The sequence below is a fragment of the Polyodon spathula genome, chromosome 5 (genome assembly GCF_017654505.1).
Source record: "Polyodon spathula isolate WHYD16114869_AA chromosome 5, ASM1765450v1, whole genome shotgun sequence".
Classification (NCBI taxonomy): domain Eukaryota; kingdom Metazoa; phylum Chordata; class Actinopteri; order Acipenseriformes; family Polyodontidae; genus Polyodon; species Polyodon spathula.
In genome coordinates this window covers 8,665,249-8,724,163 of record NC_054538.1, presented here as the reverse complement: position 1 = coordinate 8,724,163, position 58,915 = coordinate 8,665,249, and the positions used below count along the sequence as shown (strand labels likewise).

The 58,915-nt window shown below is 37.4% G+C and overlaps 1 protein-coding gene across 3 annotated transcripts; it reads right to left on the bottom strand.

Annotated features, from left to right (window-relative positions):
* Positions 1-4,373: 4,373 nt before the first annotated feature.
* Positions 4,374-56,939, bottom strand: LOC121315511 (hippocalcin-like protein 1). 3 transcript variants are annotated; one of them, XM_041249660.1, is made up of 5 exons: positions 56,833-56,939; positions 56,542-56,680; positions 13,585-13,983; positions 6,446-6,551; positions 4,374-5,541 (listed from the first exon to the last, which is right to left on the bottom strand). In XM_041249660.1, the coding sequence occupies exons 3-5, from the start codon at positions 13,960-13,962 to the stop codon at positions 5,444-5,446; spliced, it is 582 nt and encodes a 193-aa protein (XP_041105594.1). In that variant the 5' UTR covers positions 13,963-13,983; positions 56,542-56,680; positions 56,833-56,939; the 3' UTR covers positions 4,374-5,443. The 3 variants fall into 3 exon arrangements, with proteins under 3 accessions (XP_041105594.1, XP_041105595.1, XP_041105593.1); XM_041249661.1 differs by lacking the exons at positions 56,542-56,680; positions 56,833-56,939 and adding an exon at positions 45,659-45,681; XM_041249659.1 differs by lacking the exons at positions 56,542-56,680; positions 56,833-56,939 and adding an exon at positions 15,525-15,548.
* Positions 56,940-58,915: the final 1,976 nt, after the last annotated feature.

Here is a 58,915-nt window from a genome sequence, read left to right as displayed (position 1 = left end):
TGTTTGGCGAATGGTCACAAAAGAAGAAAAATAATGAACACTACACTTCTAATGAAGAATAAGTGGTTTGAGGCCTGATTCCGAACTGTTTTGAACCTCCAGCAGAAGAAAACTTATGCTTTCCCTGATTTAGTGAAATTAAATAGGCCTAACCTCCTTGTGAACTGCACAGAACTGTTATTATTATTATTATTATTATTATTATTATTATTATTATTATTATTATTATTATTATTATTTCTTGGCAGGTGCCCTTACCCAGTAACGTGCATATGCACATTACCTTCAAGATAAAATTGAAAAGCGAAAGCTTACCTAAAAAAGCTGGATGAGTGGATTCATTCTTTTGATTTCTGCATCAGAAATCTTGATCACGCAATGTGTTTGTACTGGTTTAGAGTACTCTGACGTTACTAATTTTATTAAGTCAACAATATGAAAGCCGTGCTTGTGTTTATTTTCTTTGGGAATTTTGGGCCACGGAGTTTATTTGATAATGATATAGTGTATAATAATATTTAGAAGAAGAAGAAGAAGAAGAAGAAGAAGAAGAAGAAGAAGAAGAAGAAGAAGAAGAAGAAGAAGAAGAAGAAGTGCACATGGTAATAACATCTGTGGTAATCATGTTTATAGCTGTATGGAGTGTGTGGACTGTCTTATAGGTGCATCTATTTAAAGATGTATTTTTGATATAAAAGTAAATTGTTTAATTAAGGCTGGTAAAAAAAAAGTAAAAATAAAATAAAGTATTGCGCTTTCTAAATGGTTCCGCTGTTGTCAGGGGAAAATTAATTAATGTTCACTTACTTGATGATTGTCTTTGTGAACAGCTGTCTTTGAAAAGTTCTGTGTGTGTTTGTGAACCTGTGCACCAGTGTCTTGCAAAAGAGAAAAAATAAAATCTGTACCTGCCAGAAACCAACAAACAAAAGCTTTAGTCTCCGTGTTGGGTGTTGTACGAAGTGATCATTGCATTGTGCACTGACAAACTCGTTGATTTTACTTTCAGGGAATACAATACTTTTTTCATGCAATTTGCCTGTCTGAATGTACCGTCTAACCATCATGAAATAGGCCTGTATGTATGATCGTTTTGTTTATGGTTCGTGTTTCCCCTAGCGACAGCACAAGTGTCAAGATTCTAAATCAGGGCTTTTTGGCGGAAGCACTCTAAACAAGAGTTACGATTGTAAATTTCTTAATTACAGTGCAAAAGTGTAATATATATATATATATATATATATATATATATATATATATATATATATATATATATATATATATATATATGAACACTATTGTAGCATGCACAGGGGGAGGCAGCAGCAGGGCTGGTAGGTGACGTAATCACATACAAAGACATTGCGCCCGCCCTGTGTGATGCGCCTGTCTGCGGGAACTGAGATCGTTACACTATTATATCGTAGTTTAATAAAATATAATCAGATTGTAATGTGAAATAGGTGACATATGGACTTTAACCACATTACAGAATGAAAACACTATACCTCATCAGCATCTCATTAGTCCCAACAATTCAGATTTTCACCTTCATTGTAACAGTTACAAGATTTGACCACCGGGTGGCAAATGCACTATGCACAATTGTCCTCAGAAGCAATGTCTTTTATTCTGTTGTGAAATAACAGAATAAAGTCCGATTGTGGAGGACACGTATGCACTGTGGTTTAGAAGGCAGCCAGCCATTCGGATACAGCTGGTGGTATTTATTTATTTATTTTTTTTAACAAAATGTACAATATCAAAAACACTCAAGGACTGCCAAGAAACAGCTTGAGTCAGGAAACTGTGTAGTACAGACATTGTAGCAACCCACATAGCAAAAGCATCACAAAATGTAACAAAGCATTGGTAAGCATGGTAAAGAATAGCAAATTATGGTAAAGCCTATTAATAAACATGGCAAAACCAGGGTAAACTAAGGTTAAGTAAGTATCATAACTTTGGGAAAAGCATGGTAAAACTGCAAAAATACAGCAGTAAGCTTTTACACAGGACTTAAATTGCACACAATCTAGTTCTTGTGATACCATCCTAAATGAATCTGTATTGCATCATTTCTGATCAAAAATCCCAGGGTGCTATAAAGACTGATCAAGCTTTACACTGCTAGCTAAGTAAATACTTAAAGAGCAAGTGCAGAGCAGTTACTGAGAGATCAAACTGCTGTGCAACACTCACCATGCCCTGATCATCACGGCAAAGCACTGACACTTCAATGGCAATGCATTGGTTCTGCATTGGTTCTGTACATTTTCATATTTTCACAAACCAACGGTATGAACCAATACATACTGGTTATCAAGTACCAAGGTACCATATCAGTGCTACCTTTTAAGAACTAGTGTAAGAACTGCTAAGAACTTACCGTTTTTGAATCAAGGACCTGGACTCTTGATAAACATAATCTCTTGGAAGGAGGCTACCTCTCTTTTTTACAAAATGCTTAAAAATAGGTTGACACTCTTAAAATATAGAATTATGTTGTAAACTAAAAAAACATTTTTTAAATTAAACGTGTGCTCTAAACAAAAGAAGTGTGTATTCTTAATAAATAGAGTTGCTCTGAAGGAAGCTGTTACCCTATTATAGAATATAGAATTATGTTGTAAACTAAAAAACTTTTTTTTTTTTTTTTTTTTAAATTGAACATGTGTTCTGAACAAAAGCAGTGTGTATTCTTAATAAACACAGTTGCCCCAAAGGAAGCTGTTATCTTATTATAGTGTTGTGGTTTTTGTTCCTGTGATCTTGTTCAGCCAATCACAGCACTTAATTTATCCAAGCCATATTATAAATGGGAATATCATACTTTTGGAAATATCAAAAAGTAATAAGTAATTATTAGGAAAGCAGCATCCACTCTTGAAGACATTGGAAGCTATTTGACTGCACAGTGTTTAAGACCTGCCAGGACTGAACTGTGTGTGTCTGCTGAAACCAAAAAGGGAATCCACAGTCTATCACACCCCAGTGCTAGGGGTTCAAAATAGCTCTCAGGATGATGTTATACATGTAGTGAAATCAGGACTGATGGATAATGACAGTACTTATTGTTAAGAGGGTCCTTAAAAAGACCTGCCTGAGACTACTGTTCTTGATCTCTAAAGCTGTTTTGTACACAGATTACCAGTACATGACTATCATAATAAGAAGAGAAGCCACTCACTGTATATGTAGATATAAGCTTTTAAGATGACAAGACACAGTCATATTAATCTGTCCCATGCTACTTTATACATTACAATGCAGGCTGCTTTTCAAAAGGGGCGAAAACAAGTTAACTGGGGGGAGGGATGGCATCAAAACCACCATGAAGGGCTAGGATCTATACAGGATCTAATCTGAAGTAGCTCAGTATCCTTTCACTCTAGTTAGTAAAATGAGTATACCAGAAAATAAACAATGACTAAATCATGGTCATGTGGAATCTGTAACTTGGCGGTGACACTCTTTTCCTCTTTTGTAATGATAAAGTTTCTATTCTCCTAGCATCATGCCGGGAATATGGCGTTCCAATGAAGACACAAACGTCACACAGAGCATTTCATACTGTGTGGCAAACAATGTAAACCTTGGGTATCCAGGTCAAGTCATTCTGTGGCCTATAGATTTCATCTAAATGTCACTGGATGTTCACAGGAAGTAGAGCAAATGACAGCAATAATTAGTATCGCAGCTTCTATTTACAATGGAAAGACTTATGACCTGTCCCTTTCAATCAGTCAATCTTCTCCCTTCTTTATGGAGTTGAAAAGTGGAATGACGATATTACTGTTTTTTATTATTTTTATTTTTTTTGGTTTGATTGACAGAACGCTTCACACTTGTTCTGCTAGAAAAGCCACCTCGAGAAGGTTAGCCGAGACGTTGACACTTCTACACAAATAATCCACACAGGTGGGTGAATCATTCCCCTGATTCCATCTGTGCCCTGTGTTACAGAATCCAATTTCCTGTCAAGACAACGGAATGTCTTTGAAGAAAGCGAATATCTTGTATGAATTTCTCAAAAGCAGTTTAGTGTGCCTGTAAGTCTTTGTCAGTTCTTTGAGTCATAGGATATTGGATAAATCCTCACTGCACATGAGGGTGGTGTGGGTAGTTTTATGTGCCGATAACCAAGGAATTAGCCAATTTGCTATGAACACATCAAGCTGGTTTGTGAAAAGGCATCCAGCGCAAGGCCCAACATGTTTTCCTTTCTGTACTGGAAAAATTATTCTGTTCATCACAGGTATGATAGTCAGGCAGCCGCATGACAAATACAATGCTAGTCCCTGGTGGGAATGTGCTAATATTTTCTAGCATTTACAACTGGGCTATATTTACTTGACTGCAACAGAAAACACTCACAAGAAAAAGGTAGACTTTATTTTTAATTACATTTCTTGGCAGTAGGCAGATGAAAATAATATCAAGTAACACTGGAATGCACATGGTTCATTATAAACATATGGAAGGTTATATATGTAGACTTTGCAAAATGATACAACAAATTCTGTCTTATCATCCAGTAATTGGTTGTAACATGCGCCAATGAAAAGTTCACTTTTTACTAAACCATATATATATATATAAATCCTGAGCCTTCTTGGTCAGGATCATTAAGAATTCAAATAACAATATTAATATTAATTATATATTAAATAATAACTAGCATTTTTGATTTTACTAAAATTGTACATTCAATACTTAAATCAATAAAAAGACAGTCACAAAACTATGGTTGCCATGCAAAGTTACTAGTGATTAAGCATCACAAAATAAATTGCATTTACCAATCAATCTGCACTTGGAATCAGTACTGGAAACTTTTTTTTCACAACCTTCACAACTACAATTGCATTCAATGCATATTGCTCCCATACGTTTACTTCACAATACAAGCAAAGACATTCAGAAACATACATTTACATACATACAAGCAAGCCTGCTAAAGAAAGTATATCAAATCAATTCAATGCATCTTTTCACATCTTCCCTACATTCAGTTGGAATTTCCTAAACAGGCCCACCCTTGTCCAGTAGGTGGTGCTTGTCTTTTAAAACAGCAACTCAAAATGGACAGTCTCATATTCATCAGCCACTTAGTTTCCAACCAGGTAGAAGAGCTTATTGGTAACAATAACAGTTAACTTAAAATAAGCTGCCATACAGAACAAAGTTATTTATAACTAGGTTTAATTTAAAATAAATAAATCAATCACCCTAAAATAAAACTGTTGCATAAGTCAAGCGCAATGCTGCTTCCCCTTTTATACACTCAAAAAAAAGGAAAAAAGAAACGGGCAGAATGTGGTAATGAATGTGTGTCCACCAATGACCTAGGAATGAGTGAAAAGGCATTCACTTGCAAGCAAAGCTCACATGCACAAGCCAGTGGTTCAGTGGAAAGTGTCCGGACAGGTGAGATGTCCAATCAGAACTGACTTGCACTGCTGGGGTCGCACTGTAACAAACGCACAATGGAAGGGTCGCTCTTAGCACCTTTAATAAACTCTTCAAGAGAAAGTTTACCTGAGAGAGAAAGGAAATTAAAAAATAAATAAATAAATAAAAACTTTAGTTCGTGTGTGGTTATGTCCTCACTTTCTCTGTCGGCTCATTTCCATCTTAGGAGATCACAGAGTTTTCTGTTTTTGAGTTTCCATCAGAAGTACTGTTAAAACTCATAATTCACATTTAATTCTGTGACCACAGAATGGATAATATATACAGTATAAGGGCAGCAACATATTTCACATTGTGTTGCATTTGGCTGCTTGTTTGCATTGTAACTCAATGTGGATATTACCGTTACCCTACAGTTTAATTAATTCCATTTACTTTAAATCACTCGTCTATGCCAGTAAATGTACATGCATGGGAACCTCAAAGAATCCATAAAGGATACTGATTGTGCAGAAAATCATCGAAACCATGCTAATAGTAGAACGCGAGTTGGAATAGGAAGGGTTATAAGGTTATGCGGTCTTCTATTCTGTGTTACATCATCCGCGATCTTCCATTCCCCTAGTGATCTTTGGGTGGCCGCCATCAGCCATGCTTGATTTTGCGCTATGAGTCTGTTCTTAGCTGTGTAACTACAGCATTCCTTCATTAAACTGCACCAAAGGCAGTGTGGTAAAAACAGTCATACAGTGCTTCGCTGTGGGGTGGCATCTATGACAAAAACACTTAGCTGTAAAGGGGTTAAAAGAGCAAGATGTTTCAATACCAATGACATTAGCCAGCAACAATTTGGACAGGAGTCAAATAGATTTTAAACCAGCTTCAAAATTGACAGTAGAAATCAATGACCATGAAATGCTGCCTTCACTAAAATGTATTCAATGTGATAGGGCTGAAATGAACCAACAATTCAATTCTATCTGGTTTAGTTGTGAAATATCTGCCTCTGGAGTCCCAGAGCTTCACCCACCGTCATTGTTTGCATCCATTTGTCGAAAGATCTTGTCTGTGCGCTTCTCTGGAGTGGACTCGTCCTCTGGCATCTTCATCACAGAGGATACCATTTTGTAAATTGCCTGACAAGAGAAGAGCAGTCTATTACAAACTAGGAAAACATAACAGAATGATAAGGATCATTTGTGAAGTCATTAACATAAAATCAACAGAAAACTGAAATAACATTCAACGTTTCAACAGCAAATACTGCTTATTAGGACTAGAAATCCTAGAAATGTATTCACAGTGCAATGTTAGGCAATGTAATCTTCGAAGATTGAGGTCATCAAAATGGAAAGTTATTAGAAGAGGCACATTTCAAATTAGGTGTTGCATTCCTCAAACAGCAAACGCAGATCGCCTACACTTGGAATGATGATAGAAAAATCCATTGAACTCCTAGCAAGGAGAAATGTCATTGGCCTTCATTTCTGATACTAGAGTCTGGTCTGGTAATGGCCCATCTTCACAACTGGCAGGGCTGAGTGCATGAAGCCTTTCCCTATTGTAGTTACTAAATCTGTAAAACAACATGAAATGTAACCTCTCCATTATTAGGAAGGAAGGGTTCTACCAAGACGACATTGCCAGGGGCTGGTTTAAAAGAGATTTTACAAAGAGGCAGATCTCCAGCAAAGGTGATCCCAACCTAATTCATCAGAACACATATGTGGCAAGCACTCTGCATTGATCCTTTTGTTTGGACGGTGGAATACAAAACAGTGTTTATGGTTACTCTGTTAATAAAGTTTTTATTATACTAAAAATGGATTAAGGAAATCTTATAAATCTACAGTAATAGCATTTCTATTTATCACACACTGAGTTGGAATCGACAGAAAACAAAAGCATTGCATGAGTGGTTACTGAAAAAAGTTCTCTCTGACGAGGACCATTCGAGCATAATGGTACTTTTATTAAAATCGTTGTCGTATTACAGTTTGGACACTGGGGATATGCTTACATTGCAGATTGTTGCATAAGAACTGCCATTAATCCTATGAAATCACATTGTGGCAAGGCAGAAGAAAAGGGTTTATTTAAAAGAATGGGTTGTTGGTGATTTGCATTATGATTTAAAATGTATGTATGTTTATTTAAAATGAGTGAAGGCATTGTGAATACTGTATTGTTTTGGTTTTAGAATGGAGGTTGTTGCTGTGGTATGATTTGAGTGTATTTTGTTTTTATTTTCTTTATTATTCTTGATTTAAATATGGTCTGGCAGAGGCGGTTCTGACAGCTCGGCTCTGCCAGACAGCTTGTGAGACTGTGTGCTCGGCAGCGAATTAATTAACAGAGCTGCCGACAATCACGCATAAACTCGTGCAGAATGTGAACATCTCCAGATTGATTGATTGATTGCTTTATTTATTTATCGCTAACCTGGAGATGATCACGCATATAAAAACCGGCAGCTTTTGCTGGTAGGGGTGGGTGTTTGGAAGGAAGAATGAGAGCGAGAGAAAGCAAGTTGAAAAATACATTCTAAAAATGAAACAGAAAGTAAAAGCAATTGCTACTCATGCTGGACAGACCAGTATGGTATTTGTTTGGTGTTTTTTGTTAGCGACTTTGTTTTGTTTGAACTTTTATTTTTGCTCTGTGAGCGTTGTTTTTGCTTAACCTTTTTATTTTGAATAAAAACACGCTCCAGCGCATTCACTCATACTAGCTGCATCTGTGTCAGCTTCCTGGGCTGGGTACGTCACCACACGAGACGTCCTGTTACACACACCAACACAAAATTGGCTCTAAATCGATGACTGATCAGATGACAGAAAAAAAGTTGTCCAACATTTTACAATTACATAAAAGCAATAGGCTGCTTTGTTTTCTAAGTAACTATTTATATGTGTCATGACATCTGTACGCTTCATGCAATTAAGGACTGAAGTGTCAGCATGAAGTGTTAAAAGTGATGTGACTGTAAAAGTTATTGCTTTTGATAGTGTTAATTAAGCCTGTTAAACTCCCCACATTGTTATACAGTAATCTGTTGCATATCCGACTGCGGTGGGACCAGCGTAAGAATATGTACAAAGTTGGATAAATGAACCCTGTTTTAAATACCATTATACACAGCTGTGACAATTACCATATTCACACAATTATTGTTTTGAGATTAATGCGTGTGACAGGGTAGCCGTCTGCCAAGTGGGTGCGTGCATTCTTTAATTGACTGACAGGCAGGAGATCCCGACAGAAGTCAAAGCTGATACGCCCCCCCCCCAGGTGAACCAGATTTATTTACATATCAACACACTGAACAACGCACGTGACACTACCAGCAATGGTTGCACACGTAGCACATACAACACAGTGTACAATAACTTTTCTGTTCAATAATAAACTAACGTTGCTGAAAAGATTGATCATGGTGGACAAACGGTTAGGGTGGATATGTGACAGCCGTACACGCGACGGATTATTGTACTTGATAAACGGTTAGGGCAGGTACGTGATGTATTACTGTACTTGATAAAGCTTTTGTTGCCAGTATCATCACCTACAGATGATAATGAGATACTGGACATATTTCCCCTTATCTTAGCACAGTTTTGCGGTCCAACAAAGATAACTGTAGTTTATGGGTGATTACCATCTATGGCCGAGTGCAAAGCTGCTTCTTCCATGTTTAAATACATATGTGTTACACTCATAGTTAGGATTCAGTCAATCACTGGGGGAAAAAAAAAAGCCATTTTGCGATTTGAGCATTTATAAAATTAGACGGTACTTTCAGCAAATTATTTTGATCAAACTGCGAAATGGAAAATTGATCAAATTTCAAAATATAAAATACCAAACCAGAAAAGAACTAAACACAAGAGAGACGGCTTCTTTGGTGTTCGGTCTTCTGGAGGATCTCTGGAGCAGCTTTACAGTCAATTTGAATTTCAATTGTCCGATAGTTCATTCCTAATTTGGACAAAGTACCCAAAGAAAACTAATTTTCTTTGTACAGCAGCAGCAGTTGATTCTGTGCCTATGCAAGGCTTCATTTTTGTCAAACAAAGAAGTGCTTCTGTGTGCGTAAGGGCATTCAGTGCAATACTAAACATCACAGCAGCAAGCCTTGCAAAAACAAATACACTGATTTGTATGTTTCCAAATCTAAATTGTGATTTTTTTTTAAATGAGCTCTCATTATGATTTCTTTATATGTATGCAATCTGATTGAACTACTTTAAATTTGACCTGACTTATTGTCTAAACAATCAAATCAGTGTTTTAAAATGAGACTCGGTAGCCCAGCGGAGCTTTCAATATGGTTTCTTTTGAAACTGTCATCATAAAACTGTCAAATAAATAAATAAATAAATAAATAATCACATTAACGAAACTGTCCAGCTCCGATATGTGCTTATGTGTAATATTCGCCATGCACACAGTGCTGTGCGGTGATTATGTCATGTGACTATATGCAATCTAAGGGGGGGGGGGGGGTTAAAATACTACACACTGTAAACAAGAAAATGAATGTCAGGCTAAAAATGTGTCTGCAGCAGATCATGCAAAGCAGTATCCAGCAGGAGTTTACACAGCGATGGAGGTAGGCTCTTCTGTACATCCTGCAATGTTACTGTAGATCGCTACCAAAACTCGTCTTTTGATAGCAAGTATTCACCAAAAGAGAAAGTTGGAAATCCAGAACAGTACTGCGACTGCTCTACTTGCAAAGAAACAAAAAACAGTGACTTCATACATTCCAAAAGTTCACTTATTAAATTTTGACCTGACAGAGGCTTTTGTTTGTGTAAATATCCCTTTTGAGTTACAGAAATTCTTCAGACAGAGTGGAGCGATTCCTTAAATCAGTGAGACCTGAATACTTACCTAAAGTTGCCGAATATCACAAGCAGGAGATTATGGAGTTGGTAAAACAGTCTGTTTGCTTGTCAGTGATCACACTGATGAGTCGACTGATGCCCAAGATCAGTATGGGTTACACATTGTATTTGTTTTGCAAGACCTAAATGGTGAACATGCATTTGACATAGAACTGAAAGATACACTTTACCTACAGGCTGTTAATTACAACACTGTTTCACAAGCTATTGTAAAGTGCTTGAATAACTTATATGTTCATTTTGATGTCAGTGCATTTATTTGCATATTTGCTGTTTAAAAAAATAAATAAATAAATAAATAAAATTATACATGTAATTTATAACACATTTCCGTGCACATTCCGCGAAATACAATACTTTACCCATGACACTGTCGTGAAATTTATGGAATTTCTGTGATTTTCACAGGGCCTTAGCTATAAGATCGTTGCCTTATATTAACTAATGCCCATATATAGCAAATGGTTTTTAAACTTAATTGAATTACGTGGTATATAATTTATATTTTTTAAACTTAGCTCACTAATGGTATATATAAATTATCAAAAAATATACTATATATATAGCATATATTTATATATTATATATATATATATATATATATATATATATATATATATATATATATATTTTATCTATTATATATATATAATTAATTTAGAACAATTTAGAGATTTTATTTTTCACTTTGACATTATGGACTTTTTTTGTGTGGTTCCCCCCTTATGAAAACTCTCGTGACATGTACGAGGAGGAGGTATTGTGGGGGGGTACTCCTCCCTACAGAACCCCCCCCCCCCCCCCCCCCCCCCCACCCAGGTTGCCCAAATTTCACCAAAACAAACCAAACCAAAAAACAAGAAAAAATAGTAATGAAAAGAGACGGGGGACAGGAGGGTGGGACATAGGTGTGTGGAGTGCATCTTCCAATGAAGAAACCATACAGGTAATCTTCCATCTTCTTACCTTGTTTGATGAACTCCACATGTGAACTATACCAAAGTATGTAGTCTGAAGGGTGGTAGGTTAGATGCTAGTAGAAGAAACCACAGATAAACCTGAACGAGCAGAGCTAGGTTGAGAGCAAGATACATTGCAGTTATAGTGTTTGATAAAAGTATCGAAAGATGCCCAAGTGGCAGCCCTGCAGATGTCCTGAAATCGAAACAGATTTCAATTTTGCCCAAGTAGTAGCCACTCCCCTTACTGAGTCTGCTTTGAGGGGTTTTGGATCAATTTTGCTGTCAAGACTGTAACAGAACTCAATGCATGATGTTATCCAGCGCGAAATTGTTTATTCAGAGACAGGTTTCCCATTGTCTGGTGAGTTGGAGATAAAACGTTGTCCTGATGGTATGCTACCTGTGGATGTAAAAGATTAGGGCTCTTCTGATATCTATTAGATGAAGTCTAGCTGCTTCTGTTGATTTGTGGGGTTTAGGGGAGAAATATGGAAATGTTATGGTTTGATTTACATGGAATTCAGTTCCTACTTTTGGTAAGAATTGAGGATTAGTTCTGCAAACAATCCTGTCCGTAAAAGATTGAAAATATGGTGCATCAATAACCAGTGCTTGGAGCTCACTTACTCTCCTTGCAGATGTCACTGCCATCTGGAATGCCATTTTCCATGTCAGATACTTCATGTCACAAGTTGCCATGGGCTCAAATGGTGGTCCTAAGAGCTTATTAAGTATCTGACTGAGGCTCCATTGTGGAATAACACATTTCCTTGGGGGGGGGGGGGGGGGGGGGGGGGGGGGGGGGGTTAGATGTTTCACCTGGTGATTATCCCATCCAGGTAAAATTCTGGAGATTGCAGCCACATGTATCTTAATAGAGGCCAGGGAAAGACCCTTATGGAATAAGAGGTAAGATAGAAATTCAGAGAAGGGAATGTCTGAATGGTGCAAAGATTTTTTGCAAAGAGAAAGGTGGATGGTTTTCTTGAAGTGAGTAAGATGTTTACCACTTGTTCAGATAACCCCCTATCCCTCAATTGTTGCCGTTCAATCTCCAAGCAGCAAGTTGAAAAAGTGCTGGATTGTGGTGTAGTAGCCTCCCCCTTTTCTGAGATAACAGGTTGGTTTAGTTGAAAGTATATGGGTCCTGACTCGGTTAGTTGTAGAATCTCAGAGAACCAATACCTCTTGGGCTAGTAGAGGGCTATTAATATGAGATTAGCGCTGTCTCTTCTTACTTTCCTGAGTACCTCTGGGATTATAGGTAAGGGTGGGTATACGTGCATCAGGTCGTTTGATCATGAAATGGACAGACTGTCTGTTGCTATTGCTGCATCCTGGTGAACACAGGAGCAAAAGATTGGCAGCTGGGTATTTTCTGCTGTTGCAAATAGGTCTGTTTTTGGGTGACCTAGTTTGTTGAATACCCCCTCCTCTAGGATATCTGGCCGTGGCGTGCCATTACTCTGCTTTGCCAAATAGCCTCAACAGGCCTTCAGATGCCTCATGGAAGAGAAACCCTTCAAAGGCTTTTTTATCCCTTGCAATCTTAGATGCTAAGGAAGTCATCCTGATCTGCACAGGTCTGGGGTGAGAGATGATGAAATCCTTCTCAGTTCAGCATCTGCATCTGTGTATATGGGAGAGGGGCTGTCTGTGTATTCAAAAACATCCTCATCAGGGGCGGAGTCAATGACATCATCATCTCCTAGGGTGGGGTCCTGGAAAGTATTGCTTCTGTGTACTTCCGGGTACAACGGTACCTACTTTTTAAGAAGTAGAGGATGTAGAACGACTAGGATGTCCATCAGATCAGTGAACCAACAATGGGGAAGGAACTTCTTTGTGAGTTGGAGTGACTGACATGTCTACACACATTAAACATAAATTTGTGTTAGAAGACAGAGAAAGTGGGGAACCACACTTAAAACAGATGGAAGGCATAGAAGCATAAAATGGAGAGGAAGAGAAAAAAATCCTAACCCTATACTTTTTTTTTTTTCCTAATGAGTTGAAGTGACTTACTGAGGTTACACAGGTGAGTGTGGATTGGAAGTTGCACAATCTTTACAAACTGTCACACTGCACGTTATTTGCATATTTTAATTAGTACTGCATTAGCATTCTTTGAAAGTAACTGAATCCGAAATGTTATCACTTTGAAAACAAAATATCTTTTATGAAGGAACGATACTAAACAAACAATTACATTTAAACACTTCTGCAATATTTTAATATTAAATCATATTTAAAAGCCCCGAGTGGAATTAAAACTGGCATTAAAAATGGGTACTTGCCTGTACTATTTCAAGCATTTCTCCCCGACTAATGTACCCGTTCCCGTCAAGGTCATACATGCTGAACGCCCACTTCAGCTTCTGCTCCAGTTTCCCCCGAGACGTGACGCTGAGTGCAATGATGAACTCCCTGAAGTCTATAGTCCCGTCTCCATTGGTGTCAAAGGTGCGGAACACATGCTCTGCAAACTTGGATGCATCTCCGTAAGGGAAGAAGTTTGCGTAGATTTTCTTGAACTCTTCAACAGTCAGGTGTCCAGTGGGGCAGTCTTTGAGGAAGCCTTTGTACCACTCCTGGAGCTCGTGGTCTGTGAACTCGGTGTTCTCCCGCAGGTCGTGCAGCACCTCAGGGCGCAGTTTACTGTTCTGCTTCCCCATCCTCGCACGCTCTGTCTAGCCCTGGAACAAACCACACGAAGTCATTAGGAGTGCTGCAATAGATAGCATCAAATTGAAAAGGTTGTAGCAGGGCACTGGGCAAGAATGAGCAAAAACAGGACGGCAAGATGGGGAAAAACTGTATAAAAAGCAATGGGAATAAACATTTGAGGCATTTTAAAAAACACAACATAATCTCCATCTTCGATGCTGATATCACCCCCCGACCTGCACCCACACAACAATATGGAATATCACTATTCTAATGTATTTATGCATATGTTCCAATGCTTCCACTACAGAGAAAATAAAATAAAAAAAAAAAAAAAAAAAAAAAAAAAACACTGAACTGTGCATGCAAATGATTTTCTACGCTATGCATTCTGTTAATGTTATGCTCATGTTTCCTGTTTTTTAATAATGTTTTTAAAGTAGCATATTTGCAAACAGATGTAGTCTTTCAGTAAATCTTTGAAAGTATAAAGTAGAGCTCCCCTGGAGAATCATTTCTGAATAAATACAGTACATCATTTAGTGACTAGACTTAGAACCCAATATCTTTGGTATACTTGACTTGCATTCTAACAAAAAGCATTTCCAAAGGCTGAAAATTCTGAAAAGTTCCCACTTTACTACTACTACTAAATGTACCACCACTGGCAACATTTTACAGATATGAATAGTAGTAGCTGTATTTCTCTGTGTATACCATCTTCTGGAAAAGTCCATGGCTAAGGGAGGAGCCAGTCCCTGACATGTATAGCAATACCCTGCACCTTTCAGCTAGCAGACTGGAGGAGCCAGTCCCTGACATGTATAGAAATACTTGCACCTTTCAGCTAGCAGACTGGAGGAGCCAGTCCCTGACATGTATAGCAATACCCTGCACCTTTCAGCTAGCAGACTGGAGAAGCCAGTCCTTGACATGTACAGTAATACCCTGCACCTTTCAGCTAACAGACTGGAGGAGCCAGTCCCTGACATGTATAGAAATACCCTGCACCTTTCAGCTAACAGACTGGAGGAGCCAGTCCCTGACATGTGTAGAAATACCCTGCACCTTTCAGCTAGCAGACTGGAGGAGCCAGTCCCTGACATGTGTAGAAATACCCTGCACCTTTCAGCTAGCAGACTGGAGGAGCCAGTCCCTGACATGTATAGAAATACCCTGCACCTTTCAGCTAGCAGACTGGAGGAGCCAGTCCCTGACATGTGTAGAAATACCCTGCACCTTTCAGCAGGCAGCCTGCACTGTCCGTATTAAAAGTCTTATTAAAAAACCTTGCAACGTTTCTCCACCAAAGACAAAAGCTTTGCATTTTACTAACTTCACAAATCAACACAAATTTTAAAACAGGGGAAAAAAACTGGCTGGGAAATGCATCCTTTTGTAAGGCAAATATTAGATAGCATTATTAAAAAAGACCTCAGAATCATTGCTTTCTTATAAACGATACAGGAATGTCCTGTATAGTGTCAGCATAAAACGATACTTCTCTTGTGAGTAAAAAAAAAAAAAAAAAAAAAAGGTATACAAGGGGTTAAAATGTGTAACTATATACCTCAATGAATCTGCACCCTAGGGCTTCAGTAAAACTGAGCAGGTTTGTCAGGGACTCAGTGAGCATGGTGCTGGGCCAGTCCTTGTCAGTGGATAGGGCAAGTTTTCCTACGAAGGGGAATAAGAACACCTGCTAAAAGAGGATCAGGCAGCTGCTACTATTACAGAAAATCTTCCAAAGAATAGCATCTGTGGTCTCAAGCACATCTAACTAAACAATGTATTTAAGCATGGGGGAGTGTCTGAATCATCAGATATTAAATTGTGAAATCTGTTGTATTTCACAGCACTGTAATAGTGACTCCACTCACTGTGTCAATAAGCAGATGGGAGGCACACGGTGGATACAGTCAAAGGACGTGAGGGAAAGCAGGAAATGTGCTAGGAATCACTTTGACACATCCTTTCAGGGACTAAAGGTTTCCACACATCGGACACGATGCGATTTGTCCAGCAATAAAAATGGTACATTCGCTGTGACACTACCTTTCACAGCAGTGGTGACAGGCATGTGCGATGTGCTGGACGTCTCTCCTCTGATTGTATCGTCACCTGGAAAATGTTTTTTTGTCGTGGTGCGGCGTGTCATACGACACATTCTCTTGTCACATTGTGTCCGGTGCATAGAGGCCTTAACTCTGCCCTTATCTCTGTTGCAAAGGAAGCCCTAACACTTCTTGTCCAGTTCTATAATAAAGGGGAAGTGTAGGCCTACTTACAGCTTGTGTTGCTGTCATTAGGACAGTCTTGAAATATTATGCAACTCAATTTTGTTTCATTTAAGGAATTTAATAAACATAACCATAAATATTCCTGGCAAGTATCTGAAATACACATTACAGGTGTCAGATGTAGTGCTATTTATGAAGATATAATATTTAACATTAATATCTCAATATCCTAGGCCATGCCCCGACTATGCTGGTACTATACAAACATATTATATTAGTTAATATTCATTTCTTAATATACATGGCTGCCTCAGATTTAGTTCTGCAACCCCATTCACATTTGAAGTTCAAGGCGCCTTTGCGCGTTCACATGTGTGATTGAAAAGCAGGCCTAAAATGTGATTGCAAAATGACTATCAGGTTGTACATAAAATGACTGACATTCACAAAGACAAACTCACGACGAGCCACCTAATAGGGTTACTGCTCCCTCCTAAGGAAAGACACGGCATTAAATACATTAGACACGTTTCTTCTCATTTATACGTATTTCTTTAACTAGCATGAATACTGTCTTGTTTACAAACATGATTGTTAGACTATTCTATTGTTTACTCATTATTATTACCATTATTATTCTCTAGTTCTTAACCATTACCATTTAATTGTGGGAAGCACCCTAATCTAAATACACCATAATATATCAAATACACTTTGCTCAACAACATGCACGATATATCATAAATCACTGCAATAACAATAATAATCACAATAACAGTTCAATATTATAATGAGGGTCTCACCCTCACATGGTGCAACAATGATCTTAACATCTGAGGATGAGAACAGTATTTTATGTGTGTGTGTGTGTGTGTGTGTGTAAAAGCAAGCAGTTAAATAAATGATCTGCATTTTAATGTAAAGACACACATTTCTGTAGCTATGTATATCACTGCATGCAATATAATCATTGGAAGCTGAATATGCCAAGTCGCCAGCACCATTATTGATCATTATTGAGATCCCCAATCCTGTAGTCTTTATAGTTACTAAGTATCAGGAAGAAAAGGTAATTGTGACAAGTTAAGCATAATTATGAATGCACTGCAGCCCGTATATTATGTGAAAGAAACAACCTGAACGTTAACCTGCTAGATTGTTTATTTACTATTTTTATAATGAAAGTTGCATGATGTAGAAATAATTACCATTCAATATTGATCCACTGCTGTCTTGGCTAGCAGAGCATTCAGCTTTCTATTTATCTTGTGCACGCGTGAGTATGGGAGTGCCTACTGAGCTAGGCAACCACAAGGCTGTAAAGATCTTAACAGCAGGTCAACTCATCCCCAATTTAACCCTTTATTTTCCTCTGTTACAATATCTAATCCTTTAAAGTAGATCAACCAGAATGCTCTGGGGGAAGATTGACAAACTTAATTAACCTAACTGTCTTATCGATAGGCAGACCTAGTTTTCAAGATTTAAAAAGCAATTTTAGAAAGCACATTCAATTACAAGTACGAATTTCTCCCACACAAAGAAAGCTGTTCAAAAGCATGGTTACAAGGGTTCGTCTTCTCTCAAGAATGTGAACCTAGCATTGCTGTTTCACCTCACCTGTTTTCTGCGCTATTATTATTTTAAATGCACTTTTTTTGTTTGTTTTTTAACAAAAGGCCATTTGACTGTTCGTTTTAACACCAACTGTATTTGCTTGTCTCTGACTGTGTCTCTCAGAATTAAAAGCTAAAGCTTCAGTTTTACAAACCAGTCTCTGTAAAGCAGAGACCCGTCTAATTCAGAATTCCACACAACAATGGGAACTCGTAATCAATGCTCCAAGATCTATAATTAACACAGGAGTAAATAACAGCTTACCAGTTAAATATAAAAATATTGAACTGCCGACAGTGAAACTGCAAGAGCTGCATGTGGAGCTCTTCATTATGCTTGTTTTGTACGCTTTGTTAATGGAGAAAGCCTTTCCTTCCTGAATAATTGAATAAGGTGTTTTCCTTTATTTATAGCCTGGATAAGCATAGCATTATTGACATGAGTCACAACTGGTTTTCTGCAAAAAAACATTATTACCAACCTGGTCCCATTTTTGCACTAGCATGCCCATCAATACAAAAACATGCTTTAAAACCTATTATGCTATACAGTAAAAGTGACCCCCAATTATCATACCCAGGTCAGTGTGCTGCATGCAGCTGCTCCAGGGCACAACACTAGTGTTTTTTGCACTTAACACAGCATTTTTATTCAGGAACAAGACAGCAAGAGTATGGTCACCCATTTCTACATAAATACAAGCAAGCCGAACAATGTATTTTTAATCTTCAAATATTTGTAATAATCTGCAAAAAATACAAACATAAATCACTATTTATAATATTCACTATACAAAAAAAAAAAAAAAAAAAAAAAAACGTACAGATGAACCCGTTTTATATCATGATAGGGTGCAGGCATAATTCGTGATATAAAGCAGGTCATGATATAAACCGGGTTTCACGTTTTCCTGTGACAGCACATTTACGAGTGCTAGAAAAAAAAAATAAAGAAAACTAACATTGAATTAAAGAGCAGTGTTTTAATACTGTACATTTAGTCGCTCTTTACATTTAAACAAATGCAGGACAAATGTGTCATTAATTGGAAAAAATAGTTTGTGTCATTATCTAAAAAAAGGCATGGATTGTCGACTGATAAGAGCTATCAATTAGGTGGGGGTTTTTGTGCATAAGACTGACTGTGTTAAGGAAGAAACATCTGGCAATGTTGGTGTTTTGTAGCTGAACTGTGTCCTGTTAAGACCGCCCACGCAGCATCTGAGAGGCTGTACAAATTGTCAGTTTATCAGCCGAGATGATTATTAGTTGTTAGTTGCGTTGAAAATTAATTATATCCTACAGTTAATTAGTAAAGCATTTGACAGGTTGCACAAAACATGACAATAAGCAGGGTTGCGATATGATATTACAGTTTTGTACAATTACTAAAACACTTTTTTCAAAAAATTACCAAAACGTTCAAAATTCTAAACTCGAAACACATTTTCACATGTTTACATACAAAATGCTAAATTCTTAATCACCCACTCAATTCTTTAAGCGCTATTACCTCTCATGACATATTTCAAAAGATAATATCTATCCTTGCAAAATACTTAATTATATTTTCATTTACTAACGATTAGTGCTCATTATTGCAAAAGGCCTTGTCCATGTGAGAATGCAGAGAAACGTAATTGATCATTACTACATAACTACTTAAAAGGCTGTGAGGAAACAGCAGTGGTTTGTGACAACCTGGAGCAGGCATGTACTGAACAGAGGCTTGTCAATGAGAGCAGCTGGACTGGTCGTCCAACCCAGTTTGAAGAGGTCAACTGTAGTCTCAATAATCCGAACACTGCATACTAAGAACTGGTAAGTCAAATGTATACAGTATTGGATTACACTGCATGCACATATGTGCAGTATTACAGTAACTGCTGAAAGAGGAGTATGTTTACAGTAGTGCTGCTGTGAAATATTTTACGTATACATTATTGTACTCTATGTTTTCTAAAGGTAGTGGCGGGCGTCACCATATCCTCACTGCTGAGCAGGAGATGGCCATGATAGAAATGGTCCAAGCTAAGAATGACAGTCGCCTCAGGGAAATCCAAAGGAACATTGTTGCTGACAACAACATGTTTCGGGGGATTGATTCATTAAGCACAGTCACAATCAGACGTATTTTGAAAAGGCACCAAATCACAATGAAGCAGATCTATTTGGTGTCTTTTCAAAGAAATGAGGGAAATGATGTTCAAGTAAGTGTACAGCTATTTTAGAAGTACTACAGTAAAGTTATGAACAGTAAGTTGCATTATACTACTGTAGGTATAGGAGGTGTGTTCTGCAGTACAGTAGGAGAGTGGTGACCATAGTTCTGTGAATTGTGAAAGTGAAGTGTAATCACAACTGAACATCTTTTTTTTCACAGAGGATGGAGTTTAATGCCCGTGTCGACCGACATGAATTCCTTTATATAGACAAAGCTGGCTTCAATCAGAACCTCATCGGCCAGCGTGCAACAGTCAATGACGTGCTAGGGCAGCTTGGTGGGAATATCACTATGTGTGCCACCATTTCCGAGAATGGTGTTGTGGCACAAAGCCCATTACTAGGGGCATACAATTCAGTACATCTGCTGAATTTCCTGGGTGTGCTGCACAATCGCCTTGTACAACCAAATGCAGTAATCACAATGCGAGAGTGGTTTGCAGCACATCCACGTTTCATAATGACATTCCTGCCACCCTGTTCTCCATTCCTTAACCCTATCGATGAGTTCTTTTTGGCTTGAAGGTGGAAGGAGTAAGATCACCACCCATATGAGCAAGCCACCCTTCTCCAGGCAATGGATGAAGCTTGTGATGACATTACAGCAGAGCAATGCCAGGGATAGATACATCATTCAAGAAAGTTTTTTCCACGCTGCCTTGCTAATGAAGAAATTAGATGCAATGTCGATGAATATCTGTGGCCACAAGCACAAGAGAAGCTTGATGCTCAAGGATGACTGATCTATTCATTTGCATAGTATTGTATTAGACCTTACTTTGTTTATTTACTAGAATTTATATTCTTTTGTTCACTATAATTTAGAGCCCTTTAGCCATTTGTAATTTGAAAAATATTTATGTATCCTCAGTTTACTTTACTTTTATTTAGTGTTAGGTAACATTATTTGATTAATTTATGTTATTTTGCTTGGATGATTCAACTCAAAATTTCTAATTATTTAGTGTTTTGGTGCACTATATGCTTTTGCAAGATGTACTTATCAAATCTGACCCCAAAACTTAGGTTTTGTATGTGTTGGAGGCTTTTGCTGCTGGAGTGACTAGTTTGGGTTTTGTGTTAAGAGTTTTGAACTTTTTCACAATCTTGTGTTTTATCAATCGAAATAAACTGTAAGAGGTAATTTCTTAAAGAACCTATGGTGCATGGCAAGTGGTTTTTTTAAAAATCAGGTTAATAAACAGGGTATGATATTAAGCGAAGGGATATAAAATGGGTTCATCTGTATTTTGAACTTCTGTCATTCTATATTAAAATTAGAATACAATATAATATTTAATAATAGAGACATGAAAAGGTCATATAAGTGTTTACTTACACACAACTAGGCCAGTTCTTATATAAATAAGGCAGGCTTTCATTTAACATCCTTATGATCTTATTATGTACACCACAGTATTAGTTATTATTAACTGAGCACAGTATTAGTAAATTCTGAAAAGAAATGTTGGTTTTAATAACCCAACCCCTCTAGTTTGTTAGGCTACCTGCCACCACTGCCAGGCTACTAACACCACACAGCCTTTTACATCAGCTCTCAATCTACCACAATCCTACACAATTCACTGGCATGAAACAAACAAAAAAAACACAACACAAAGCCTGTTTTAACAAGGGAATCTGTAAGCATTCAGTGCAGCTTTTGACAATTAATTAATGCCATAAAACCGTTATACAACTTTAGCGATGAAACAAGATGCACAGGACTTTCTGCAAGAGGGCAGATTAATGTACTGATTACCACTACACATTAACACAGCTGTTACTTTTTCTCCATTTTTAAATAGGATGATTACATTAAACTTGGCAATCACATCTCAGGCCGCTTTGGATGGTTGCCTAAATTAAAGATTTGGAAACCGCATTTTTGTCATGCAGGTATTTATTTTAGAATAGACATCATAAATACTGAATTATTATAGAACGCACATAATAAAAAGAAAACCCTGCTTACTCAAAAACTAATAAAAAAAAAATCTCAATAAAAAAGACCTGTGAATGTGGGTGGGTTGTTCACATCCATCCTGGCGAGTTATACGAACACATCATTCATGGCATGGCGTATGCTATTTATATAACAACTAAATACTAATAATATAACTACTATTTATAAAACTAAATTAAACAGCTACATTTTAAAATGTTAATCTCAAATAACCATTTAATGTAGCCTCAGAAATGTTAAATGCCTTGGCACTGTTCTGAATGTTGCTGTATAAATGTCTTAAGCTTTCCAGATGAATCATGAGGAGGAAAATGAAAAAAAAAGTTGTGCCTGGCTGGTGCTTGGAAGGCTGGCCTATGGCCTGACTCGCAATGGAAATAATAAAGACAAAGAATGCAAGCTCCATTTCCTTCAGCCCCTTTCTCTGATTTTTTCCAATGCAATGTTTTACTTGCCTTATAGGACCGCAATATCAATACTGTAGCTCTCACATGACAGTCTTAAAAACAGTTCAGGGCAGGACTTCAGAACTTCAATAAGGACCAAGTCAAACAAGCTAATTTTAGAGTGTACTTATCAGTACAGAACAAGCTCTCCTTAAGCGCCCTTGTGTTTACCCTTCCAAGGACAGAATTAAATCTATGTAATCTGTACCCAGCTATGTACAAGTAGACCTGCTATTAGCAGGCAGGATAATGCAAATGCAAATATACAAATGCCATGTTTACTATTTAATCACAAAAGAGCTGCACAAGAACACTGCTTAGTGTAGACTTCTGTGGCAGGCTTTTGTTTAGCAAGGGCATTAAACTATGGCACTGCCAATACTCTTAAAAAGAAACTCCAAGCAATCACTTAAAGTTTATGTGAAAGACTTTTAAGCATGCTCTAAATGTATTAATTAAAAACCTTAAATCAGCAATGATCTTTAAAAGATACATATTGCATGTAATAATGCATATTTTTATTTTGTAATGATATTAATTGTCAGAATTTAAATTCTTCCTTTCCATTGTGGTGTTCCATCTCCTGTATCAAAATTCTGTACACCAGACTAATTCTAAGGTTTAATCATCCTTTAGTGGACAAGCTTAATTAATATACAGGGAGCAAGCAATTCCAGAATATCTGTGCACATCAATTCAGATCTTCTGGCAACTACCTATTTGGATGCCAATATTAACAACATTATAAATAATGTAATGACACCTTCAACCAGGCACCGGACATAAAAACCATTCGAAGAGCTCTGCCCCTTCACTTCAAGACTTGTATCAGCACACACATACACCCAGAGAAAAGAGCTGTACTACACTAGTGTGTCCTTTATCAGATACATGGACATGCTCACTGGGTTCCCACAGGTCTAAAACACACTGCTCTGAAGAAGATCATGGGAGCCCATATAAAGGAGTTTACAGTATAATAAACGAAAGTGTCAGCGCAATTTCAGATAAGAATGAAATCGGTTCTGGAGGTTTTTCCGTCCCAAAGAACTGGAATGACATGAAGCTTTCATACCTGTCATGGATTTCAATCCATCAGACTAGAATGCCTAACAATGTAATGTAGATGATTTTATTAATATACTAAAAATTCCACAAGATAAAAAAATGTTGGATTAAAAATGCTACCTAAACTACTGTATAAAAAGCTGGAAATTAGACTAACTTTGCAAAGTTAGTTGAAGAATAAAGGTCACAAGTTCAGTTATGTCTAATTCTGCTCAAAGTAAAAGAAGGGATTGCTCAAATCAATACAACGGAAGTGAGTGCTAACTGAAGTAACTTAAAAAAAGGATGGTGAGTAAGTAGATTCAAGAAAATGCACAGAGTCCTTTTCTTCAGTCAGTTGCCAGGTTTATTGAAATATGCAGGGAGTCTGGTCCCAGGTACAGGACAAACAGAATACTCATCATTACAATGTTTGCATGACATTAAATACCCTTCTGTATAGATGGTCCACCTCCCCTTTCTCTTACACTTAACCAATGGTCAAGGTACAACACATTATTCTGTTAATTTAGTGTGTGTGTGTAGTCTAATGTGACAACCTCTGAACTCCGTGCATTCTTCACACTCCTGGAGACAAAAGGTCCATACATCTGCCTTTTGTTATCTCCTTGCGACCCCCTTTGATGCCAGTGGGATTATCTCTTTTGATCTCTCTGAAGTCTTTATAGCCTGTTCCCTTCTAGTCCACAGCATTGTTATCTCGTTAGCTTGCAGTCATTGTTGGGCAGTTTGTAGACACATCGTCTCTATCAATGGTTAGCAGTACATGCAATTTGAACCAAACAGTCTGCTATCTGCAATATTAGTCTCTTTTCAGAAAAGAACACCAGTATAGCACTGCTAGTCCACATGCGTAGCAAACTGCTAATCAATTCTCAATCCATGTTTTCCAACACTAACCAATGCTTTAAAATCAATTTTCCAATGAGCTTTAGTAGCATTACTGACCATGTCTATTGCATTATCTTTGAAATTCAAGAATATTACAAATGGAAGCATAATGCACCAAAGAACAGAATAAGGGGGACACAGTGATAGTATTGCCAGTTGTAGGACTCAACAGTCAAAGACAGTACATACAACAATAAGCAATAATAATGACTAGATGCCACTCCAGGGTTAACTCACACCCATTCTATGTAGTAAGCAGCAAAACGTTTTCAATGAGACTTCCGATTGAAACGATGGTCAAAACATTGTGTTAACTACATATTGTGCTACACAGAGTTTTTATTGTGTGGATGATCTATATGTGATGTACTGCCACAAACTTCTCACATTCTCAACACATAACTGTAAAACGTATTCCCCATTTATATGCAGAGAACAGAAAGCCAAACAATGTAATCACATACTGCGAAATGTCAGAGAAATACAATGTGGATATTGAAATACCAGGCTGCCAAACCTAGTACATAATACTCCTTATCCAGGAGAAATGGATTTCAAAATACTTCTGTACAGTGAAATGAAAGCCCATATTCTTGTGTTATGCTTAGACATGTGGAAATGAAAAACTGAATCAGGAATATGAATGTTCATTATGGTGTATTAATAACAAAAGTGAAAAAGACTGTAAATAAAAAAAACCACAATCTTTTTAATATTTTATAGATAGATAGATAGATAGATAGATAGATAGATAGATGAAAGAAAGTTTTTGAAAAATGTACACAAAAAGTTTCAAAGATTAAAAAATCTTTTATTTTCAGGACGTTTTGGGCAAAAGCCCTTCAGCTGTTTAAAAAGAAAAGTAAACACAGAGTAAACTTCTTCTTGTTCAAGAATTGTATTTATACAAACATTCTGTGGATGGTGTCATGATTATTAGAACAGAATGTTCATTCCCAGGAGTTCGTTTCTTCCATAGCAGTGATTAATCACACAGACTGCAATGTCTTCAGCAATGTGATCATCACTGTTGAAGTGATGGGCTACTGGAAATGTAGTGGTGTTAAAGCGAATGCTTCTTAATCTACAAACCAGTATGCTAAACAGCTTTTAGTTTCCCCAATATACAATTTGTTGCATTTCTTGCACACACATACACACACACACAGTGCTGAGAAAAAGTTTGTGAACCCCTTAGGATTTTCACATATTTCCAACCTAAAATGGTATTAGATCTTAATCTAATTCCTAATAATAAATATAACCTGATTAAACAAATGACACAAAAACATGATACTTTTTCAACATTTATTTATCCACAAATGATTCAACATTCAATAATTTCAGAAATTTTTGGAATTTTGGCCCATTCCTCCTTACAGAACTGCTTCAACCCTCGGTGACATTTGAGGGCTTCCTTGCATAGACAGCTTGCTTTAGGTCCTGCCACAACATTTCAATGGGGTTTAGGTCCGGACTTTGACTAGGCCATTCTAAAATGCAAAATTTCTTCTTCTGCAGCCATTCTTTTGTAGATCTGCTTGTATGTTTAGGATCATTGTCTTGCTGCATGACCCACTTTTGGTTCAGCTTCAGCTCATGGACGGATGGCCTGACATTCTCCTCTAGAATCTTCTGACACAATGCAGAATTCATGGTTTTGTCAATGATGGCAAGCCGTCCAGGTCCTGAAGCAGCAAAGCAGCCCCAAACCATCATACTCCCACCACCACGCCTGACAGTTGGGATGAGGTTCTTCTGTTCAAATGCAGTGTTTGGTTTTCACCAAACACAATATTTCTCAAAAATTTCTACCTTTGAATTGTCTGTCCAGAGAACATTGTTGATCATCTATGTGCTCTTTGGCAAACTTCAGAAGGGGAGCAATGTTCTTTTTAGAGAGCAATGGTTTCCTCCTGACTATCCTTCCATGAACACCATTCTTGTTCAGTCTTTTTCTGATAGTTCAGTCATGAACGCTCACATTAGCCAAAGTGAGAGTGGCCTGCAGATCCTTGGATGTTACTCTGGGGTTCTTTGTGACTTCCTTGATGATTTTCCGGTTTGTTCTTGGAGACATTTTGGTAGGTCGACTGCTCCTGGGTAGAGTGACTGTGTTCTTGAACTTTCTCCATTTATAGACTGATCTGTCTGATGGTGGATTGGTGGAGCCCCACATCTTTAGAACTTATTTTGTAACCCTTTCTAGACTGATGAGCATCAATAACTGTTTTTCTGAGGACCTCAGAGATTTCTTTTGGTCGTGGCATGACATGTTTCCACACACCTGTATGGTGAAGACCAAACTCGCAAAGTTTCTGATCTGTATATAGGGTGGGGCTTCCCCAACTCACCCCTGAAGATCTACCTAATTATTTAAACACCTGATTCTAATTATCCCCTTAATTGAGCTGATAAAACCAGGGGTTCATTTACTTTTTCACATACCCTGAATCTTAATTACTCATTGTTTGTCTAATTCATACATAATTTTTTCAAAAGACATGGTGAAATGTGAATTTCATCCCCGGTTGAGGGGTCACAAATGGAGATTAGACAGAGGGGCATTCAGAACAGAAAATAGGAGGCATTTTTTTTACACAGAGAATCGTGAGGGTCTGGAATCAACTCCCCAGTAATGTTGTGGAAGCTGACACCCTGGGATCCTTCAAGAAGCTGCTTGATGAGATTCTGGGATCAATAAGCTACTAACAACCAAACGAGCAAGATGGGCCAAATGGCCTCCTCTCTGTTGTAACTTTTCTTATGTTCTTATGTTCTTAATATAAACCCTATTGAATATTTAAGAAATGACTGGTTTTGATTCAAGAAGGCTATCATGATAAAACTATGGAATTTCTATAATTATCATTGGGGTTCACAAACTTTTTCTCAGCACTGTATATATATATATATATATATATATATATATATATATATATATATATATATATATATATATATATATATATATATATAGGGACATTTCTTCAGTAATACTATTTTTGTTGAAAGGGCATTCAGAAAGTGTTTATTAAACCAGACTTATAATTTTATTTTCAAAAATTATTTGGGGCGAGACGTTCTTGTTAGTGACTCTCCAGCTGATGCATAGTTCACACACGCTTGTCGCGTATCTTGTAAAGCGCTTTGTGATGGTGGTCCACTATGAAAGGTGCTATATAAAAATAAAGATTTTAAAAGATTATTATGTTGGGAAAGATTGGATGCTCAAAGAGTTCCAGTACCAAACCCTGTGGTTATTGCAGCAGCTTTGGATCCATGCTTCAAGAAGTTTTTGCAGCCCCAAGAGGTAATTCATGTTCAGACCACGCTGCAGACACTGGTAGTCCAGTCAGTTGTCAAGAATACAAGTGACCTGAAAAACCTACAATATGCCAGCTGTACGAGCACTGTCCTTTCTCCACATGAAAAAACTAAAGTTCTACAGCTGATTGCTCACCTCCTGACAAGAAAGCAAATAGCATGCTAGATACTCTGCTTGCTGGGGATTCCAGCAATGGTGATGAAGATGCAGGAGGAAAAAATGATGCTGCTGATCAGATCTACCAAGACATAAGAAACTGAATCATCCAGTACTTTGGAGAAAAGCCTGTTCTAAAGAATTCAGAGCCTCTGCATTGGTGGAAGTACAATGAAGCACGCTTTCCTACACATGTGGACATGCTAACATTTTTACACAGCAATTTAGAGTTGCTCTAAACAAACAACAATAGACATGTTTGGTTGTTAAAGAAGATTGAAATAAAATGAATGGCAACAACACAAGCACAATGAAACCATTTTATTTTACTTCACTGAACTTTGCAATAAATAACTTCTATTCTGTCACACTCTGAGCATACTAGCAGTGTCTACACCATTTGAATGCTTTTTTTTTCAGTCTTTTTAAACTTGAGTCCAAGCCACATGAACATGCTGATTTTCATAAACAGCAATTTTGAGTTGTTCCAAACAAGGCACTGGGAAAATTATTGTCAAATATATATATATATATATATATATATATATATATATATATATATATATATATATATATATATATATATATTGGAACAACTCAAAATTGCTGTTTATGAAAATCAGCATGTTCATGTGGCTTGGACTCAAGTTTAAAAAGACTGAAAAAAAAAGCATTCAAATGTATACATTTTTAAAAGACCACAAAAAAAAGCTATTTAAATATTTATAAAAATAATGTACCACAAAATCGTTAGCCCATCCAATTTGTCTGGAAAAATATATACATGTACCACATGGTGGGTTAGCCAAAGCCAATATTGTAGATATATAAATATATATATATATATATATATATAGAGAGAGAGAGAGAGAGAGAGAGAGAGATTCAGTGGTTTGCAGAAGTATTCACCCCATTGACAGTATTCATGTCAATAATGTCACATTTTGTTGAATTACAAATAATGTGTGCACAGTTTTTCAAACAAACTTTTTTATTCAAAGCTGTAGTGATTAAACTAAACACTGCTATATGAGGAGGAGGTTAAATGTCAGCAAAACTTGCAAAGGAAATTTACAAAATGAAATTTACTGGTTGCATAAGTACTCAGCCCCTTAAGTCAGTACTTGATAGAAGCATCTTTTGCAGCAAGTACTTCTATGAGTCTTTTTGGATAGGTCTCTATTAGCTTTGCACAGTAGGATTGTGACATTTTTGCCCATTCTTCATCGGAAAATTGCTCCAGTTCTGACAAGTTTGTTGGGGATCGTTGATGGAATGCAATCTTCAAGTCTCGCAATAAATCTTTGATTGGATCAGTTTGACTGGACCACTCAAGAGGGACCAGCTTATTGTTGATGTGTGAACACTGACTCCCATCTCAGACACAGAACTGTGCAGATCTCTCAAAGTCATTGTTGGCTTCAGAGTGGCATCCTGAACCAGTTTTCTGCTTGCCCGGCTACTCAGTTTGGAAGGACAACCTGATCTGGGTAGTGTCTGGGTGGTTCCACTTCTTAATGATGGACTTCCCTGTGCTGAGAGGGATAATCGGTGCCTTTGAAATGTTCCTGTATCCTTCTCCTGCTCTGTGCCTCTCTACCACTTTATCCCTGACTTGTTTCGAAAGCTCCTTGGTCTTCATGGTTGCTTTGTTGGATCACTATGTGAGCTGCAGCGTGAAAGTCTTTATAAACCTGCGGGAAATTATCTACAAGTTAAACCACTCTGAGTACACACAGGCTGAAACTATTTCACTAATTTTGTGACCTTTCAAACAAATCATCTGCACCTGAGCTGATTTAGGGCTGCAATAGCAAAGGGGTTGAATACTTATGCAACTGAGATTAGTCTGGGGTTTTTTTGTACATCTTACTTCTTTATATTCTACATGCATTGTTTAACTTCATCTAAGTGGAGCAGTTTGTGTTGATCCTACATTTAAAGCATTGTGTACTACGCTCAGGTGCCAACAAAATGTGCATGGGGGTAAATACTTCTGCAAACCACTGTTTGTGTGTGTGTGTGTGTGTGTGTGTGTGTGTGTGTGTGTGTGTATTAAAACGGCAACAAAAAATACAAAAGATAGAAAATTAAACAGATTTTACTTGTGCATTTTTCAATAAATAATTGCTACTCTTTTAAAAAAAAAAAAATTAAAAACCCAACCTCCTGAGTATTTTATTACATCGTGTAAAGTTTTTATAAAACGGAGAGTATAAAATGATTAAAATCTTCAATAAACGCAGTAGCTCAATTCTTCGAATAATCGAAAAAATATTCGACTACTTTAATATTCGAAAGTTGCAGCTTTAACAAAGAGCAAGCTGTGCATACTGATAGTTTTGAAGGACCCCTTACTAAGAGAACCAGTCATTTCTTAAAAGCTCTGCTGGCTTTTACATTTGTCCCTTCCTTGCCTTCTTGACAAAGTTAGTTATTCTTGTTAGGTTTTTTTTATTTATTTATTTTTTTCTAAAAAGAAGGTGGAAATTGTTAACAAAAAAATTAAATATGTCTGCTGGTGCCAGAATTTAATGTTGCTGGCACCACATGAAGTACCCTGGTGTTAGATTCTAATACCATAGCACTAAATTTGCATCCCTGATCAGTAGATCTGTAAAGTCACAAGTGTATACCACACCCCTGTCCCATGGTAACCATTATGTACTGGATTTCCCTTCTGGTGCACAGACTACAGCTGCTCCCCTATCTAAATATCAGAATGTACACATCCAGAAGATTTATTAACTGGTTATATAAATGCCCTCCTAGATGCAAGCATGTTTGACACCTGTGGGTATATAGCAGCAATTAGCTTACCTTATATCTGAAATAACTTTTTTTATGGACTATAATGTGTAACTAAAATGTGATTTTTGTTCATAAACCTGATACTGTAGATAATGCAAGCTGTATAAAATGCAATATATAAAAGTAATAAACTAATTAAATATGTCCTGTACAAGTTTAAAGCAAGGCAGCTGTGGAGTTGAAACATTGAATAAATAAATAACACACAGCAGGGTGCTTACTATCAAAAATAACCTTTGAAATTACTAACAATGTGAATTCCTGTCCCCAAAGACAAACGGTAGCCAGTCATATACGTAACTGCACTGTTTGAACTGTAACCACAATAGCTTAAAACAGGATGCACAGGATCAGCTCAATTACATGCAGGAGACAATCTTATAAGACTGCGGACTACAAAACCAGTGAAGATTTATAAGACACTCAAGCAGAGTGAGTAAAACAAAAGTGTATAGGGATAAGACTAGTCAGGTTTTGTTTTCTTTTATTCTCATTTAGTGTTAAACAAAACTGAGGTTTCCAACAGTACTACAATTGAATAAAAAAATGATTGAAATAACACTCTATAGAGGGGTGTACTGAAGGATACATTAATGTCACTATACGATACAAATTGCAATATACAGGTCACAATATGGTACGCACCGCAGCACTTGTGATGGGCTACTTGTATGATGCAGAAGAAGATCAAACAATCATTTAACGATGGACTGTTTTGTTAAAAGAATTACAATGAAATGACTGAGGGAGAGTACATATTCATACCAGCTACAAAACACACTTAGGGTATTCTTCATTCAAGAACCACTTTGTGAACTACAATGAGCTACTGTATATTGTGCTTTCGGTTTTGTATCACGATACAAACGACACATACTCTTACCACATGGTATATCATGAAGCAAAAGCATCAACGATTCATTGGTAAACAACAGATCTTTTCACCATTAATTCTTCAAGTAACCCACAACATCTCAAAGGGTGGTGTTTCTTTAATGCCAGAACATTACAGGGACACTTACATATTTAGACTTCATAGGTGATTTTAGCTCAGAATTGGGAGGGAAGTCCAGCTTACATGTTTATTGCAGCCTGTTCCTGGAGTTGAAGACATTTCTATCAGCACTGCCAGGCTGAATGGCTGGAGCCAGACCACTTTACTGAAGACAGAATTAAAAACGTGATGTTTCCGGAAAGCAATTAGAGTGTGGAGTGGCCCAATAAATAAATAAAAAAATGTCACTTGCAATAATAAGCTTTTTTGTGTGTATTTCTTTACTAGTTAATTTTGAGTATTTTCACACTGCCTTGAAATTCAATATTCTCCATGTCTTTCTTTTTAAGTTAAAAAAAAAGATTGCAAGTGTCCGCATCACACCGAGTCGGCCTTGTCTTGTCTGCTCATATTTCTGTCATGCTGTAAGATTTACTGACCCAGTTTTTCTTACAATGAATTGTCTGTGCCTGCAGCAAAAGAAAGTAGTTCCTTTCTGAATTGTATGCATGTATGAACAACATCATGTTTGAATGTCCCCTTTGTGTTAAGGATATTGACACATGTACTATGCACAGTAACATATATGCTCCCTTGCCTCAAGGGAAATATTACCTCAAGTGGGAGGGACTGTGAGCTTATTAAAATGCAAAACTCTCATTTGTTTCTTAAACAAATCCTGAATATCCATATCTAAAATACCCACATTTGTATATATCAGTGCTTGTTTTATGTCCTTTAAAATTTATATTATAAATAAATAAATAAATGTATGTCAGCACAGGTACCCGCAGGTTTTAAATTACCCGACTCAACCCAGGTTTCTTTTTATTATCCGGGGTCGGTTATCAATTTGAGAATTTAAAGAAAATGTAGAAAATATGACAATGCAGTTGTAAGCGCTGGTCTTTTCTTAACTGTCAGGATATCAAGGTTTTAAATAACAGCGGCAAGTACACCTCAATAATAACAACTGCAGCGACTATTCTTCACAGGAACTAAATCGGAAAGAAAACAACATAACATCCTGTTGGGTTTGTGTCGGCGAGAACATAAACCCATATAACCGTGTGGCTTCAATACCAAGCCTGTAGTCAGCCATGAGGCACCCGAGACATGGGCCTCAGATAAGTTGACAAGTTGTTTAGTTGTTTTGCTGCAAAATAAAATGCATTTCATCCCACGTGTGCATACATTAACCCTTTCCAGTCCGGCATTATCAAAAAGACGTCAAGAACAGGTTTCTAGTCGTTTTTTCTCCGAAAAAAAGGGAAAACCTTTCAATGGCTGAGTGAAACCGATAGGAGCCGAGAGAAGCCGGAAAAAAAGGAGGAGATCTGAGTAATACACAGAGCCCCTGCACCACAGAGATAACACGGACACAAAGAAAGAACAGAGCTGTTTCCACATCCAGTGCTCAAAGAATATCACAGACATTTGCAAAGCTTTTTGAGATGTTATCGTAACAAAATAATGACTTGGATCGCATTATTGAGGAGTTTGGTGATAAAATGAGTGATCAGGAGAGGATTTATCAGTATGCACTTCTATAAAGAGGTATGTGAAAAACACAGCGAACAAGGGGTGGGGCTTGGCTGGAGATGCAGTACTGAGTTTCCCGTTGATCGAGTGCCTTTTAAACCTGTTTTACTGTGAAAAAAAACACATTTAAACAGTGTGTGTGAAAATAAATTGGACTGGACGAGCCTGACAGGCGCTGAATAAATGGAGCGCTAAGGGTTCACTCTCAAGTCCCGCTGATATCTATAGTCTCTGTTATGCTCTTTATAATTAGAGTCACCAGAGGTGTGTTGTTGCCACCTAGTGGTGCTTTTTTATGTATGTCAACATGGCTGCTGTGCATAAACTAACTACATGTTAAACCCAAGAGCTTGTGTGATATTATTAGTAATAACAAGTACTCATACTTAGTATAACATTACATGGTGTCAGACCCTGGCAAAGAAGACCCACCAAACACAACACAAGACAGGTTCTCTGGAAAAAAAAGGGGTGGGGGGGGGGGCAAGTGAACAAGCGCTAGCTACACAGCAATGGTATAGTCGAGGGTATACGCAAGTAAACAGCGTTTACCCACTTTAAATTTTAGCAATACAGCATTTACCCACTATAAGGGTTATAGAGTTTACTCGTTCCTATTCTCCTGTGATATGCAAATCCTGGGTTAATAACAAGATATTTTAACGGTGAGCATTTCATTGTTATGATGTGCACGCGACCGACAGCTGACAGCTCTCAGGTGAGAACTGCAGCACGAGCAGGGGGGCGTGGCCACCGGACTGAGTGTTCTGTTTGTGTGTGTGAGCATTCTCTGATTTGGTTGTTTATGTTCTGTTAATGTTGTGTTTAGGGCTGTCAATCGCATAACTTCTGCGATAAACGCATTGATTTTTTTAAAATAAATTTTAACACACGTTCACTGAATGTAAAAAAAATGACAGTATGCAAGAAGGTCAAGACAGAGGACGATTAATTTAATCACCCGGTCTTGACCCTCTCAACATACCGTAATTAATACTGTGCAGCAATATTTTAATATAATCGGGCAATCGTCGATTAGAGTGCCAGAAATGCATGTTAATGGCTTTCTTTTTTGCCCCAGTTGTCCTCCAAACCCAATAAAAAAACTGGAAACAATGGTCAACCAGAAGAGAACCAAGTTAACACGTTGATCTACATAATGGGGTGTGACGCAGATGATGTGCTGTGCTCTCTTCACCTCATAGACGAACAGACGAGTGAGTATAACACTGTAAAAAATAAAATAAAATCGCATTTCATAATTTGGAGAAATGTAATTTTTGAAAGAGCGAAATTTTACCAGCGACAACAAGAAGGAGGTGAAGTTGTAGGTAGCTTTATTACAGCGCTGTATTGGTTGTCAGAGCATTGCGATTACAGAGAATTGCACAGTGAAATGATCCGAGAAAGAATTGTTTTGGGCCTCAGAGACGCTACATTGTCAGAACAGCTCCAAAGGCACCTGGAGTAACACTAGAAAAAAAGCAGCGAATTTAGCTTGCCAAAGTGAATCTGTTCGAAAGCAGCAAGATACATAGAAGTTATAAAGCTCCAATCCACTACTTCAGAAGCTGTAATGGAGCATTTTAAGTCAATTTTTGCACGCCAAGGGATTCCAGAGAAAGTAATGTCAGACCATGGACCACGATTTGTTTCTGATTACTTCAAGAACTTTGCAGGCATATACGGATTTTCATATCACCTCAAGTCGAACAGTATCCTCAAAGTAACGGAGAGGCAGAACGTGCGGTGAAGACAGTTAAAAGGTCTCCTGAAGAAATCCACCGACCCATACCTAGCTTTGATGGCATATCGGACAACACCCTTATCAAATGACCACAGTCCTGCGGAACTACTGATGGGTTGGACACTGCGCACACCTGTACCTGTCCTCTCATCCCATTTGGATCCTAAATGGCCAGACCTATCCAAGCTCAAAAAGAAAGAGGAGCACAGCAAAATGTCAGCTGAAGCATTTCAGAGCACGCAGAGTGAGAGATCTGGAGAAATTACAGAACAGAGACTCTGTCTGGGTGAGTGACACAATGGAAAAAGGGACAGTGAGCAGGCAACCCTCGCTCCTAGTTTATCAACACACCCAGAGGAGTAGTCTGGAGCAATCAACGTCACTTGAACCCAACTCCCACTGCTCCAGCTGGATCTTTGAATGTACAAGACCACAGAGGACACTTCAGTAACTGCGACCAACAAAGACTCATCTGACGCTCCAACCCTGAAGTTGGATACATTGTTGCATTTAACAGCTGGGGCAGTCCAAGCTAAACAAAGATACGCTGCCTTTTGTTTTAATACTCTGTGTTGTGTATTTATGCGACCCAATTGCTGTGCTTATGTAACATGAACTGTTGTGTGATACATCTGTTACTGATTCTGTCCCAGTCAGTGAGATGCGATGAGGTTAAAATTTCTCTAACCACGAACGCAGGTGAGATCAGCTCTTTTGCATGACTCTTAAGGTACTCTCAGTGTGGGGGCTGCCAGTTCGCTCCCAGCTTCTGCCCTGTTGCACTTACTCAGACACTGAGACACTTATTTATTGATTCGGTTTATTGAACATCTAAAACACAAGGTACAACCAGTAGTTTCAGGATTGCATACACGGTCCCAGGAAGGAGCACTTATTTCTACTGCTATCTGTATGCTGATAGCCTTCCTGCTCTAGCATTTTACAGCTATTATTCCTTATCACACTGCTGCAGCAGGGTGATCCTGGTTTCATACCCTGATGGCTTTATTTTTTTTTGGTGGGGCAACACTTTCCCTGTACTACTCTCACTGAAAAATAAATACATAAATGAATTAATACATAAACCCATGAGATTTACAGTCTATTTTATTTTAAAATAATAAAATATTGTACAGACAGACAATCTCATATATAACCATTTGTAAATCTTCATGTTTTAATAGGTTTCACAAACTGATGGATTGTGCATGTCCAATAAATAACTAATATTGCTTCTGTTCAAATCTTTTTTTTTTTTTTTTTAATATTATTTGCTAATTTAAAAAAAAAAAAAAACGTAAATAATATCTTAAGTTTAAAAAAATTAGTCTGTGTGTTGCCAGGCTCTCTTGGCAGCCATTTCTGGGTTTCTTTGTTACCAACAGAAAATCAGCTTGTTCCACAGCTAGCCAATCAGAAGTGATAGGGGTGGGATGTAAATACTTCTTAAAAAGTTTGCGTGTAGATGCTGGACTTCCACAGTTCAGTTTTCAGAAACTTGCGTGGCTCTCTACAAATATACCCGGAGTGTCTTTCTAGCAACAGAATGAACACAGGAAAAATAAATATAGAAAAACTCATTTGTCCAACAGGCAAAGTATAACGGCAAATCTTATTATCCCTCACACAAATCTTATAGTCCCGGGCTTCGGGCGATATGAACTGCACAACCCTGCAGATTATGGAAACGTTACTGGTATTGCATGAGAGCAACCTGCCACTTAATATCCACAGTTTCACAATAAAACAGTTCACTGATTTCATGTTGCTTACACACTTTTTGATGTGTACGAGAGCATTAATTAACCAACAATTTCCAGGCATAGATTGTCCTGCTTCTGTCACACAACAGAAGGTGAACACTAGACTTCTTGGCAGAAGCCACCACTTGGCTCATTAATCTACCACTCTATGGAACACTTCCAGTAAACGAGAAGTGTTATCAGTATATCTGAATCACTGAACAGCATCTGATTGAATTAACACCTTCTTTCTGTCTTTCCGTCTCCTCACCCAAGAACCATCCAACGCTCAATCCCCCTCAAGACTTGAGGGCACACTCATATTTTCTTGGTGAAAGGCAGCTGGTCTTGACTGCAAAGCATGTTCTGCATCAGAAGATCATCACTCCAGTCCTGGCTGGGATCCAAGCACTAGCTCATTAATCGAAATCCCATCAGGGTGTATGGGAGGGGAATCAGGCAGGACTTGCCATGGTGACAGAGATTGCTCTTCAGGGAAAAGAGAGAAAACAGATAAACAGACTGCAGATTCTACTCTACCAATCACAACAGTCTCTGGGATCTGAAATCTGAAAGCGCTGTTCAATGTGGAGCGTGCCGTTTCTCAGGTCAGGGTCCTCCTTCCCCCACAGCAGTCAGGAAAGCAAGCAAGCAAGCAAGAATCTCCTGGCCCTGGCCAGAATAGGAAACCACAGACTTGGCAAAATACATTTCCAAAGCATAAGCAACTATTATGACGTCAGGTTGATAAATAAAAAAAAAAAAAAAAGTGTTACTGAATTAATGAAACCTGATAAAGAGAGAGACTTAAAGCCTAAACCAGATACAAAGTGAAGCAAAAAGTAGTTGAAAAAAACAAACAAAAAAACCACCTTATTATCATCATTATCTTTCTACAAAATGCCAGTTAAATACACACATCAGATACTGCTTTGGAACACCTTAAAATATAAGCAAAGGTGGGGGGTGGGCAACTCCCAAAAACATGGAGTCATTCTCTATGTGAGCATTCTTGTAGTTCTAATCTCCATAGCTTAATGATTAAATCGACCCTTTGTTACAGAATTAATATATTATTGTATCAGCCTTTCTTAACTATACTGTTGATAACAAATTCAACACATCTCGCCCTGCCTGCCTGGCTGCCTGCTTTCTAAACAAACAATCAACATTAAAACTGCTACAGCCGCGATTGCAGAAATCATGACTTGAAACGGAATGCATTACCCTGTATTTACACAGCTTCGGCTCCTAGCAGACTTCCACCCAGAGCCATAGAACGGCACCACCGTCTCTGTCATGAAATACGAATCACACATTTGCAGAATGATCTGTGCAGAAGTAAAGTGCAGGTAAAGCGAATACTTTAATGCTATTTGAACTAGTTGTAATTTGCTGTACTTGCAGTACTACAGACATGATCTAGGATTTTAAAGCTGCTTAACACTTTGGAAGCTAGGATTTCATTTAACCTAGTAGCTACAAACACCTTTTTCTTAAAGCAACAAAAACTCTAAACAGGATCTAGGAGTAAAAGTTTAGAGTTTTTGCTGAATTATATTAATGGGGCCCTTGCTAGAATTTAAGTAACACAATTTATTGCAGTTTGAAAAACAGTGATGTTTATTATTACACTTTACATAGCACCACTAATGTAAAGCTGTCAATGATACTGGAACACTTTTTGATAAGTAACAGTTAAAAACTAAAACAGAAATGTGATCTTTGTGCAACACAATTGCCAGGGTTGAAAATGTTTTCCTGTCAGTTGCAACGCTGTCATGCTTGAAATTGGCAAGCGCAATATTAATAGCAATATCATATCATTTTAATAAACAATATGGAAGATAATGAATTCCGTGTTTGAATTTTAAAAAGGCACTGCATAAATCTGGTGATACAGAGCAGTGTGTTTATTTTCTAACTCAGCCCACGTAACATCCAAATAAGTAATTTCTGGTGGGAATAAACATATACAATGCAATCACATCTTTACAAAATAATTTTCATTTCGGAATATTCTTCTAAAAACTGTAAACAGGAGCACGTTATCAACTAACATTTTGTAACAGTGTGGTTGCTTGCAATTGCAGTACTAGCTACATGCTAGAGGTTGCATTCCCACCAGTTTAATTTAATCTTCATTGTATAATAAGTAACACATACACAGGGTCACTTATTTTTCAGGTTTTTAAAAGCACAGAGAAGTTTTTGGAATGGAACAGTGTTATTGAACTCCTGACCGTACCATAACAACAAAAGTGAGAGGGGGGAAATAAAAATCATATTTCCTAAATTAAAACAAATATATTATTAGTTTCCCCAGTGTTGAAGACACAAATACAAAAACATTATCACTGATTACCAATTTTAATCCACATTTTAATCCAGACAGAAACACAGATGTGACCAGTGTGTGCTGAACTATATATTCCACGTCTCCCTATTCAGTGCAATGGAACAGTCACAAGCCACTCTGCCTAGCAACAACATCAGACCATTATTTTTGGAGTTCTATTTCTGTAAAACTAGGACCCCCCAAAAAATATTAATACCCTGTTGCACATTTACAGCCCTGGGACTATGTGTATGCTGAGAGTGGTTGATTAATTTGCTATTCCTTTTGTGATACAAGTGTATAAAAAAAATGTAATAAAAATGAAAAACACTGTCTAAAAGTATTCAACCAAATGGCACCCTGTTCACAGGGTTTACTGAGCCTGCAAACCCAACCACGGCATATTGGGGGGGTTTTACCCCCTTTGGCCTGGTCGTAAAATCGACATTAAACAGGACCTTCACTCAACCTCAACTATGACTGCGTGGTATATGAATCCCAACCCTTTTCAAAAGAACGCCCTTCATCTCCACTCCTCAGAACAAGAGAAAATGGCTGAATGTGAAAACTGCTGAACAGCGATTCTGTGACTTAACCAAAAATGAATTGCAAAACATTTTTTGTTATTTAGTTATATTATGTTATTTATTTATTTGTTTGCTTATGCTGTATCAGCTATATTTAAAAATATATATAAAGTCATATTTACTTTCCAACCTTGTTTCACTTGTTTTCTTGACTGATTCATATATTAAATTAGTACTGCAGACTCAGCTCAGAGTGGAGAATTAAATGCCCTTCGAGAAGACTATGTTTACCTCTGGGGTAACCTGCAGCTTTGGGCATTACACCTCTGTTGGTAACAAAATTTCTCCCTCAGGGCAATTATTTTCCACTATAGCCCTCCTCTCCAGTCCATATTTTACTATATAATAATTTATATAGTATTTATTTTTATATAGCGCCTTTCATAGTGGACACCCATAATGGTGTTTTAGAGTTTGGCACTATTAAGCTTGGCTAGAATTGGACTGGTGAGCTGGAGGTAAAGCATTCCGACCTCATAAGTGCTCACAATGCTTATCAAAAATATCTGTACAGCAAATCAATTACATTGAATATTCCTCACATTACTGTGCCTCAGCTCCCCAACCTGCCTATACACCCCTGATGAGGACTGGCCTGATGAGCGATTCTGGAATAACAATGCAAGACTGCAGTCCTGTCCTTGGCTCACCGCACACCAACGACCCCTGTAGACTGGCCGGGTGCCTGCGGGCCTGCTTGTAAGCTGCCCAGAGCTGTGTGGTCCTGCATGATGAACCTGCAGAGTGGAAAGAAGCGGACGGCTGACGGCACATGTTTCAGAAGACGCGCGTGTCGCTTGGCCTTGTTTCCACGTCGGAGATATGGTTTTCTGGCCGCAAGTCTTCCATGAAGACCACTTCTGACCAGACTTCTCCGGACAGTAGATGGGTGTACCAGGGTCCCACTGTTTTCTGCCAATTCTGAGCTGATGGCATTGCTGTTCCTTACCCAGTTTTATTCCTCCTACACAGCTGTTTCTGTTTCAGTTAATGATTGTGCTTCAACCTACATATTGAATTGATGATCACTATCACTTGTTTGGTATAATTGTTTAATCATACACCTGACTATATGCCTACAAAATCCCTGACTTTGTGCAAGTGTACCTAGAAGAATTGATGCTGTTTTGAAGGCATAGTGTGGTCACACCAAATATGGATTTGATGTAGATTTTTCTTGTGTTCACTCACTTTGCATTTAGTTAATTGATAAATATAATCTATAACATGTCTATTTTTGAAAGCATTCTTACTTTACAGCATTTTTTCACACCTGCCTAAAACTTTTGCACAGTACTGTATATCCCAGGATACAGCAGACGTTTAGTCAGATAATCAAATAACATTCAAAATGTGGTTCTCTGTCACTTTACATTATCACCGGATAATGTTGGCCTATCAAAGCCTGATTATTGTGGCAATTGCTGGGCGTGGTAACTTCTAGCTTGATCAAAAACTAAATTGAAATACTTACCCAGAATTATAATATTTAGTGCATGAGGAATGAGAAGAGAACGTAAATCAGTTTATGAATATTCAAAAGAAAACAAATGTTTCGATTTTTTCTGAGATTTTTTATCCCGACTTTTACCAATGTTTCAATTTAAAACTATTTTGTACCAATTTTATCCCTATTTCAATAGATGTAAAATAAACTCTGAAAAATTCCCAGATTTTTTTTTTTTTTTTTTTTTTTTAAAGCTAAAAACTGAAAATGCAGAACACTATACATGGTTTACATTTGTGGTATGATTATTATCCAACTGAAAAGGTTAATGTGGGTGGGATCTAGAATGTTACTTTATAACATGGGTTCTCAGCCTTTTTTGAATCACACCCCACCAAATAACAGAGAGAATTATAAATCACGTATCAGAAATCAACCAATCACAGTGAAGTATTTGTCAAAATTCCAGTACATGTGTACAGAACACCACACCTAATTCCAACGTTAACAAAAAAAAAAAAAAAAAAAAAACACACACACACAAATATCTGGGAACTTTTTGTAAAACAAATCATCCATTAACTGCACTCTTTCTTAATTTTGATTAACATGGCGCTAGTTTCTCTGAAGAAAATATTACTGAAATGGCTGCAAACTTTTAAAAACACTGAGGGCGAGGTTCATCTGCAACACCAACAAAGGTAAATCTAACTTAAGTAACTTTTTTCATTTTCCGTTTGTTTTTTTTTGATGATGATGCCCCTGCAAATTGCTCTGCCTTTTTGCACAAGCGACACACATTCATTATGCACTTAGCAAGGGTGCAATGTGGTGGGATGAGAACTCTCACTGATTCTTAAACACAACATATTGCCCATCTGCTAATTTAAAAAAAGTGTCCTGAAAACCAGTAAATCCAAAATTATTATTCTGAAATTGCTCATCTCTGTCTCCGCTTCAAATGTGGATCATTTACCAACCCATCAGATTTACAGCTCCCCACAGTACAGCCACTCCCCACTGAGGTCACACCCACAGAAAGGCGGTCAAAGTTTTCCTCTTGGTCTGAAATAAAAGACCGCTCCCCTCGAGACGTCTTTTATGTAGAGATCTGCTTGAATTAGCGCGTGCCGGGATAAAGAAAAACACTGCCTTCCAGTATGTGCTTCATATACTGCAGCCCTCTTTGTTATTCTTGTTATAGTTCTTATGTGCAGTTTATCAATGATGTTACACCATGCTAACATGGGATTTTTGCAAACCTTAGGTTATCAAAGGATGCAGGTGTTGTAATGAGGCTTCCCTTCAACACATCAGTTAGTGAAATCTGAAAACTGCTGTTGCAATATTAGTACTCCCGAACAAAGCAAATCCATTTTACAGTGTAAAATAGAAATGATAATCAAATAATAGGAATTGAACTTTGATGTTTTGCTGAACTAAACAGAGACTCAAGAACAAGGAATACTGTAGTAGGAAATTAACTAAGAATATTGCCTGTCAAGTATTTCATTTTGTTGCATCACATTCAATTCTCCCTTTACAGACAGTGTTTATTTTGTGCGTCACAGCTTTTGAGTTTGGTCAGTACTGCATGTGACTATTTGTCTAAGGTATCGTGTTGTCAGGTCTAAATATCAGGGAAATCTGAAAGAAAACACATAATGTTTTAGTACTTGCTTACAGTCCTCTGTTTAACCTTGGCAGCCATGTAGACATTATTAAACCCAATCCTATAATGACAGAAATCGTTACACATTTTAACTTTTGACTTAGGATCCCTGTCTAGGGAATCCGTGTACCCACAGCAAGTTATTATTACAGTGACAAAAATACCAGCCTTTTCATTGTAGGTCCCTTTAGATTCAATTAATTGATCTGTTTTTTCCCTGCTCCCTCAGAGAACAGATCATTGTATGAACGTAGCAAACGAAACTTACAGTTTTGTGATATCAGCATTTAAATTATAAATTCATGAATCAGCCATCAGATTGTTGTAGTTATTATGAACTGGCCCCCGGTCTACCTTGCTGCCCTCTGTAACTGAAAGTCTCTCGTTCTGTTGCTGAACTTCTGATGTGTAAAACAGCAGAGTAACTCGACATGAACCGCCTACCTTTAATATTGAGAAGGACAGAAGCCCTTCATTATAGACTGCAAGATTACTCTTGATGGTCTTACTCAAAAAGACCTATTGGCAAAGGTGATAATACACAGTAGATGTTAAACCACAACCCTGCAGTTGTTAAAAAGCATTCACTGGTATAACCTTTTTAACACCCCCACTCAATAGGGCAGTACCTTTTATTAAACTATTTATAGCACATCAGGCTGGCAGATTCATGAAACATCTTTGTATGCCCTTTCAGTTAAATTTAAAAGATAGCACATATCGAACTCTGTCTTCACAACTGAACTATATTTACTACAGTCTTATCCTACTGTTTTCAATAGCAGTACACGGATAATCTCTTGACACTATACTGTCCTGTACCATTAGGTGCTTGAATAGCATAAGGAATCATAATAAATGTACCAGCAGCAACCTCTGGAAGAAGTGCAGCAAAGGAGAGAGTGATTACTGTAATAAAACGTTCAGATTTAAACTCTGGTCTTCCCATGTAAAATATGTATTTGTTCTCCAATGAGCTACAGCTTGTTGACTACCTGCATTGAGTGTTCAGGTTACTATTTGTATTCCTGCACACCTTTTAGGTTTCACATCCCTCAGTGAAAGTCATTATTCCCAATCATCCATGACTCCAAAAATAATTAATCACAGTTTAAAACTTGATGATTCTTCAGACAGAGCACATCTTTGTACTCCAGCAGTGTGTGCCATTCCTTTAAGATGTACAGCACACTGCTAGTCCTTGGTTGCTGAGCTATAGTCTGGAAGAGAGGCACTACAACTAGTCAGTGCAAGACAATGAGCCAAATTCCAAATAAATGGTATTCTGGAGGTACACTGTACATGGTGCATGCACATTAAATCAAACATATGTACTTAACAAACCAAATGTAGCTTGATTGGTTATTTGTGGGTGCCAAAAGGTGCAGTGATAGCTTATAAAAGCTTAACTAAGTATAGAATAACCTCTAATAAATGGTAAACTCAGAGAACCGGAGTGGAGTATTACTGGAGTGAATTCTGATTGTGAAGGAACTTCAGACAACAACACATAACCTTGAAGCAATCTAACTGGCATTAATATTCACAGCTTTGTTCTTTTTCTTTGATTGTACCTGTGAACCATATGTCATTACTTGAACTCTACTTAGGTATTCATCTACTAGGGGTGTGTAAAAACGTTCTTGGAATTGTCTTTGAAGCCCGATTCACACGGGAATAAAAATCACCACATAAACAGGTGGTTTCGGAATTTTTACCGACATCCGTGAAATTTAGTCCTGTGCGAACCGTCCGTTTCTATTTTATCACAGATAATTTTCACAGAGGTCCTCTGATTTTTTTAATCCGTAAAATTTCTAAGTCAAACGTCCTGTGTCTCTTTATTCCCAAGTGAATTGCATGTCAGTGTTATGTTAGAATTGATATAACATTTCCGGGGTATTCGTCTCAAAACAATCCAGCCTTCACAATAAACCACAATATAATATTAAAAATGGTACAATCTGTCCTGAGAGTCTCCAGTTCAGTATAATGCTACGAATTTGCATAACCAAACTGAGGACGGGCAAAAATACACAACATAATTGGCGACTCTTAAAAAAAATGAATGCTTTTAATGCTGCACTGAAGATATGAAAAGTATGGAAACACATATAATAATTCAAAGGACTAAATGGTTATTCTAGCATTTGGAAAAAAAGGTACAACGAAATTAGTTATTTACACCAGGTTCACTGTTTACAAGTCAGGCACAAAAGTGCCTTCTCTGGCCACTACATTGCATTTCATTTTGAATTTACAGACTTCCCTTGATAAAAAACAATCCATGTCTGGGAGGTTACTACACATCCTCTGCTTTTGACCAACTCTGAGGACACTTGGTTTCTTAGTCCCGTGCGAATCATGCTTAATAAGTATTTAAAAATCGGCATGTATTTCATTTTCATTTGTCAGTTTACGACCTTAGTTCACCAGTACGGCAGTAAAAATGCCAGTGCCCTGGATGAAAGGAAAATATTCTTCCAATCGGCTTTTAAAACACTCACTGTGGAAGTTAATTCCCATTGTTTTGAAGTCAACACTTTAATAAATGGATTTATTGAATACCTGCTTGAAAAATACTTCTTATAAAATGGGTCTTTAAAATACTCTATCCTGATTGGTCAAAACAGGTCACATGGGGTGTTGATAGTACAGTATAAGTTGGCACTTATAGAGCACTAGTAGATTTCGTTATGTCACTAGTCTTTACATAAAAAAAAAAAAAGTCACATTGGAATTTATCACAATTAACATGACGGATGATAAATGCTGACCTTTTGAGAAACCGAAGTGTACATGAGATATTGAATGACTCTGAGTTGGACACTGATGACCGATTAAAGTTGTGAAAGTATTCAAATCAATTCAAAACTTGCCATTCCAATACCTCTGCTCCTTCTCCTTGAACTCTGTCAGAACTGCAGCTTTTCCCTATCCCATTCTGAAAATAAACAGTTAAAAAATATCTTAAACTTTCAGCTTTTCAAAAAAAAAAAAAAAAAAAAAAAAAAGGATTTGGTTCGTTCTAAAAGCAGACTTAGGTGGTTAAATGGATGCTCTGCTACTGCTGCCCCCGTCGATGTCCGTACTCCTCCTCTGGTTGGTTGCATCTCCTGCCCTGCCTGCTGCCACTGGTCCCGCCTCCTGCACAGCTGTGTGATCTGATGCAGAATGTTTATAAATGCATCTCGACAATTCCTGCCGTACCTTTCTCTCCACATCTTCTGCTGTGCCCTGCATTGTTTTAAACTGTTTCTTAACACAGGCCCAGTAGTTCTCCAGCTGTAAACTGCAAAGTCAGTTCGATAAGCAACCGGGTATTCCATAATGCAAATAACATCTTTTTCGCCACTGTGAAGCCTCCAGTCACTACCCTGGATAACGAAGGACAATTAAATACAAAGAAAAAAAAAAAACACTCACCTGATACTGTTGCAGGTCTTGTGAGGAAGGGCCTGCGTGATTTAAAGGCAGACTCTCTTGTGCTGTGTCATGATGAAAATGGCCAATAATATTTCACTTTAAAATGTAATGAAGAAACCAAGAATTACAAGAAGTACAACAAATCAAATAATGAAAAAACTGCACTTTCAATGGGAATGTTCAATTCAACATCCATAAAATCGCTTTTTTTTTTAAATTAAAAATATTCTATGGAACAATTGTCTAGCTCAGTTTTAGACAGAAGGATATTTAATAAAAATGACTTTTTTGTTAATTAAATGATTTACATTTTTTTTTCAATTTAGTTAGTTAACCCATTTTATAAGTGTATAAAAGCACTTCAGGGTGTGTGAAACTCTCGAATATCACCACACCACGGGCGGCTGAAGTCACTCTGCTTCGCCTCGTGGTTTGCAACGCAACTGGGGCATATCACACATCCTGTCATGCCTTATTGCCTACTTAAAAACAATTCCAAGTACGAGTAACACTTTTTTGCACACCCCTAACACATTAATGACCACAATCACAGTGCCAAACTCTTGAGGGTTTACAAAGTTGCATACAAGGATGACTATCAATTATAACTAGCCTTGGTGGCAGTAGCTGAGCTGAGATTCAAATCCAGGATTCCTACTACAGATGCCTAATAAGGAGACTTTCAAATCAATAAATCCACTACAGTCCCCGCTGTGGAGCAGTCAGGCAGGCATGCATGCATGCATGGTCAATAACAAATCAATTATATAAGATTACACAGACTTTCTCCGTCACAGGATTAACTCACTACAGAACACAGCTGTAACACTGTCAGATAGGCTTCGAGTGGGGAAAGCTTTAACAATTACAAGGCTATTATAGAGATATTCTCCAAAAACACTAGACACAGGCAAGATTGCTGATTTTATGGGGAAATAAAGCGTCGCCCCTCCCCCCTAAAAAAAAAATACAGAAGAAAAAAAAACAAACAAACAGGATTTTAAGTTCAGTCCTCTTGTATGTTAAATATACACATCTGCCACGTTTAAAAACTGGAGGATGAATACCCTGTGCATTTTATAAAAGGTGACCACACTCTAAATATTGGTTTTGTGTTTTGACAGGAATAGGGATTAAACCCCTATCCATAAATGAAAAGTAGCTCCCTGGTTTCTTCCAGTCAAGACAAGTGAGAATGTGGCAGGAATGGCGACTAACCAATTACTTTACTGATCAACCTATTTACTGTAGGTAGGTGGAGATATAAAATAATGCCGAAAACATGTGCGTCTTTCAAATAGTGCTGGAACAAGCGTGGAGTTTTCATAGTCTTTCAAAGTTTAAACAAATACTTCCTTCATTTTAAAATTAGCTGGAAAAAAAAAAAGATACATTTGTACCATATTACAGCAAAAAAAATAAATCTTGGGAGTAAACCAAACTCATTGCCGCATCGAAATAAAAAAATAAAAGATATTTCAGACATAATAATCTTTATTTTAAAATAATAATAATAATAATAATACTTTATTTTATATAACGCAATTCATGCAGCACACCTCAAAGCGCTTTACAATCTAAAAACACACCAACACATAATCATTAATAACCACACAGACTATACATATTAAAACACAGAGCTCAAAACACACGTACTATACAAATTCATAACAGCAGATCTCTATATAGGCTGATATGCCAATTTAAAAAGAGTTTTTAAGTGACTGTTAAAAATATCAACTTTTTTTAACCCTTAATTGTCTGTGGAAGGGCATTCCATAACTTGGGTGCATAACAGCAAAATGCCCTGTCTCACATAGACTGGCGCCTAATTTTTGGGACTCTTAAGAGCCCAGCTTCAGCAGATCGCTGGTTTCGAACAGCAATATATTCAATTAGCATATCTGATGTAGCTTGTTGCCAAACTGTTCAAGGCCTTACATGTCAGCAGTAATATTTTTCAATCAATCATGAACTTAACAGGCAGCCAATGCAGGGTTGTCTACACAGGTGTTACACATTCAGAGGATTTAGATCTAGCTAGAATTCGAGCAGCCGAATTCTGCCATCATTTCATGTATGACAGCGTAAAAAGACAGACTGCACAAGGGGCAGAGTTGAAGGACTGTACAAGATCAAATCAATTGAACATCAACACACAGCCATACTTATACAATTGTAATGTGAATTTGTTTTCAGGGGGAACACGAGCTGCACTGCAAAGGTTAAGGCTGATCTTACATGCAGGGAAACAATGTAGTGTAGTTTCACTACTGATGCACAGAATAGTGAAATAGAAAACCAGCTAGGAATAGTGACATAGAAACACAGCTAGCTGGCGACGTTGGATGGGGGGGGGGGGGGGGGGGGGGGGGGGGTGCAAATACCAAAGCAGAAACGATGACATATTAATAGGAGGATTAATTGTGTTAACCATGGGATGCAAGACAATGTCCGGGTTCTGTAAATCTTAGGAAACAGCCCCATGCATTCCACAAGTTTTGTCATTCCTGTAATGAGTTTATTGTATTACACGCACCTATGGATAATGTGCAATGTTTTCACTGCCCAGGTATTGTTTCTTAATTACACTGCACTGTATAATTCACATAGCATCAAGCAGATAGTACACTACTAAGTGTGCACAAGCGCAAGGAAAAGCAGATCAAGTTCAAAGTCTGAAACACACTATGGGCCACTTTGGGGATTTTTTGATTTTGTTCAATGAAATATGTTTGAAATATTTCATTTTAAATAAACTCCCCTTTGAAATGAACAGTAGGGCTAGATTTTTATTTTTTTATTTTTGTATTTATTATTTCATGAAAAATACAAAATGTGGTTACATTAAGCTTTATACTGACCATTTTGTTATTACATTTGAAACAGAGTAAAATATCAATATATTTGGAAAGGGCTAATAAATTGGTATCGTGCTAGTACTATTTGATAGGTTGGCAAATTCAAAACACAAGCTTTTTGAAATTCACAATTAGAATAAGCATATTAGTTTAAAGAGCTATCTTTTAATATCGCCTAGCTTTTGTCAAATATTTTTTTCTAACATCGCTGGTAAAAAAAAAACATTACTTCACTCAGTTTTAAGATCGCCCAGTGTATAAGATTTTACATTAAGATGAGGTCATGTAATAACTCTCAACAATTTCTAATCATTTAATAGCAAAAAAAAAAAAAAATCACAAAATTATATATGTCTTACATTTGTTACATTATACATTTTATTTACAGCTAAGTTAGCGCTTTATACAAATTGTACTCGGTGAAATATATTATAGTATTTTAATACTGCATTTTAATTTGGCATATCTTAGTAAACCACATATACTGCTTTGATGCACATGACATCAATTACACTATAGTGCTAACGGCTATTAACACAAAAATACATGTGTTAATTCTTTGTCATTGGTTGCTGTGGTTCTTATAAAGGTTTCATTGATTTACTGTGATCCACTAGCAGCAGCTCCCACTCACTTTTCAACATTAAAAAGTCAACAAATGCTAGGCAGCTCATGCCTTGATTATCCCGTCTGGGAATGTATATCTATTACAGTGACTGTGCCCTTGTACATTCATTTGTCTTATATCAGAGTTTTACTACACTTGTGATAAAGCCCGGTTAGGCCATTCTGTGGAACAAGTTACTGAGAGTAACAGAATTCCGATACATGGAGGCACCTCCGCCCCTGTCTGTCTGTGTTACTCTGTTACATAGGCATGCATAAGTACTTTAGGTTATGGTGATCTACTTTGTGTTACTGGAAGCTCTAACTTGGCAGGGGATGGATACTGTATTGCTGACATACTTGTTTAAGGAAACATACACTCACAAGATTAACATCTCAGCAGCAGTACTAAAGAAAATAAACGCAGCAGAGTGACAGATGTAGTACAGTACACTGATTAAACAATTTGACAGACACACACACACTGAAACTCCCATCACCACAGTTCTGATCGTTCTTTTGTACAGATGATGCATTTCCACAGCAATAGTGTTTTCCATCTCCCTGCTCGAAGAGACAGATTTGTTCGTAAAATAAAAAGCGATTAAAAGAAATTGGACACCGAGCTATAACAAAGCTTTGAATGCCAAATACATGATGGGATTGGGTTTTTGCATTCCACCTTACAACCTACAGAGGCCAAGAGGCAGAAATCTGCATTGTGTGTTACAGGATTCTGATATGAAAGGGAAAAAGCACAGAACTGAACATGTAATTGGCACTGAAGCTGAGACAGCATATTTTTGGTAATGAGTTTGGCAACATATTCAGAACTCAAACAGAAGGCTGGTTTGGAATACTGTTAACACCCTGAAACAAGGTACTTTTACAGCACAAGGTTCCAAACTCCAGACACAGCACTACTCCTTGTGTGTGTGAGAAGTAGTAGGCTACAAAAGGAATACCCTTCAGTGTTGGGAATGGAGAATTACCTCCCTGCTAAAAAAATAAATAAATAAAATATTTTTTAGAAAATTGCATTGAAGAAAGGGGAGGCATATCTGATTAGCCATCAAAGCATCTGCTTTGTTGAAATGTATCTCCTGCCAGAGGTGACCTCTTACAGCTGCGGAGCACAGTATTGGATTGTGATGCACCCACGGCTTTCCCAATACTGTGTCTCTGAGGGATATACAGTTTCTGGGTTTTTTTTTTTTTTTTTTTTTTTTTTTTGCCTGTTAGTAAAGCTAAATTACCCCTCTCTTTTCCTTTAAAAAAAAAAGCATACATAATTCCCCCTATCATCCCATCTCATCCAAATTAAGGATCATAAAACCATGCTCTGGTTTTCTAAATGACATCTCTGGTCTGTAAAATTTCAATAACCATGAATACTTTTAGCATGCTTTTATAAGCTGCTGCTTTGTTTTGGTGCCATTCAATTTTAACCTGCTGCTGAGAACAATATTTGTGCTGAAATCGATATTTAAATGATTGAATTAGAGAGGCTAGCAATTATGATGTCTGGTAAATTTAATTATTAAAACAGCTGGAATCCTGAATACAGTGTAGCGCTTATAAAACGTTTCCTGTTTCATCCTTTTTGCCCAGTTTCAGTCAAAGTGGTTACCTTATCTGGTTTTCTCTTGCCTTGGGAAACAGTTTCTTCCTTTCTTTGTCATGAAATATCAGGAAACCATTTTTGCTAATCAATGCCACATCCCACAAGCAAATAAAGCAATCAGTGCCCCCGCCTCTACCACAATGAATTAACAAGAAGCAGCTTGACCTTTACAGCAAACAATTCTTACAAATAGGGGTATCCAAGTAACGCCTTCTCCCTTACTGTTATATCTGTTGCATACATAAATGGAAAAAATAAACAGTTAAATATAGCTAGACATTTGAAAATGTGGCTCATGCATTTTTTATATATATATATTTTTTAATGAATTAATGTTCGATGTAGGAGCCAGCCCAGTCTATATCAAGTGACATAAGCTTGGCGTTCAATAGGGCTGTGTTCGAAGACTCGTTCACTAGCCAGGAATTCGAAGGTAGTTTTAAACCTTTGAAGGTTCGTCAAGTTGCTTTCACACACTATGTGTTTTTTGTATTTTTTTCTCTGTTAACAGAGACTGTTTGACAATGTGTGAATACTACAAATCGCACATTAAATGTCACTCACATGCAAAATTCGTTCTTTAGATTTATATAATGCATATTACGAAAACAAAAGTTGTTGTAATAAAAGCCATTATCAAATCGTTACATAGCAACTCCATATAGCGCCGCTGCAGTGTATGGAGCAGGGTATTAGTAAGCCAGAGGTGGAGTGGTGTCTGTAGCGGTTGTAGTGCTTCTGTAAAATATGTACCGAATACCAGTGAACGATAAGTACTATTGTAGAATAGGTTTGAAACATTCAAAATATACGCTAACATTATTTTTGTAACATTTTAATTTCGAAAACTGAGCGCCGTCTGCCCCTCTCCCCTCCAGCTCGTGTTATCCAGAGGCAAACCTTTAATTTCTTCATTCGCCATCTCAACAGCAAAGCGCTGTATAACGTAAGCTGTATTGCAAGAAATGTCTCGAAACCCCTCTGCTGTTTGGGATTTTTTTGTTAAATTCTTTTTTTCTTAATTTTTTCTTAAATTCCCAGATGACCAAAAAAAAAAGTTTATTATTATTATTATTATTTATTTATTTATTTATTTATTTAATTATTATTATTATTATTATTATTATTATTATTATTATTATTAATAATAATAATAATAATATTAGTAGTAGTAGTAGTAGTAATATTTTTAGTAGTAGTAAATGTTACTGTGACTGATAACCTGCTTGGAACACTGCCTTAAATAAAGCTTTGTTTTGCCCAAGTCTGCTGTAGTTGGTGCTGCTGCAATGCAAGCTTACTGTATATACCGCAAGCAGCATCAATTACGTGTAAATAAACAATGTGTATTTTTATTTTTATTTAAAAAAAAAACATGATTACTGTTCTATATCACGTATTTTTAAACTACATGTGGATGTTTTATTCCATTTATTTGGATTACCTGTAAAATAATAGGATTTTCAATCAAATAAACAAGTAGCTATGGTGACGTCACCAGTAAATTATGCAAATTACTATCATCGAAGGTTCAGACCTTCCTTTGGTAATGTGTTCCGAACCTTTGAAAGTCAAAATGTACCCTTCCTTGCAGTCCTAGAGTTCAGTAAATATGTATACATGAAATTATTGTGGGACTTTTCAATTATTGAGAATATTAAAGCCAGAGGTAAACAATGTGTGTTTGTGTTTCAGTTCTCCACACCCTATATGAGGTTTAGTAATTGACTTCTTACTGGACTCCCACTTTTCTTAGCTTTTTAACTCATCCCTCCTATGAGCTCTCCATGTTAAGTGAATGCAGTCTGAATAACTTAATAGAGAGTCATTTGGCATCACATATTTTAATTAGGCTGGCTGGAGAACCTTTCCCTCTTTCAAAATGTTTTATTCTACCGATCAAATTATTCATTTAAAATGTATTTTTTTAAAAGTCAGACAGGCACTGTGACAAAATCATTCTAACTCTACTTGACCCTAGGGTGTCTTATTTCAGAATTTTGTTACTCTTAAGTTGTACTTGGGATATCCCAACCAAATTGCTACTACTTCACAGGCACTTTTAGATTGCAGACAGCCCCAGGCTAGTCAGTCACAGCACTGCTGTATTTGATTATAAACCGTGCTGTTAAATATTCAATAAAAGACCCCTTACATACTGTTTATACTGCACCACACTGACACAGCAATCACTTTTCCTCTGTGCTTGGCGGCTGCACTGTACTGTGCAATCCTCTGCAAAATGCATGCGGCCCTATGTTGAAAACTGAACTCTGATAGGCTGTCAAAAGCAACTTGTCAAGGGATGCAGCAGCAACCTCCTATACAAGCTCACAGTGCCAGCAGCTAATGACAGCAGGTGTCAAACTGCAGGAGGTTCTACAGTTCATGCAAAATGGGGAACAATAGCACAGAAGTAAAAAAAAAAAAAAAAAAAAAAAAAAAGATCAACAATCCTGCACCCCCTCCTTTTCATACCCATCAGAAGATTTTAATAAATACATTTCTAGCCCTCTAAGGTTGTTTCCCAATTTACATTCCCCAGTAGAATACATTAACATGAATAAATATATTAAACATGCAGCATTTACACTAATAACTTCTTGTTGTTTATTCAAATCTGCCCGCTCTATTCCCACTGAGCAGAACAGGATACTTTGTGCAGAGAACGTTCAAACGTTAATGCACCAGAGTAAGATTAGTAGAAAGGAAACCAAAAGAAAAGAAAAAAAAAAGTTTCTTTCAATTAAATGAGCAGAAGAAGTGTGTATAAATCAGCTGGGCGGCCTGTTCTAAAGTCCATGGCACACTTAAACAGAGAAAGGCTGGAAGCCTGAAAAACTCAGAAATGCCTGTGTTGAAGAGCTAGAACTGTGGAAGACAGGGAAACCTCAGTTGCCTTTATGTTAAAAGTTCCATGGTCAGGGACATTGGAAATATTATTTACCAGCACTCTTCACCGGCAGCTGTATTGCTGATCAACAAAAAAAAAAAAAAAAAAAACACAGCACCCATACAACATCACTTTTTATTTGAACGTGTAAACCGGTACTGGGTTAGGCATTCATACAAATACTGAGGAATGGCACTGAAACACTATGGTATTGACAGCACTAAAGAATGCATTTACGCATGCTCAGATTGTGAAGCGCTCTGCAGAACAAATGTCTTTTGACACAACATAAAGTACAGTACGTGTCAAAAAAAAAAATTGATGTGGATAAAACCAGAAAATAAGAGATCAAACTCATGGGGAGGTGGTATTTCATTAGCAAATATGCTCCATACAGCTTTGTATTATTCAACAAGTAGCGTTTTCTGTTGTTTGAATAATACAAAGGTGTGCTAGCTTGTGCAATCTACCGAAAAAGTAAAAAAGTTTAACTTTGAATTTAAAGCCAATTACTGCAGAGCAAACTGCATCACATCACAAATCAGCATAATGTGGTAGCTATTTTAAAACATGCATTATCCAGTTTTACAGGACTAAATATGAACATATTTTAAATATCCTACTTTACTAGTAGGCTAGTGTTTTGCAATTCATCACATATAGTATTGGAAAACATATCGCTTGCAGAAATGTTGTTTTATATTATTAGGCAGTGAGTAAATCAAAACGCAATACAAAAACAAAATGCTTAACTGACCGTTTGTTGATGGTAAAGCCCTGTACTTAGAATGATCCTTTTACTACATTTCTCGAAGAGTTTGAGCTCGTTTCATAACGTTTACGTTGTGTAGTCCATTCTCGGAGACTGCGCATTGGGTCGTTGCCGAACGATGTGTAGCCTAGGGGGCTAGCGTACGCTGGCTGAAAATGCATTAAATATTAAACTCCCGTACGGTTTTTCCTATTGTTTAAACACTTATTACAAACATGGAGTTGTATTATTATTATTATTATTATTAATAATAATATAAAATATTATAATATAATAATAAGACTGAACAAACTTGCTATTGACAGTTATGGCTAATACATACACAGATATATATATATATATATATATATATATTATATTAATATATATATATATATATTCTTGATTACACACAGTCGTATTGGATGGGCCTAATCCGTAGGATTGAAGTAACTAATATTTCACTATCAATGTAACCTGAATTTTTTTTAACTGTTTTTCAAGTTTTACTAGCGAACTGACAGACCAATGTGGTTTAGTAGAAATGCTGTGATGTGATTAAAGTATTTCAAAATGTTATAAAATCTAACAGGACACTGCACCGTTTTGGTGGCGCTTGTCTCACCGTGGGCCCATGTAAAGCTTGATTCCGGGGCCCCCAGTACACTGTTCGTACAAGTAACACTACTGTACCATGGATTCAAACAGCAACAACTACACTATTAAATGTACTGCATTTTACTACAGCCATCGCAAAATTTTTTCTTTAATAACTTCATGTTTTAGACAAGAAAAGCTTATCTCCCCTGACGCTACTGTGGCAGTCAACAGCAGACACAAGTCAATAATACTCAGGTTAAGGCACAGGTCCGGCAAATTTCCCTTGTAGATGCAATCGAGCATCTGAAGAGGCTGGGACCATACACTGCGTGCGCATTTACTTCAGTTTGTTTCAGATTCGTTCAAACACTCAGCCGTATGCGTGAGAAACACTACACACCAGACATAATGTATTCAACTTAAGTTTGCAGCACTGGCGGCACGTACAAGCGAACTTTGTTTGCAGTGTGTCGAAATTCATTCATTTTAAAAAGCCTTACAGTTTTTCGCTTAAATCGTGGGTTCCACGATTACGCAGCACCTGTCAAGAAGAACTTGCGCACGGTTTTAAACCCCTACACGTTGTTTTTTTTTCTGTTTATGGCTTGTGGCGTATAGATCAAAAAAACTGTAACATGGCTAATAACTAATTCACTTGAGATTAATCTAAGTTTTTTTTTTTTTAAATAATAACTGAGCCATGGCAACAGGGGGTCCCTTGCAGTTGCATGGGCTGCGTGAGCCAAAAACCGGTACTGCGTATGGAACTTGAGGGGGTGCAGTATAATGCAGACAACCACTGCCAAGTTATCTTACCCAAGAGCAAAAAGTGAAATTAATGTTTCACCTTGATCTGTCAAAACACTAAAGCATTTCCTTATGTAATAAGCGCTACCGCTATTACAGTAAACGTTCACTACTACATCTCACTGTACAACATTTCAATTTAAAATTAAATTTCACAACATATACGTAGATCCGTCTCAATAATTATGCAAATACAGTTACTTACCAACTTCTTTACAACCGCTTTTTTTGAAGACCGTCGTGTTTTCGTGGTTTCTGCGGGAGATCTGCTGAACCGGTGTTGTAAAACTGCCGCGCTCTCTTTTCTGTTCTATCTTTCCTTCTTTACTCACACATTCATTTAACTTAAGAGAAGAAAAAAAAAAATTAATGAATTCCTCCCGGTGAATCAGCAAGAAAACAACTTGAAAACAACGACAATGCTAAGTTGGTAACAGTAACACAGAAAGTCTTTTGAAAAAAGAAAAAAAGTGTATCAGAGTAGTAAAGCTGTTACTTTCTCTGTATATCAAGCAGGTTCCATAGACGTCATGTGTTGAAGACACAGTTTGTTCAACAACAGAAGCTCTGTTACAAGTCAAGCTACAGACTGAGCTCAGTACATTGTAACTTCTTACAGGACCCTCCCATTGCGGGAAAGGAGAAGGGTGGGTAAACCACCCTCGTTCTGCGTTTACCATTTTCCATAATTTATTATCATTTTTGAAAAGGCAATATATGATACCTCTGAATTATAATTATAAGTCTAAAATGTTTAGCCTTCTGTTTTATACCAAGCATTTATTTTTATTGTGATGTTTCCGACCCCCCTCCCAACACGTAGTACATTTCCACCTCCTTTCTCTGTAATGCATAACCACGACCAGCAAGCGCCCAGGCAGGAAGTAGAGCAGTGACGGCCTGCTAGTGCTGTAGATTAAAATGCTAAAATTGATCCTTAAAGCTATACAAACTTAAGGACTCACAGGCTTAAGAGTGGTAAATCAATACCATTTTAGTCACTATAATCCAACTTTGTAACTGCAGTCTGGGCAGAGCCAATAAAAAATATTAAACTTGCAGGAAAGTGCACAGTATTAACCAAGCTCATCAGTGGTGCATTGAAAACAGTCTATGTAAGATTACTCACATAGGGTACAGAAGGCCCCATATTCATGTCCCAAGCTCAAAGGTCAGGTCTTCCACAAGCAGTATTATTTTACACTGAACTCATAGAATCAAGTAATTTTTAAAGACCCATGAGGCAGTAATGACAAGGATTGTCACACACTTTTATTCAGGTCAGTCTGCGAATGAACAGAATACTGTAATCATGTATTATTAGTGATATGCAATAGATATTAAACACAATAAACTTCTAAATAATTGCACCTGCTTTATTGTGTAAATAACAATTGATGCTACTGAGCTGATGACCAGCAAGAGAGTTTGGAATTGTAACGCCTCACTGGTTTCTGACTGGATATGCACCCGAATAAAACCCTATCACAGGTTAACAACAGTCAGATTGGTTTGGTAACTAGACAAGCAGCATCTTCAACCTGCATGATCTTGAAACAACATGGTCAGCTGATTTTGCTTTGTTCCAGTGTTATTCGATCAGTCGTGCCTGTGTCTCGGTATTGGTTCCCCATTAGCTTTATTAAAGGGGTGCAGGGGCAGACAATTTGTTGCAGCAATGGAAATGCAATGTATCTGTACTCAACGGCCACTGCAGCAGAACAGAGACTGTGTGAGAGATTGGTAGAACATTTTCACCTTGGAAAACCAATGGCATCACAGTGGTATGAGCAAATAATGGTTATCCATTGCAGTACCATAGAACTATATCAGTATTAGTTACCTAATCAGGATCACTGGGCAACATCTGTTCAAAATGAATTCCGTTTCCTTGGCTAGTGATGTTGTGCTCTGATAATGGTTCAGCTAGGGTTGTATAACAGTAATATGCTGTTGTTTGTGTGGGACTGAGAATAGACACATTGCATTGTTATTCTAGAAGCACTCCATTAGCAACTCCTCAGAACTGCCATCCACTAAAAGCCCAGCACGGATGTATGAATAAATAAGAAGTGAAAATTCAAACAAAATTAAGATACCATCAGTCACTGGAGTGGCAGCAGATTTGTCTTCAGTGCTCACACCTGCCTGGAATTCATTGTGTGCCCATTTTCAAAGGAACACCCTTGCTGCACCACAAGTGGGTCTTACAGTGATACTGTATGATTGAACCTCGTCTGATAGTTGTGTGAGTTAGCATGACAAGCCAAGCAGGCCAAATTAATTTCAGAATCCAACAGGAATACTTGGGTTGTCTTCATCTGGAACTCCAGAAGGGAAAGAGGATGTGGAAGCGGAATTGATTCCCCCTCAGAAAAAATAAACTGACACATGCTGGTGGAGACAATGACTGCTATGAGGTGAACTCAAACACTGTGCAGGAGGATAATTAATTCGAGACTTGTATCTTTGCCATTTCTAAGATGGCAGTGTCATAAATTCCCTGTGAAAAAAACACATTCAGGCCAATTTGAGATAATTTGGAACAATGTGATTCTCCTAGCTGCTACATTTGAATG

What these genes read in the sequence shown, in the direction of transcription:
- LOC121315511 (XM_041249660.1), bottom strand. Translation starts at nt 13,962, where the DNA reads ATGGGGAAGCAGAACAGTAAACTGCGCCCTGAGGTGCTGCACGACCTG. An exon ending in AAATGCTTGAAATAGTACAG is followed by an intron (nt 6,552 to 13,584) that starts GCAAGTACCCAT and finishes TTCTCTTGTCAG; the next exon opens with GCAATTTACAAAATGGTATC. An exon ending in AATGGATGCAAACAATGACG is followed by an intron (nt 5,542 to 6,445) that starts GTGGGTGAAGCT and finishes TTTCTCTCTCAG; the next exon opens with GTAAACTTTCTCTTGAAGAG.